At 43.4% G+C, this 72,089-nt stretch overlaps 1 protein-coding gene across 1 annotated transcript; it reads right to left on the bottom strand.

Annotated features, from left to right (window-relative positions):
* Positions 1-46,628: 46,628 nt before the first annotated feature.
* On the bottom strand, positions 46,629-49,550 carry CBLN1 (cerebellin 1 precursor). The gene is made up of 3 exons (XM_077831151.1): positions 49,293-49,550; positions 48,624-48,743; positions 46,629-47,138 (listed from the first exon to the last, which is right to left on the bottom strand). Exons 1-3 carry the CDS (start codon positions 49,548-49,550, stop codon positions 46,941-46,943), a joined length of 576 nt encoding a protein of 191 aa, XP_077687277.1. The 3' UTR covers positions 46,629-46,940.
* Between the last annotated feature and the right edge of the window lie 22,539 nt (positions 49,551-72,089).

Raw genomic sequence — 72,089 nt, 5'->3', positions numbered from 1 at the left:
TTAAGAACTTCAAGATCCAGGCCCCTTTTATGAAAGACCTTTTGAACATCCACATGAATTACTGGCATCAAGTCACCTTTAGCTACTGCAAAAACAACTCAGGTCGTACAACTGGGAACAAAGATCAATCTCTTACCCGCTCTTCCATGTGTCACATTCTCATTACAGCTACTACATTAACTTTCCCAGAGAAGTCTACATGGCTACAAAAGCACAGTTTTCTCAGTGGAAGTCTCATACAGTCCTAAGGCCCAAATTCAGCAAAGCACCTAAAAGATGCTTAACTTTAGGCACGTGGTTAAGTCCCATTGACTTCTTCCTAGCTTTGGCATGCATTATTCAAAAGAGAAAGCAGCTGGCTTCAGAGCACTCCCACCTGATTCTAGGGGGTGGAATGGCTGCTGAGCCTCCCTCAAAGATTGCTGCTGCCAAAGGTGAAGAAGGATTCACACTTAAAAATAAAAGAGGGGGTGGTTAGGTGTGTGGAAAGGAAGGCTTCTTTAAGCTTTTGATAACCATGCAGGTTTCTGTTAATTTAGCCAAACAAACCTCTACATCTTGTGAAGTTCACCCATCCCTATTAAATTCCTGACCAGTGATGCCTGTGACACAAATGGTAACTCAACAAGGAGGGTCACAAACAAGGATTGTGTAATAAAGGAAACTGAATTGGAAGCCATCCACTTAAGCACTGTACCACCAATATCGTTAATGCATTACAGTAACAAGCAGAGACATAATATTTTATTTTATATGTATAGCATTTATAGCCACCCTTCAGGGAAAAATGTAACTATAAAGACTCCTACAGCCATCCAGGAAGGATAATGAGAGAGGATAAGTATACAGCTAGCCCAAAGAGAAAACAACAAGGCAGAATCAGGACTTAGGCTGAGCTGAGCTAAGGATGGTTCATAAAACATTTTATTTAAAGTTAACATAGGTAAATCATTTAATAATGATTGATAGAATTGCTTTCCAAGTGAATTATTATAAGATATTATAATATTCAGTAGACATGTACAAGTGAGTTAGATCTATCTAACAATTGATTTGCTATAATAACCTATTCAAAGCATGTCTAAACTGAAGGCATACAATTATTTATTCATATCTCTCGAATGTGTTATAACAATATATTGGAGGGGAATGACTGTTAATTATTTATCGTTATTAAGAACGCACCGTGTTTATGAGTATTACTGTCACAGCCATGCTCTTGAGTTTGTTGTTCATTCCCTGCTTTTGTCTGTGCTCAGCACTGTGGCTCATCGCTGTTTCCCCAGACACCTCAGAATTTGCTCTTGTAAATACAGATTTCTACTTTATGAGATTGTTAAAGTGAGTGCTGTACACACAAGCCTATCCCCCAGCTTTTGGACACAATTAATGTTGATACAGAATACAAAGAATGTATCTATCACACACACACACCCCATATATGTCTGTTTGTACGCATATAAATAAAATATTTGGAGGTGCTACCATGTGATAAATTGAATAGCCATATGATAAATATGATAGTGTTCTGTGACAGAAAGGTTCTAGTGGATTCCACAATCTGTGCCACATTACCCAGGGAGTGAGTTATGCCAGTCATCCCAAACACACATTGTTAAACCTTTGTACCACACCCCATGTACTTTGTATATGCCATGCAGGTTACAGATTGTGTATTTTATGAATGTTTTAGATTTTTTAAAAGAAATTCTGGGACTATTTCTTGTAAAGCCAGGTACATTAGTCATCATTAGTCCAATTCTGCAGAATTCTGCTGGAGAATGTAAAACAGCTCTAAAACCGCTTTTCTGTACCAAAACAGATCTGCTCTTTGCCTGTGCAATTTAACAAGAAGCCACCATTTTTAGAGGTTTCTCAAGTATGTGATTATTTTACACATCTCTACTGCCAAGATCTGTCAGTTTCAATATCCTAAATAAGGATTACCAGGAATATCCCTAAGCAAGCAGGCAACAATTATTTTTAAAAATTATGGAAACTTCCTCTTTCAACGTCGCACTTGCCTAGGTCATGCCAAAGATTTAATGGGCCAGATCCTCAGCAGTTATACAGCAGCATAGCTTTGCTGATTTCAGTGGAACTGTTCTGATTCCTGAAGATCCAGCCCCATGTGTCTTCTGAGTTCAGAAAAGCCTTCTGGAAAACAACACTTAGATTGTTTATCACCATTCTTGTTGTAGTCCAAATAGGGTGTGTAAACTGTCTAAAAGTACAGTTGATGAAGCTTTGTGAATCCCAGGAAGCCACATCTTAATTGAGGGACTATGGAAAAAATTCTTATTTACCAAAAAAATATTCACCACCCAATTCAGTTTCTAATGAATTGGGTGAATCACAAACCTAAGGGAACATGCTTTATTGATTCATTAACAAGTCGTTGAAGCTTGCCTGAATCCATTCCAATGAGACTAAACACAGTAATCCTACTGCATTGAACTGCAGGAAACGGCAGTGTCTCCACATCTGTTCTGATGGATACCCAATGAGACTAAACATGCCCAATAAGAGTAAACACAGTATGCTGCCAGTTTAATGGTAAGTGTGCATAAGAGACAAAGACTCACATTTTCTCTTTATTAGCCCTTATATTGTGCCATCAGCTTCTTTGTAATTTATTTACCCAAGACGGCTTGACTCAGATGCAGCATCTGTTTGTCATTGAGGTCTGGCTCTTCCCAGTTTTACAGATGGATTAAGTAAGCCACAAGGGGTCAGGCTGCTTGCCCAAGGTCACACAGTTAACTATTGCTCAGACCAGATTAGATCCTTGCATCTTGGTATCTGTAGCCAGGTATCCAGTGTTTGTTTTGACTACCAGACCTTACATAGCATGAGACTTAATACGTATGTGTGTGTACTGTACAGTATGATTTATAAACATGTTTTTAGTTATCTCCAGTATTTCTCATACAACTGTTAGCACAAAAGAGACATCTTCATTGAGGACAGGCAAACTCGGTTTACTTAATATTGGATATTCTCAAGCATTGTGGTTTCAAAATTCAGACTCAAACATTATCTGGTACACATCCTACATGACAGAGTACATTGTACTTATATATAGTGATAAATGTATTTACCATAAAACTTGATACAACAATAGCAATGTAAATATATTGCCATTTTATAGCCAGATTTACTCCTGGATTCTGTCAAATTCCACCAGTAGACACCCAGATGAAGCCCTTCATCACTTCCTCGTTGGCAGAAATCCCATCCAAAAGGGAACCCTGGAGTCCCCAAAAAGGCATCCACTGGAATAGTTTTAAAAGAACCCAGTTTAAAATAGTACAGCTGTCAATAGGTCTGCCTCTCCCATAGATTCACTATGCTAATAGGTGCACCCTGATCTAGTCACCAAATATAACAATATTCTTTATTTTGTACTTCACCTGTTTCCCAGGTATCCTGATCTCAGTGCCTCAAATGGGAGGTCCATGCACAGAACACTGCAGAATCTGGCACAGGATTTTGAGATATCTGTTAATTAGACAAATAAAGCAATGAGCAGTTTAGTGGCATCCAAAGAGCTTGGGAGAAGAATGTTATGTTCCTTAATTATTTCCTTATTTCTAAAATCAACCAACCTCTGGTGCTAACAATTTTCCTTTAGAATTTTTTCTCAGCAGGGTAGCTCTCTGTGCTAAATTATCACTTTGTGCCATACTGTATGTTCAAAGCAGGCGATATTCAATATACTAAAGTGATACTGAATCTTGCAATCAGAAAGAAAGACAAAAGTTTCAAAAAGATTTTAGAATTTAGATTTATATAAATAGCCGCACTGAATGCTTTGAAGTTTGCAGTGGAAATCTCTAAACATTTTCTGTCTGTGTAGAGTGTATAAACAGACACAAAAACAGGCTTTGTAAGGGAACAATCAGTTTTCCAGCTTAACACTTTCCACTGTCGATATCTGAGACATACTTTAGCCATAGGAAGTGTTATCAGTGAGGGTAAAATTCACCTTTTCCTGAAGGCCTACGTCTCACTTCTGTGCTATTACTAGAGCTGCTGAAAACAGTCTCAATTGTAACCCTTGCAAATTGCTTTTGGCTGGTTGTTTTAACAGGAGCTAATGCCTGGTACACCACTGCACCATTTTAACTATCCTTGGGGCAATCAGCTCTTCCACAGCTAACAATCAGTACCCAAGAAACCCTGAACTTTATTCGTTATTTAATTAGAGTTGGAGTTGGACATCAAGAGCTGTTCTATTGAAAGATGAAGCCAAGGTTACCAAAATTTTCATAAAGATTTAGATTTTTAAAATGTTGAGAAAAAGGATTGGAAAGAGGAAATTAATTGAAGAAATGCAGTCCCTATCTGCTGTTTCTTGTCACTTCACTCACAATGAGTGAAATGTTTTCATAGGTTCCTCTGTTCTCTTTAGTATCTGTGTAATTTGTTTCATTTCCAACTCTTCTGATGCACACTCTGACACAAGCTCCAGGGAGCTTCCAGTCTTTAAAAGGTCAGAGAGGGGGGGAGAAGGGGACCCACGAGACAAGTTTCAAATTCTCTTGCTCCAGAGGTGCAGAGCAGACAAATCAATTGCTGCTGGAGGAAAGCAGAGGAGAACTGGAAGCAATGGGCACAACAGGGCACTCCCTGGAAGATCCTGGAAGGGAGATTACCTATGCTGAATGCCTCTTGGGGACCCCTAAATAATTGTAGTCCGGATTGCAATGTCGTGTTCCTGAAGTCAAAGCAATGGGATGGTTTGATGGTGGCTGTGCTGGAGGGGATCTTACAGGTACTTGAATTTTTTGCAAATATTTCTTGGGCTGAGTAGCCCAAGCCCACAGCCATGACCATATCAAAAAGCATCCAAAGACCTAACCATTCTGGTTGCCCCTTCCTGATATATTTTTCTATCTTTCCATAGAGACAGCTGGTTGAGGAAAGCTCCTCCTCCTAAGCCCACCTCTCTTCGATGCTACCATGCCAGTGCCCACTCCCTGACATGATGTCCTAGCCATCGTACAAACTCCTGTAGGATGGCTGGCATAGTGACGACTGCTAAACAAACCCCAGCTAACCTCAACCTCAGGATTTCACTAACCTCCCAGCTCCCTGCGCTGTTACTGCTCCCTCACCTATTCTACGTCTGCATCTCCAAAAAACCACCCCGTGCTTTGATCTTGGGCCTAGTTGTTAATGATAGCAGTGACTTGCTGGAGGTAGTTGAAATATCAGTAAGTAGAACAACCGTCACATCTCTACTAAAAGAGCCTAGAAATAGATAAATACATCCAAAACTGTCAAAGGTAATACCTTCCGACATCTTACAAAGTCCTTTCTGGGGGCATAAAAAACCCTTTGCTACTCATACTTAATGTGCTTCTTTTTTACCTTATTTACAATTGTCTATTTAATCAAGTCCATCTGTAATATAAATGTGATCATCATTATGCTAATCTCTGCACTAGACATGCAAATAGATAAACATCTGCATGCCTAATGTAAGTTTTTGTCTATAATGTTGTGTTCCTATTTACTATTTGTATTTTATGACTTATAGATTTCTAAACCTTTAAATTTATATCAGTCCTGTGACATATCTGCAAGCAGAGACAGTTTTATGAGCACTAAAAAAGCTGCAACGCACAACCACTAAATACTAATGACATAAATGGTATCTACTAATGGTCTCTATTTTTATTACAATACAAAACTTCAATATATTGCAATTACCACTGCACTCAGACTGAACCAATACATACTGTACAATGCCAATTTGTATCCCTATTGTATTATTTGCTGTATATAGTTCAGCTCTTGATTGCAAATGTTGACTGAGTGCTCAAGTCAGCAGTTATGGCTAAAATTCTATTTACAGACAGTCTCACTGTTAACTAATACCCTAAGTTGTCACATATGCCAATGCATAGACATTTCCCAAATCCCACAGTATTAATAGCATGTAAGTGTAGCATGTCTTAATGCACCTGTCAAAAACCCAGTCATTCTTCAAAAGTAAAACATGTCAAAAATAAAAATAAAAAGGAAATTAGTTATTTTAGTTAAAAACTATTAAATGGGCATTTTTGTTATAAAATATTGCAATGAGCCAGGGTTTGACAGCATGAGTCTGCAACAAGGTTGACAATATGAGGCTGCTTTTTCTTTTGAAAATGAATTGTTTTTAATATCAAATGCCAGAGTCCTCATTCAAATGCATAACAAGGGCGGTACCATTTATTTTACTTTAATTATCAAAAAATTGAAATTGTTCTCTTAGGACTTTGAGACACGATGGGATTTCCAGTGCTGCCAGCATGATCAGAAGCAGGAGGTACCTGGGAACTGTCTCTCACATATGAATCACATATGGCTACAATAGGCTTTAAATCAGTCTCCTAGAGATAAATGGCGGTCCAGTCTGTGAATTTGACCAGTCAGAAAATGGCAGGGAAAGATGACTTTTCAGCTCATTTGTGACTCTCCCAGGACTGTAGAATCCTACATGGAACAAACCAAGGAATACTATTTTACTGATATTAGCCTGGGGAGAACTTCTAAGAAAGACTGGAGGAAAAGTTCTCTGCTACCTGCAGCTTGTGTAGTCATTTCCCCACACTGCACACTGATGGTCATAAATGGCAGGTAGATGGTTACCATTCTGATTTGATCATATTTAACATTCCCTTTGCATCAGTGCAAATGACTACAAGACAACAGACACTGTGACCCACAAACATCTTTCCCACTCTAAGGTTCTCTCTAGTGATTACAAGACCAAACTGGCAGATGACATCAGCGTAATTATTCCAGATTTATACTGGTGTAAAAATTGCAGTGTCTGGCTCCAGATCTGGGCATAATGCCTATTGCCAACCTAAAACTGTTCAAGAAACATGTTTCATTTCTCACAAAAAACTTTGTGAAAACAAAAAAGTTTTCATTTTCATCAGAAGATCTGTAGAGTTTTTTGGATTTCTATTCAAACCCTCCCCCAAATTGAGAAAAACCTAAAATTTTCTTTGTCAAAAACGCAGTTTTCTCAAAAAAATTTCAACCAGCTCCATGCCAACTATGTACTTACCTCAGTTCTATGATACAGGTGTCTGGGCAGATGGGCCTGCTGGGGAGAGAAGGTTCATATGGAACTTCCCGCTGAGAAGATTCGAATGAAATGACTTGATGGGGCCCCATATTGGTCTGAAGTCACCCTGGTGTTGAATTGGGATTAGGACTCGGGGCTGCTGCCGTGAAACTGCTAGATCATTCATCTTTTCATTAACTTTGTAGTCCTAGGTAGCAAGACTGTACGGAACTGCCAAGTGTCACTTCACAAGCACCATAGCCTAAGAATTTACTATTTGTAAGAATGTGCCCACAATGAAATTTTACCATTTCTGCCAGTAAATACAGCTTTTTCTTTCTTTTTTGCAAACATGCCAATATTTCACGACAAACAAAGCTGAATTTTCCTGACTTTAAACCACTACAAAAGGTTTCCATTTTTATGGCAAAATTTGCATGTGTGTTAAAAAAGATTTTCCACTGAATGCATCCAATGAAGTGAGCTGTAGCTCACGAAAGCTTATGTTCAAATAAATTGGTTAGTCTCTAAGGTGCCACGAGTACTCCTTTTCTTTTTGCAAATACAGACTAACACGGCTGCTACTCTGAAACCTGTCAAAAAGGTATGTTTACCTATGGGAAATGCCATTTCACTTTCATGAAAACCAGCTAAGGATTTGAGGCAAGTGCACAAAATGTATCACATTATTGCAAAATTATAGGAGAAAAAATTGTTCAACCTTCAGTTTGAGAGTTATCTTTCTTTCTTTCCACATCATGGACATGGCCCTGTATGGATGCCCTTGGGAATGTCCCTTTCGGTATATCTAGATGTTTGCTAATTGGATATCTCTTGCTCTGTGTTTCTTTTTCTTTAATGTCCCATATACTCTTTGCCTTTAAAATCACTTTTCTGTCAGCTGTGTCAGCATACTCTAATTCTGTTCCCTTTTTAGCATGGAACTCTACTTTGTCTGAAAATGCAGCTTTCAGTTGAACATGTTTTTATTTGGGCTTATGTACCTTTAATTTCATGTCTGTATGGAACTGAACACATTTAAACTGATCATTTAAAACATGCAGAATCCTAAATAATAATAAAAAAGAGTGATTTTCTGAGTTGAAAACATCATTTATAATAAAATATTTTGTTATTTTTCCATGTTTTTATAATAATGTTTAGAATATTGCTTTTAATTATAATAATGGCCTTCCAACCCATTCCATTTGGTATAAAACCTATCTGGCCTATTTCTATTACACTCCCCTTTAATGGCACTAACCTCTTTGCAGTTCTTTCCAATAAAATATTCAAATCAATGTTCACTCAGTACAGTTATAGGAAAACCAGATCTTCCAAGAGAACACAGCCAAGGGTTTAAAATTGTGGAATCGTCCAAGAAAAGTGGCTTGACACTACTTTTCCCCAGTTACATCCACCTAGCTAAATGATCAGTTTTCACCAACGAAGTTGCTTAGTGCCACCTATGTACATTAAAGCTTCCCAACAGGGGCTGTGGTGTTCCACACTTCTGAAAACCAGCCTCTGGGTTTCCCACATGCGATGCCCAAAAATTGATGCATCTGAAGCTAGTGGAAAATTTTGGCCTTCTTCGAGTTCCCACAGTGAGTCATTGGCAGAATGAGGAATAGTAGCAAGGTCTTGTGTCCTAGCCACTGCCCCATAGAAAAGATACTATCTGAGTACTCTAGCCAGATGTTTTTGTCTTAAAAATATGAAACAAGTTTATTTGGAATGGACTGGCTTTTACAAATATGTAAAGTAATTCCTCTTTACGCTGCCAGAGGTAAATCCTCTCCGCTGCTACAGCCTGAGTGAATGGCTTTTATGCAAGAGGCTTCTACAGCAGTCTGAGGAGAGGATCTTCCCTACAGGTTACCGAGCAGCAACAAAGCTCCTTCACAGCTGCCACTGCAGCTTCCAGGCTACAGTGACCTCTGTGGCTGCTGTACTCCTATGTGCAGGGAGGTATGATCAGTGGAACCAGATACTCATGGGTATAGGAAAGGAAAATGCCTTTTTAAATGTTTATTCTGCTCATAACAATATGGGAAAAGATCTCTAATGTGTGGCAATATGTTACAAACCTCTTGTTTTGTGATCCTGCAGATGTATAGCCCCAATCTTAAAAAGAAACTGCAATCTGAATGTGTATTTTATTCCAGAGTTGTGTCTGTTCGTGAAATACTGATAAATGCTACAGTGGCTATTCTTTTACTTCCCTTTCTGCTTTTATGTCATTGTCAATACCTATCCTTCCCCTGGTGCTGTCAGCTGATGCCTGTCTCATAATTCTTTGAGTAACGGCATTAGACAAAAAATAAATTAAGTTCAAATAAAAGTGACAGGGTAGACTGTAGCATGATGAGATTATGATCTGAGTTGTGTTGCGGGGCAGGCACATATTTGCAGACTGGTGTCACTAATTGACCAATAGTTAATTTACATATTTTGAATTATTCTAATATGTTATTTAAGAACAGAGAAAGGATACTGGAGTGATTTGTTTCCCCTTATAGTAACACTAATGAAAATTGGTAGTAAGGAATGTAAGTATAAAGCTATTTGGGGTCAGATTTGTAGAACTGTGCACACCATAAAGTGCTAAAGAATATGTAGCAATCATGAAGAATACTAGCATGTAGGTGCTATCCATAGAAATAAGAATGGGTAATTTTAAAAAAATACATGATATTGATGCTGGTGGTTGTAAAGATATTACTATAGCACCATTCAGAGGCCTATCTGAAATAAGTGGGTGATCCCATTTAGCTCCTTTTGACAAATTATTTGTATTATTTATATTACAGCAGCAATTAGACACCATTGTTCCTATCACAGAAACTATCACCATTACTAGCAGCAATTGCCCCCCCCTTGTTTGTAGGTCATCTCTGCAAAGAGGCCAAGGACTGAATTGGCATGAAGCATGCATTAAATTCTGTCCCTCTCATAGGTCCTCCCTCCAATCAACATTGAAGGAAGGCAGGTCAGTAACAGAGAAGCTCACAGTGCTGTTGCCTATGTTGAACTTGCTTCTGGAGAGACTTCAGTCTCCAGGTCACGCAATCCAGCAGCAGAAATCATTGAAGCAATTAAGCTGGGAATATAGCATGGATAAGAGAGATGATGATAATTGCTGTGGTCATAAATAACAGAACGGATTTAAATAAACTTAATAAAGCTTTACATAAGCATCCAGATACTTGGAGGTGTGTCTAATCTGAACAGTCCAATCCAGTTTTGCTACATGGTTCTATGCTACAGTCCCCAACTTGCAATGCTGAAGCTTATGAGTTCCAGTCCCACTAGGGTAATAAACATTTTATTTATTTCTCTGTACCCATGTACCATTGTGATGGGTGCTGTACAAGAATATATTAGATGGATCGATATAACAGATGAACAGTTGGAAGTTCTCTCATCACTCCTTATGAAATCACTAGAAAGCTGAACTCTCGGGACAAAGGTGGTGAAGACAGAATCTAGGAGAATAAGAAGCTAAAGTCAATTAATCTTATAAGAGAAAATAGAACATTATAACAATAGAATGGCTGGAGGGTAGCTGTATTCAGAGGAGAAGGAGGAAGGGTGTGGTGGAGTCAGTTGTCAAAGACGGCATGATAGCTGTGGCTCAGACAGTCAGAATAGAAGACAGCAGTCAGAAGTAATGCAAATACTGGGGCTGATCCTTGCTCATCAAAATCTCCTGCTGACTTCATTGAGAGTTTTGAGCATGTGAGGAATGTAGGCCTGGGCCCAATACTATAATGTTGTGGGAATGGTTTTATGGAAGCATTAATAAAAGACCCCAAAAAATTATGACCGGTGATGGTGGCTAATCATTTGTGTATAAGAACTGAGAAGGATGCAATACTTATGGTGAACTAAATAGCAAGTGGTGAGATATAAAAGTAGATGTAGAAATGATGACTAAGGCCTGGTCTACACTATGAGTTTATGTCAGATTTAGCAGCGTTAAATCGAATTAACCCTGCACCTGTCCACACAACGAAGCCATTTTTTTTGACATAAAGGGCTTTTAAAACTGATTTCTGTACTCCTCCCCAACGAGTGGCTTAGCGCTGAAATTGACATCATCGTTTCAAATTAGGGTTAGTGTGGATGCAATGCGAAGGTATTGGCCTCAAGGAGCTATCCCACAGTGCACCACTGTGACCGCTCTGGACAGCACTCTGAACTCGGATGCACTGGCCAGGTGTACAGGAAAAGCCCCAGGAACTTTTGAGTCTCATTTCCTCTTTGGCCAGGCAAGCTCATCAGCACAGGTGACCATGCAGTCCCAGAATCAAAAAAGAGCTCCAGCATGGACCGAATGGGAGGTCCTGGATCTGATCGCTGTATGGGGAGAGGAATCCATGCTATTAGAACTACGTTCCAAAAGACGAAATGCCAAAACATTTCAAAATATCTCCGAGGCCATGAGGGACAGAGGCTACATCAGGGACGCAACACACATGCCACGTGAAACTTAAGGAGCTCAGACAAGCGTACCAGAAAACCAAAGTATCAAACGGACACTCCAGGACAGAGCCTCAGACATGCCGCTTCTACGCTGAGCTGCATGCAATTTTAAGGGGGGGCCACCACCACTACCCCACCCCTGTCTGTGGACTCCGATGATGGGGTACCCTCCGCCTTGGCTGAGGATTTTGTGGATGGGGAAGATGAGGAGGAGGAGGAAGAGCTTGAGGAGAGCACACAGCACACCGTTCTCCCCGACAGCCAGGATCTTTTTATTACCCTGACTGAAATACCCTCCCAACCGAACGAAGACGAAGAACGGAGCTCTGGTGAGTGTACCTTTTTAAATATAATACACATTATAAAAGCAAACATTTTTTAATGATTAAGTACCCCTGAGGACTTGGGATGCATTCAGTGGCCAGTACAGCTAGTGGAAAAGTCTGTTAATGTATCTGGGGATGGAGCATAAATCCTCCAGGGACATCTCCATGAAGCTCTCCTGGAGGTACTCTAAAAACCTTTCCAGAAGGTTTCTGGGGAGAGCAGCCTTATTCTCCATGGTAGGACACTTTACCACGCCATGCTAGTAGCAAGTAATCTGGTATCATTGCATGACAAAGCCTGGCAGCGTATGGTCCTGGTGTTTGCTGGCACTCAAGCAACATCCGTTCTTTATCTCTCTGTGTTATCCTCGGGAGAGTGATATCGTTCATGGTAACCTGGTTGAAATAGGGGAATTTAATTAAGGGGACATTCAGAGGTGCTCGTTCCTACTGGGCTGTTTGCCTGTGGCTAAAAAGAAATCCTCCCCGCAGTTAGCCACGTGGAGGGGGAGCATTGGCGCTGAGCTGTTCGCGTTTGGCTAGCAGGGATCTTCCCTGACACCAGCCATGCGGTGCGGGGAGGGGAAAAGCGATCATCCCAGAGAACTGGATAGGGGCGGGGGTTAGTTTGGTTTCTGCTGCTGCACTTTAACAGGAAAACCGCAGCACTAAATGGCCAACTCAACGTGCTTTACTTGGTATGGGAGAGGAGGGCGCTGCTGTTATGAAGGTTGCAGAAGGCGAAAGACTATGGCTTACCATGGCCGCCGGCAAGCCGAATTCTGTTACCCAGCCCGGCGTGTGGGATCTCTCACCCCAAAGCCGCAGGCACTCAATATAAGACGCAAAATGCGACCTTGTACCAAAATCACATGTGCTATGTAATGTGAATAGTGCTGTTCACTGTGAAAGAGTATAGCCATTGTTCTGTAAAATGTATCTTTTAAAATACTTCACTCCCTTTCTTCCCTCCAGCAGCTGCAAATGTTTCAAGCCTCCCTCCTCCATCCCAAAGGCTATCTCAGATAAGGCGGCGAAAAAAACGCACGTGAGATGAAATGTTCTCTGAGCTCATGCAGTCGTCCGGCACTGACAGAGCTCAGCAGAATGTGTGGAGGGACACAATAGCAGAGTACAGGAAAGTGGCCGATGAATATGAGGAGAGATGGTGGCAGGAAGATCAGAGGAGGCATGAGGCAATGCTGGGGCTACTGTGGGATCAAACGGACATGCTCCAGCATCTGGTGGAGGTTCATGAACGGCAGCAGGATCACAGACTGCCACCGCAGCTCCTGTTTAACCACCCTCCCTCCTTCCCAAGTTCCATAGCCTCCTCACCCAGACACCCAAGAATGCAGGGGGGAGGCTCCGGGCAACCAACCACTCCACCACAGTAGATAGCCCAAGCAACAGAAGGCTGTCATTTAAGAAGTTTTAAAGTGGCCTTTTCCTTCCCTCTACCCTCTTCCCACACTCCACCCGGGCTACCTTGTGAGTTATCTCCCTATTTTTATAATCAATTAATAAAGAATACATGTTTTTTAAATGGTAGTGACTTTATTTCCTTTGCAAGCAAGCTGTGATCGAAGGGGGGAGGGTGGGTGGCTTACAGGGAATTTAGAGGCAACCAAAGGGGCAGGTTTTCATCAAGGAGAAACAAACAGAAGTGTCACACAGTACACTGGCCAGTCATAAAACTGGTTTTTAAAGCTTCTCTGATGTGCAGCGCTTCCTGCTGTGCTCTTCTAACCACCCTGGTGTCTGGCTGCGTGTATTCAGCGGCCAGGTTATTTGCATCAACCTCCTACCCCACTATAAACGTTTCCCCCTTACTCTCACAGAGATTGTGGAGCACACAGCAAGCAGCAATAACAATGGGAATATTGGTTTCACTGAGGTCTGAGTGAGTCAGTAAACTGCGCCAGTGACCCTTTAAACATCCAAATGCACACTCTACCACCATTCTGCACTTGCTCAGCCTATAGTTGAACAGCTCCTTACTACTATCCAGGGTGCCTGTATACAGCTTCATGAGCCAGGGCATTAAGGGGTAGGCTGGGTCCCCAAGGATAACTACAGGCATTTCAACATCCCCAACAGTTATTTTCTGGTCTGGGAAGTAAATCCCTTCCTGCAGCACCATTGAAAAGTACCCCTTTTATGGTTTATGTACTGGCTGCCCCGGCGGTCCAGTCCCAAGATAGGGATATGCGTTCCCTCTATAGCTCCACCACAGTTAGGGAATCCCATTGCAGCAAAGCCATCTAGTATGACCTGCAAATTTCCCAGACTCACTACCTTTGATAGCAGCAGCTCAATGATTGTGTTGGCTACTTGCATCACAGCAACCCCCACAGTAGATTTGCCCACTCCAAATTGATTACAGACTGACCGGTAGCTGTCTGGCATTGCAAGCTTCCACAGGACTATTGCCACTCGCTTGTGAACTCCGAGGGCTGCTCTCATCTTGGTATTCTTGCACTTCAGGGCAGAGGAAAGCAAGTCACAAAGTTCCATGAAAGTGCCCTTACACATGCGAAAGTTTTGGAGCCACTGGGAATCATCCAAAACCTGTAACACTATGTGCTCCCACCACTGTGTGCTTGTTTCCCAGGCCGAGAATTGGTGTTCCACAGCATGAGCCTGCCCCAGTAACACCATGATCTCCAAATTGCTGGGGACCGCGGTTTTAGAGAAATCTGTGTTCATGTCCTCATCACCGCGCTTCCGTCGCCTCCTCGCCTGATTTTTCAGGTGCTGGTTCTGCATAAACTGCACGATAATGCGCGAGGTGTTTACAATGGTCATAACTGCTGCAGTGAGCTGAACGGGCTCCATGCCTGCAGTGCTATAGCATTTGCTCGGGCAGTCCAGGGAAAAGGGTGTGAAATGAGTGTGTCAAGGTTCCTCCCCCACTCTGAACTCTAGGGTACAGATGTGGGGACCTGCATGAAAAACCTCCTAAGCTTATCTTTACCAGCTTAGGTCAAAACTTCCCCAAGGTACAAAATATTCCACCCGTTGTCCTTGGATTGGCCGCTACCACCACCAAACTAATACTGGTTACTGGGGAAGAGCTGTTTGGACGCGTCTTTCCCCCCAAAATACTTCCCAAAACCTTGCACCCCACTTCCTGGACAAGGTTTGGTAAAAAGCCTCACCAATTTGCCTAGGTGACTACAGACCCAGACCCTTGGATCTTAAGAATAATGAACAATCCTCCCAACACTTGCACCCCCCTTTCCTGGGAAATGTTGGATAAAAAGCCTCACCAATTTGCATAGGTGACCACAGACCCAAACCCTTGGATCTGAGAACAATGAGAAAGCATTCAGTTTTCTTACAAGAAGACTTTTAATAAAAATAGAAGTAAATAGAAATAAAGAAATCCCCCCTGTAAAATCAGGATGGTAGATATCTTACAGGGTAATTAGATTCAAAACATAGAGAACCCCTCTAGGCAAAACCTTAAGTTACAAAAAAGATACACAGACAGAAATAGTTTTTCTATTCAGCACAATTCTTTTCTCAGCCATTTAAAGAAATCATAATCTAACACATACCTAGCTAGATTACTTACTAAAAGTTCTAAGACTCCATTCCTGGTCTATCCCTGGCAGAAACCAGCATACAGACAGACACACAGACCCTTTGTTTCTCTCCCTCCTCCCAGCTTTTGAAAGTATCTTGTCTCCTCATTGGTCATTTTGGTCAGGTGCCAGCGAGGTTACCTTTAGCTTCTTAACCCTTTACAGGTGAGAGGAGCTTTCCCCTGGCCAGGAGGGATTTCAAAGGGGTTTACCCTTCCCTTTATATTTATGACAGAGTGTCTGCTGTTGCTTTCATGGAGGGAGGGAGGGTTGACTGATGACATTTACCCATAACCACCCGCAACAAATTTTTGGCCACATCAGGCACTGGGAGCTCAGCCCAGAATTCCAGTGGGCAGCGGGGACTGCAGGATAGCTACCCACAGTGCACCGCTTGGAATGTTGACACTTGCTATGGTATTGTGGATGCACACCACCGAATTAATATGCTTAGTGTGGACACATGGACTCGACTTTATACAATCTGTTCCCAAAAAATCAACTTCTGTAAAATTGGAGTACTTTCATAGTGTAGACATGGCCTAAGATGGCAGCTGTAGTGATGGAAGGAGGGGAGCAGTGTAGATAGCGGAGGAGAATTGGAGTGTATCAGGAGATCTTCACAAAGATGATTTGTAAATATGTCTTGACATTTCTAGTCATTCAGGGTCCCTATTCAACTACCATTCTATGTATGTTTACCCAAAGTCTTAGAGGTTGTCAGTTTTTGTAAATACAAGTGTGAATTTGTTTTCCACCATTCTGGAGCATTTTCTTTCACCTTTATTCAAAAACACTTCCCCCAAGTGTTCTGCTTATGAATAATAAAGGATGTGTTTATCTATGAAATATAGCCCTACTCTGATCCACTATAATTGATAATCTAGTCCATTTTTACATCATTCACCTTAAAGGTGGTGTATGCTTTAAAGAGCACAACTATTCCAAAAAAGGGTCAGACTAATATTAAATTGAGGTGTTTGGGTCTTTTTTGCCAAGCCCTCAGATAGCTGTTAAAATGCTAACATTTTGGCTGAAGCATCCTTAAAAGGGTCTCAGCATTTTAAATGCTGTAATTGGCCAAAGGACTGTTTCTCTTGCAATCTCACAAAGCTCAGAGGACATTACTTGTGCACACAGAAGCGTATCCAAATCTTTTGACTTGTTCCCAGAGTTTTGGCTCCAACGCTGCTATGAAATAGGAGTTGATTTAGAAGAGCATTCTGGGTATTGGCATGCAAATGAACATATTGAGCCTCCAACTTTGCTTCAGAATTTTTAGACCCATTAGTTCTAAAACATTAGCTTTTAAACTGTACCAAGCTTTCCTCAGGCCATGTGTGGTTTTGAGGCATGTACTCATCCTTAGGGTTGTTAGACATCTGGGGCTATGCTAATTTACACCAATTAAGGATCTGGCCCATTTACGTGGAATTACTTTGTGTTGAAACATAGCTAATATCCATACAGCTGATCTACTAAATCAGACTGGCCCTTATACACTCTGCATCCTTGTAAACTGATACTAAGTCCAGTTTAAATGTTTGATAGGTTTTAGGACATAGCTCAACTGCTTCCCTAATTCTTCAGCTTTGTAGGCTTGATTTATAATAAGAAGCTGATTATCTCACGGTATACTTTTGTTAAAACCACAATGCATGTATTGGAAGCAAAAAACTGCTTTAATAATAGAGCCTACCCTAATCGGGAGCTCAACTGTAAAAGGGTGAGTGAAAGGTTATAAAATGTCACATTAACATGCAACCCAAAATGTTCATGGAAAATGGTGTAAAACGGAAACAAAGACGAATTAGTCCAAACAAAAAAAAACATGACAAATTATTTAAATCATGCTTGGTAAACAAAAAAGCATGGAACCAAAAATCCATAAATTGAAATTAGGCCTACTGGGAGACAAAATAATGAGAAGATAGGCTGTTCCACCCATCATTCCCCTTAGAGGTTCTAAAAATAAAAATAAAATAATACCCCTCTACACCTTGGGGGAAAAATATGAATATGGACAAAGGCTACTACTAGACTTGATGACAGAGATGGGGAAGGAATGAGCTTCACCATCTTGGCTGCCATCCTCACTAGCTCCTGAAACCCCAGCCCTTCTTTATCCTAATCTTGTAGGATATATGGACCAGACCAGGCCAGAGAGAGGGATTAAGATGACACCATCACCTCTACTAGCTCCAGCTGAATCCCAACCACCACCCAGGATGTTCAACTTTCTCTCCTTCCCCTGCCCCATGTGTTCTTTTGCTTCTCTACCTTATTTCTTCTCTTTTCTATTACTCTTTCCTTTGGTCTAATAAAGTCTGGCTCAGCAAACCAGGACTGTATATTTTGCAACACTGCTGTAAGCCTGTGACAAAAAAGAGGGACCTAAAAGCAATGCCTTAATCAGTCTGCTGCTGGCACAAGTTTGCCAGGTCTCACAGTGGCTGATGAGACTGTGTGCTGGGTCTGTGTTTTTCCAGCTTGGCAAGTCAACACCAGAGACAGAAGCTGCATTTTCTACTTTGGCGGTTCTTTTCTCTTGTGTGTTTGTCTTGTTTTGTCTTCTAGGAAACAGGACCAGATTAACAGCAGTGACAGCTCCATCCCATCTCAACTAACTTTTTCTCTTTCCCCCCAAAAAGGACAATTATAGTCTTTAATACCATTTAAAAGACTCAACAAAGAAGAGGCTTTTTCCTCTAAAAATGCTCAATTTTTAAAAAAAGGAACAAGGGATATTTCTAAACTGAAAGTGTTATTTGATACTTTATTTCAAATGCTTTAATTGATTTTCCTTCTTTTCTGAATCTTTAATAAAAGGATTTTTATGAGCTCTGTATAAGCTCAAAAACTTGTCTTTTTCACCAACAGAAGTTGGTCCAATAAAAGATATTACCTAAAGCTTAGAGTCACAAAGTGGGTGGGTAAGAATTGTGTGGTGTGTGTAGGCCTGTTGTTTTAACCCTTATCTTTGATTGCTATATTCCTAATGACAAGTAAATGATCATCTGTTTTTGAAGAAGCTGTCCTGGGTCAAGCAAGTTTGTACGGTCACAAACTTAGCGAGAGGATTCTATAGCCAGACCCTCAACCAAGATAGGCTGGTTGAGACAAATACAGCTGGTAAAAGGGGGTATTGTAGCCTGGTGATCCAGTCTAAAGTGGGGTGTTTGGGGAGAATTGCAGGGAAAGGCCTGGAAGGGGTGCCCACAGAAGTTCTGGAAGAGCAATCTCAGGCGTGGCTCACCCTTGAACAGTGACAAGCCTATGCAGGCCCCAGGGTGGGAGAGGGATGGTGCTTTGGTGCTAGAGTCTCTGGGCTTGTCTAAGTGTACAATACGCAGTGTCTCCCCTAGTGAAGATGCGATATATACAGGCAAAAGAAATTGTTTTGTTGTTATAGTTAAACCACCTCCCCAAACTATACCAGCAAAAGGACTGTATGCAAAGCTAGCCCAACAATATCCTATGTTACTTTGGGGTGTGATTCCCCCCCGCCCCACACACACACACACACTCCTAACCAACATAGATAGACTAGCAAAACTTTGTAGTGTAGGCCTGGCAGTAGGCAGGTAGAAGTTGCAGTGCCTCACTAATTCTGCTCCTGGGCCTTTTGTTTGGGTATAGATTTCCATATGTACATTTTGGAACAGGACAGAGTCCAAGGGTGAAATCCCAGCTCCATTGAAGTCAAAGGGAGTTCTGCCATTGAGTTCAATGGGGCCAGGATTTTTACCTCAAGATTTCTTGGGGGTGGACCATGATGAGGATTTCCTTTTGTCTTGTGACAGATTTCTTATTTCTGCTTGGATGAGGAAGTGTTCTGACCAGGATTTTGGGGTGGGAGTACTTCTTATGCTATTTATATCTACTTTCAGGCCACTTGTAGAGTGCACAGTATGGCTCTTTAGGTGTGGGCATACAGTAGTGACCTGTGAGAAACTGAAGGTGGAATGTTTGGACAGAAGGTTTGGGGTTATTGCATCAGAGAGGTCAGTGGCATAGATAGTGATGTCTCTTGAAATGTTAGATATTTTGAACCTCCTCAGCATCTCTATTAGCTTCTCTCCAAAGCCTTTGTAGACTGGAGATTTACAGATTAGCAGGATGGTTACGTTAGTCCTGTCTGTCAAAGTGGCATAGCAGGACTCCTCTTACTGATTTTTGTGCCAAATATATTCCATACACCTATAAGGGATATTTGTTATGGAGGAGAGAGATTTTGATTGCAAGTATGCAAATGCAATCTGGGCTCTGTCAAGATGGGTTCTTTCCTTCCCATGCACCATCAGCAGTTGCATCATCTCACACAAACAAAAGACTGGTCTAGACATGAGTGACCAAAGTACATTACATCACAAACCACACCACAGTGAGTAGCAGCTAATTTTAACTAGGCAAGAACCATTCATATTACGTGCCGGTAGTTGCTGACAGGATGAGGAAAATGAGAGAGTTATGAATGAAGTTGCATGCACACAGAATAGGCTCAGATTCCACAATAAAAAGTGTGGTACAAATGTCTAATTAGATTACATTGAGTTAAATTAAAATAGATTAGAAGGCATCTGCAAAATAAAGGAATGATAAACAGTAATTTCTTCAAAGAACTATGAGAATATACACTAAATCAGCAAGAGGGCAGCTCGATTAGAGATGGCACTGAACCACAGTGAAACTTTGTGATATTTTCTTTCTGATGAAGAGGTCTCTACTTGAGCCACAAGTCAAGCCTCCCTAACTATCAACACCAGAGGGCCTAGTTAACTTGTGTAACCATCTTTAGCTAAGCAGCTATGCCAGAGGTGGGCAAACTACGGCCTGTGGGCCACATCCGGTCCATGGGATCGTTCTCCCCGGCCCCACCCCCACTTTGCTCACCCCTCAGTTATACCATAAACAAAGTATGAACGAACACACACACACATACACACACACACACACTCTCGCTCTCTCTCTCTCCTCATGGCACTGGGTACCGGTGCCCCAATAAGAGGGTTTGAGTTAAATTTAGAATTTTATTACTCTTGGAATGCTCAGATAAAGCTTTCGTCCTACTGGTGCAACTCTAGCATGAGAATATATTAAACATTGCTGTTCAGGAAGGAACACAATCTTTTCATTTTGCATCATGCAAGGCAGCTATTAAAGCTGAGCTTAATTTTATACATGTGTATTGTACATTTATTAAGGCTTTGTGGGTATTGCAAGTACAATTCCTATTAGTAAGTGCTAACATGCAAATACTGGGAATTGCTGAAAACACTAAATAGGCTATATACAAGTTTTAACGAGAGGCCTATATGTCCGTCCATTTATAATCTTTGTCACCTTTTCTTTACTAGCCTATTATTCAAATAATGAAGTTTCTCCTGATGCATATTTCCTCACTCTTTCTGTTAAATATTCTTCTGTAGAAACTGGAACACAAAGGAGAAAGCGTCACTGAGAAGGCTTTGTTAAAATTAAAGAGCTCAATTTTTGGAAACTTAAAGGATATTATTGATGCTGACCAGTGGCCCTCAATGGAAAAAATAAATATGACAAGACATTCTTGTGTCACATGTGGAAAACAAAGATGGTGATAACTTTTTCCAGAAAAAGAAGAAAGACTAAAGATCCTAAAGAAAGCATATTGTGGTGGCTGAGTTTCCTGGTCAGTTACTGAAAGAACTTGGTGCTCTAGACAAAAGGAGTTCATTGGGAACACATAAAGGTTGGTGGTTCCCCTCTGCATTAGCTTATTCTTGGATAATAGGAAAGAATCACAGACCCATTGTGTCACCTGTTTATTTTTTAATTGGAAAGAAAGGCTCCTTATTTCAAATATATTGGTAAAGCTGAAGAGATGCTAGTCTCAACCTTTGAGAAAACTGATTCCTTACACAACACACCAGTGTCTGCACACACACAGAACATGACCTAAACAATCAGACCAGACAATGTCAGATCAAAAAGGAATTTATTCAACATTAACTGCAGTGGCCATTTTCAAAGTTAAAACAGTGATGAGAGTGCAGGCCATTGGTGGCGGCAGGCTATACACCCCCATTGTTCACCTTCATACATACCAGTGGTGTAATATCTGGGACAAGAGGAAAAAAGGAACATGTCTTCCCCACATCATGTTACTATATCATTGATGCCTCCCCATTAGGTCTTCTGCAGTCTTACTACTAATCCCACACAAAAGGCTTCACCTGTGGAAGGCACTGTCTTGAGAATGTGATCAGTGCTCCATCCACTGGTGGTAGAAACATTTCCATTATGGTGGTGGAACCAGTCCAGCATTCCACACTGGTGACAATTACTGGTGCTTGACCTGGGTAGCAGCGGTGATTGACTGCTGGCAGAGAGTGCTCACATTATTTACGGTAGTTATGCTTTGTGTTAGTCATAGACTCACAGAAACATAGGGCTAGAAAAGACCTTGAGAAGTCATCAAGTCCAACCCCCTGCACTGAGGAAGGGCCAAATAAACCTAGACCACCCTGGTAGGTGTTTATCCAACATGTTTTAAAAGAATGCTCCTGGGGGCATTCCGCATCACTGCGCATGCACAGAATTCATGTTCCCGGCAGATTTCTTTGCTTCGCCGCAGAAAAATGACTTCTGATGGGGAAGCCAAGGGAAGCCTAAAAGATTGGTCATGTACCCCTCCCTGGCACCACAAGCAGGTGGGTTCGGGTGCCCAGAGCAGCCGGTAGAGATATAAATCACCACTGGGACGGGGTGGGGCTGAGCAGTCATGCATTTGGGAGGGAGAGAGACACTCTGTCCCTCTTGCTTGCTAATGCAGCACACTTGGTGTGGTAAGGCAAGGCTTTGGAGTGTTTCTGAGGTAGGCATAGAGCAGAGCAGAGCAGAATGTAGCAGCCTGTCTGCTTAGTGAATTGTTCCCATTGTCTTTGTGAATTCCCCCAGGAGTATAAAACAGGTATAAAAGTTAAGGCCCTTTATATTGCCAGAGTGGTGTAAAGGACAGTATGGCCTTATAAATGCTTATGGTGCTTTAGTGATTAGAACTGGTCTACATTACTGGACTGAAAGAAATCCTGATCAAAATGTGCTCCGTGAACTCTTTGGTACTTACCTTTCTGGAGATGGTCAGTATAAATTGGGAGCTTGATTCCCCAGCCCTCACTTGCTCTTCAGTTGCCTATGATGTAACACTGAGCATATGACTACATATATTTGTTGACTAATAACTAGAAATAAAGGGTCAAACCTGCTACGTTACTATTAGACAAAGGGGGTTTGGGGATTTCCTCCAATGCTCCCCACTCCCATTCTCCATCCGTTTTATTGTAGTTTAAATAAATTACCAAAATAATTGAAACTGGCATGATTATATTACATTATTTTGACAAACAAAATGTGCAGAATTTTAAAATATTGTGCGCAGAATTTTTATTTTTTTGGCACAGAATTCCCCTAGGAGTAAAAAGAACTTTCAATGAAGGATATTCCACAGCTTCCTTGGGAAGCTCCTTCCAGAGCTTAACTACCCTTGTAGGTGGAAAGGTAGTCTTAATATCTAACTTAAATCTCCTTTGTTGCAGATTATGCCCATTACTTCAGGAAGCATGGAGAAGAATAGATCACCGTCTTCTTTATAATAAACCTTAACATAGTTGAAGACTTATCAGGTCTTCCCTCACTCTTCTTTTCCCAAGACAAAACATACTCAGGTTTTTTAAAACCTTTGCTCATTAGGTCATGTTTTCTAAACCTATTATCATTTTTGTTGCTCCTTTGAACTCTCTCCAGTTTGTCCACATTTTTCCTCAAAGGTGGTGTCCAGAATTGCACACAGTACTCCAGCTGAGGCATCACCAGTACCAAGCGGAGTGAGACAATTACCTTCCATATCTTATATATGACACTTCTGTTAATACATTCCAGAATGGTATTAGCCTTTTTTTGCAGCTGCATCTCATTATTTATTCCTATTCAGTTTGTGATCCACTGTAAGCTCCAGGTCCTATTCAGCATGACCACCATCTAGTCAGTTATTCCCTATTTGTAGCTGTGCACTTGATTTTTCCTTCCTAACTGAAGTACTTTGACTTTGCACTTGTGTTTATTGAATTTCCATCTTGCTGAATTCAGACCAATTTGTCAAGGTCATTTTGAATTCTAAGCCTGTCCTCCAGAGTGCTCGCAACCCTTCCCAGCTTGATGTCATCTGCAGATTTTATAAGCGTATTGTCCACTCTTGTAATCCAACTCAATGATATTGAATAGTAGTGGACCCAGGACTGACCCCTGAGGGGCCCCACTAGATACACCCTCCCAGTTTGACAGGGAATCATTCATAACTACTCTGATTATTGTATTTCAACCAATTGTGCACCTACATTACAGTAATTTCACTTAGACCACATTTTCCTAGTTTGCTTTGAGAATGTCATGAAGGACTGTGTCAAAAGCCTTACTAGGAGAAGTAGTTCCTGATGTTGATAGTAGAGGGACTCCATGCTGACAGCTGCATTTGGCATTTCCCAGTTAGAGTTCTGTGTTGGGTGGCAGGGGGGTCTTCCTTTATTTTTCTGTCATGCCCAAATCGTCACTCAGGCAAAATCCTACAGACTAGTGAGTTTTGTCTGAATAAAGACTGAGTACTTTATGATCTGGGCTTTAGTGCACTTAAAAGCAATGAAGGACAGTCTTTTTCGCCAATACGTTATTTGGCATAAGTATTGATTGGACTATATTTTTATGTTTTGTTGTTTTCTTTAAACATGGATTCTTATTACCCAACAGGAAGACACCTGTGATTATTTTCTCTTTCTGTTTACAAATTATTATTTTTTGGCTTGACTCTTTTTTTAAAACCAGTTTTCATTGTGCACCTTTTTCATTCACTTTGAGCTGCTTTTAATAGATTCTGTCATTTGTGAATGCTTTTGGCTTTTCTTTTGCATCTTTATGAAGTTGCTTTTTCCAGAGCAGACTGTGCTTTTGGGTTTTGGCCCTGGTTCTTTTCTTTTGTTCTGCAGTATTTTGAAGTATAAATTTACATCTGTTATACAGTCACCCAGCTTTTGATTTTATTGTGTTTTCCATGACTCCTGATGTTGCCTTTTCATTGTGCCTTGAAAGATAATTCATAAAGGTATCAAAAGTATGTTATACTGTACAAAAATGAAGTTCTCTGTGATTGGAATTCACTCACCCCCTCCCCCCCACCAGATTTTGCTACGGATTGATACTCCCTAGGAATTTTTTTCAAAATTTCTTTTTATCATCTTGCTGGACTGATGTTTCTTTTCAACAAAGAGGACACCATGATACCAGGCAGAACAAGTGACATAACATGAAGAGGAAGAGAAAAAAATACCAAGTCATGCTAAAAAGGGAGAAGAAATGGAGCTGAAATAGAATAGGGAGAGAGGCTTAACCTGCACTAAGTTGCAAGAGAGAAGGGGATGAAATGCAGCTGTAACTGAAAGGACATCGCGGACTGGGCTGTATGAGATAATTAAGTAGACCAAGAAAGACTGAATGAGAGAAATAAACAGAATTGAACTAGAAGAATTTAGAATAGGTGCCTGGTCATTTTTTAGCTTGGCCCATTATCCATACTACTCTATTTTCACCTCTTTATCTCCACCCAGTTCTAGCCTCCATATAAACTGAGCTGAATTGGAAATGGAAAGTGGTTATCCCTTTTCTTTTCCAGTTCTTCGGTTTAGTATAGCTGTTCTCCTTTTCTTCCCTGTCCATATATATCTCTTCCCTATTTCAAGACATGAGAAGGCTCAAGGGAAGCAAATGTCCTATCCTGCACGCTCCCAAGTTGGCACACGATTCTAGAACATGAGGCACATTTTAGAGAAGCGCATGCATGAGGTACATAAAGATAGGCCAACATTTGACATTTCAGGCACCTATGTTTGAAAGTGCTAGACATACTGTGCAATACTCGGATACACAGGGCCGGCTCGAGGATTTTTGCCGCCCCCAAGCAAAAAAATTTTTGGCCGCCCCCACTTTTTTTCGTGTCCCCCCGCCCCCAGCTCCGCGCCAACTCCGCCCCTTCCCAAACGCTTCCCCAAATCCCCAGCCCTGCCTCCTTCCCCAGGCGTGCCGCATTACCCCCCTCCCCCCGCATTGCTTCCTGCGGCTCCCCCCCCCCGGCAACCCTCCACCCTAGCTCACCTCTGCTCCGCCTGTTCCCCTGAACACGCCGCCTCTCGGCTTCTCCTCCCTCCCTCTCAGGCTTGCCGCGCGAAATAGCTGTTTGGCGAGCGGCAAGCCCAGGAGGGAGGGCGGAGAAGCGGAGCAGTGGCAGCACGCTCAGGGGAGCAGGCGGAAGCGAGCTGGGGTACATTTCTAGGGGCTGCATGGCCGGCGGCAGAAGGCCGCCCCTAGAAATGTGCGACCCCAAGCACCTGCTTATTTTGCTGGTGCCTAAAGCCAGCCCTGCGGATACAAGGAAAAACTGCTTGAGCCATGTTGACAGGACTTCACCTAGCAGAAGCTGATTTTCAGGCCCCCCTCAAACAGTTGAGGGGCTCTGCTCAGAAACTAATACCACCTCAGGGGACAGTATTATCTCCCACATATACAGTATTGCCTGTGGAGTTGTGGGAAGGATAATGAACCTGCACCTCCTGCTGGTCCTTCCCCATTTGTGCATCTCTGGGCCCATGGAGAGCTGTCTCCAAGGAACAGAGGTTACAGCATCACAGAGGCAGCTGATTAATGCCCTCTCCCACTGCTTTCCACACAGACAAGGTGTGATCTATGCACAGAAGGCACAATCTGGCCTGTTTTAATGCGTGTTTTACACACACACACACTTTTGTGTGAATTTGATTCATATTAGTGTAAAAAATTAACACAACTTAAAGCTAGGTGTACTGCCATATTCTAAATACAGCCATCAATGACTGATGACTGTTTCAGATAATAACCCATATCCTGCCTGTCTCACTCACATGTGCAGTCTCGTTGGCTTCAATGGGACCATTTATGTGAGTAAGACAAGCGAGAGGTTTTCCTCAGTAGCTGACTCTTCAATCTTCTTAATACTGCTGGGAAAACCCAACATCTGCAGAGAGAACCGGCTGAGTCAGGGGAAGTGCACTCTGCATTCACAAGGAGGGGAGAGTAGAATATCAAACAGAGCCTACAAAAACGCAGTACACTGTGCAATCCCAGTTACTGGGATAAGCATTCTAGTGGCTCTTCAGTCTGAGACAACAGCATTTGTGGGGGGTGGGGGGAGAGCAGGAAATCAGTGAAACAAAGCAGTTTGAACTGAAACAAACTGAAGGACAGCTGTTTTCTATAAGAATTCCCTTGCAAATATCACTAAGAAGCTGTTAATTAGAGATTCATCTGTAAAAGATGTGGCATTCAAGCGATAAAAAGAATCCATTTCTGAAGGACCACTCCATAATTATTTTAAAAAAGCATTTCTGGTAGATAACTGATAAATATACTATCAATTGAAAGAAGGTTGACATCCCAAACTATGACAAATTCATGGCATGGTTGATATGTCAGTAATTGCCATCCTAACACTCAGGAGACCATAAAAAGGAGATGTGGTGAAATAGAAGAGGAATAAATAATTTCAGTGCAAGTACTCCTCCTCCTCCTCCTCCATTTCTTCAGTGAACCATTGCCACAAGATTTGCCAACAAAACAATTTAATTTTTCAGTGTCAAAAGCAAGTTCTCCTGTTCTTCTGTCAAAAAATAAAAACTTCCATTGGCCAAAGACAGCTACTGGCTACAAACTATATATTTTATCTCCAGGAGCAGAAACAGAAGTATTTGGGCAGAAATAGCACAGATTTAGTAGAAAGTAAAAAGACTCCCCATTTGAGGTGCACTGCTTTCTAGGCAAAAATAGGATTGTCTAAATTCCCTGAAAGAAATATCTCCTAGCACACATTTAATACTGCTCAGTGGGAGGCATTTTATTTCCTTGTTTATTTAAAACTATGGGAGCTCCGGGAAGCTTTTCGGGCTGAATCATGAGCCAGGTTGCATATCCATGTAGGGGAGTAAATGACATAGCAGCTTCCTTCCTTCCTGCATGGGTTACCCACATGGGCACATGCTGATGGGCTCTCATCATGCCTCCCTGCTGTGGAGGTGAGAGGGAAGTGGGCTGGCAGCAGTAGGGAGTAGGTGGACCCAAAGCTCCACCCTTTAGCAGCCAGTATGGAGGATGAAATAAGTTGTGCCATCAAAAGGGCTGACCCAGTTTTCTTCCCAATGGAGCAAGGGGGAAGTGAGTACCAGATTACAACTCTCAGAGGATGTTTATAATTCAGACCAGGTCTTGGATTTTTGTTCCTCTGTCTTAATGAGTAACAGATATCATTCTGGTGAGCACCACTAAAACGGTATTTAAGTTAGCCCCAAATCCAGCAAAGCGCTTTCTTTAAGCATGCAAGTAACTTCATTGATGTCAATGGAATAGTCACATTTTTCACATCAAGCACATCCTTAAATGCCTTGCTGAATTGGGGCCATGTAGCCTGACCCCCAATGGGAGGGCTGCACACCCATATCCTCCTTTGATGCCTATGGAATGAGCATGTGCTCAGTACCTCAGTCAAGGGTAACATTCCATTTCCACCAGAGAGCCCAATGCTGGATACAAACTGGGCTCACCTGGAATAGGAACAAAACAAAAAACAGGCTGAACTGGGAAAAGTACTGAATGGATTGAACTCTAAAGTAGTGTGAGATAATTGGAAAAGGGCATGGGAGGAAACTGGGGAAGAGTAGGAAGGGAATGTTTAAATTAAAGTGACAGATAATGGAGAGGAGAAAGTGAACCCCAAAGGGGACTTACTTGTGGACAGAAAAGATGGTCTAACCTAGACAGGGGAAAATAAGAACATGGGCTATCTTAGAAAGTGAAGAATAGTGAACTAGAGTAAACCAGAAAGTTATACTGTGTAGCTGTCTGAGAAATGTATAGGGCTCATCATGGCACCAAGAGCCAAAGCTGCAGAGAGGACGTATGTGGAGAGACACTTCAGCATCTGAGGGATTCTATCTGCAACGCACATAAGCAACTCCACTGGTAGCACTTGTGGAAAGTACTGAGGAACTGGGCTTCTTTAGAGCTGCAGTATGCACTCCCCCCCCCCACACACACACACACCCCTCTTAGTGTATGCTAGCTGCTGTGGAATCAAGACCATAGCCTGCTCCCTTTCAGGTGTTTAGTACCACTGGTAGCAGGATACTCCCTTTGTCTCTGTGCTCAGAGAGTGCAAAGCAGAGATCATGGCTCTCCCTGCACAGATGATGAAGAGAGCTCCTGACATCTACCCCTGACATACCGCATTCACATGGGGCTAGCCACAGCCTTGCCCATAATGCAACAGAAAAGAAAAGAAAACTGCAAAGATAAAGGGTTGAATTAAAACAATCTATGAGTCAGTTGGGAGCTCGGTCAGGTGCAAGATGTACAAAAGCCTTTGTGCACTGGTATTCGTTAGACAGTGCTGTAGGTACAATGTGACAGAAACACAGTGTGGTGTGATATGCTGTCGTCATTAAGGTAGAATGTGAAGGATGCATTCAGAAAAATATAGTCATACAACTTCAAATTAAGGGAATACATGTGAAGCCAGCCTGAGCAGAGAATCTTCTTCCTCTTTTTGGAATATGCTGACATTAATTGCACTAATCAGACCAGCTCCTACCTGTTTTAATTTAGAAACGCCACCCTTTGCAAGACAGAATTTCATTATGGAATAATAAACTAGTCCACTTCACCATCCACATCCCACCTTATCCCCAAGGTTATATTTGCAGCATCTTCGGCTTACTTGGAATCCATTAAATAAAGCAAGCATTAAACATTCTTAAATGGTAAAAAAAAATAAGTCATCATCATCAAATTATAATTCTGTGCTTGACCTCCAGTTCTATAGTACTCATTTATCCTTCCAGCTGCTAGGCTATAACCAATGGACTTTAGCCTGCTGCATCACAACTGCTATCAGCATACAGAAGTTGTGTGTCAAAAGCCCATGTATTAGGTAGCTGTCCTCGAGCAGTGATTTCCAATCTGTGGTCCACAGACCCCTGCAGGTCCACAGACTATGTGTAAGATTTCCAAAGGGGAAACACAATTTCCAAGGCCATTCAAAATTTTTATTGGTCTGCAAAAGAAAAAAAGGTTGAAAACCACTGGCCCACGGAATCTGAGCATGTGCATCTTACTCACATTTTAAAAATACTTGGAGCCTGATTTTCTACTCTGTTCCACCAGTTTTATACTGGTGCCATTCTACTGAAATTAATATAGGTTTATTATAAGTGCACTTCTGCAAACTTCCCCATGCACTAACGCTCAAAGGAAACATTTTGAAACTCTTAACTTTAGTGGCAGTCAGGGTGCAGAGATCTGCCAACATTCTTTTCCTAAGCCTTTATTCTTCAGACTGCCAGCACTAACCTTTTAAAGAGGTACCTTTGTTATACTATGTACAGTTTTTATTCTATCTTTGATGTGAGCCATTTACATATTATATATTGCATACACACAAAAGTTACTGCACTTTTTTTATCTTAAGACAAGGCTATATATATTTGTCGTTACTTTAGGAATTTTTTCCCTTCTCTTGCTTTATGGAATACACAGTAGCAGATATCTCTTGCACATGTTGAAATATGGATAGATTTACCAAAGCATTGAAAAAATGGGCAATGTTAGGGCTGTGGAACAGCTATCATATCACATCCTCCACATACTTGTGTGCACCTCTGTGCATGTACACCATAAATGCAAAAATAAAAGCATACACGGTGCTAGCTATGGGAACACTTGTGGGTTTCTACTGGTCAGTAGACACCAGATGCTACATACAACTCTATATGCCCCAATATTGGGTGTGGCTTGTTTTTCATTTCCAGCAACAACGTTGCTGCCTCTTCTGGAGCAACAGGAAAATTCTTAGCCCTGGTCTACACTAGGACTTTAGGTCGAATTTAGCAGTGTTAAATCAATGTAAACCTGCACCCATCCACACGATGAAGCCCTTTTTTTCGACTTAAAGGGCTCTTAAAATCAATTTCCTTACTCCACCCCTGACAAGTGGATTAGCGCTTAAATTGGCCTTGCTGGGTCGAATTTGGGGTACTGTGGACACAATTCGATGGTATTAGCCTCCGGGAGCTATCCCAGAGTGCTCTATTGTGACCGCTCTGGCCAGCACTCTCAACTCAGATGCACTGGCCAGGTAGACAGGAAAAGAACCGCGAACTTTTGAATCTCATTTCTGGAGACTGCGGGAACTGTGGGATAGCTACCCACAGTGCAACACTCCAGAAGTCGACACTTGCCTCAGTAGTGTGGAAGCACTCCGCCGAGTTAATGCACTTACAGCATTTTCTGTGTGGACACACACACTCAAATATATAAAACCGATTTCCAAAAAAATGACCTCTATAAATTCGACCTAATTTCATTGTGTAGACATACCCTTAGAGTACTGATAAGAGCTTGAAATTCAGAAGAAGCAAGATGTCTTCCCATCTTTCTCTCAGAGACAGAAGTGTCACAGCATACAGTCACACTCGTCCTGCACAGGAAATCCCATCTACTAGTTCTCTAACCATTTCCAGTCCCAACATATATATAGCTCAGATAAATTCCCTGCCTGACCCCCTTTCTGTCTGTATTCACACACAGATACTCTATCTAGAGTAGCACAGTAGTTTGGACCAGACAGAACAAACTGAACCTTGGATAAATTGCAGCGGTGGGTTCCCCAACTGAAAGGCTCTTCTGGGGTACCCAGATATAGTCACACTGCCTGATGGGAGTAATGAAGGAGCAGAGTCATAGTACAAAGATGCATTGGTCATGATGGAGAACTCCCAGCGACACCTTTCCTCCTCCATTCAGACTCACATCTCTGACTGATCTCTCTGCCTGGAAGGTCCACCATCACATCAAGCTAAACATGAGGCAAAGTGAACTCCTTATCTTTTCTCCCTAGCCTTCCTCCCCCCACACACACATTTGGATCACCACTGGCAATTCAACCATCCTCAGGTTTGCAAACACAGTGTTATTTTCAACTCCACACTCTTCAGTCCTGAACAATGCTTTTGCTACATCCTACTATTTCTTCATCTCCAAAATCTGCCAATTCCTTTCCACCTGTACTGCAGCACTTTCTATGCCAACCCAAAAAATATACACAGAGTTATTCATTGCATTTGGTGCCACAGAAATATCAATAGATAATTATATATTAGCTCCTGATAGATCCTGAAATTCTACAGTACCTGAAAGGCAATTTTCAGCAGAGATAAACTGAAGAAATACAAATGAATATGCAGACATTGCCCAAGGAAGTAATTCTGGCAGGGAGGAAGAACACAAGAAAGACCAAATATCTGAGTTGTTACCACCTACAGAACTTTTCTCAGCCCTCAGCATCTAGTATTTATACCGCTGGTTACAAAAGATAGTTGCTCCTACAGTGTGCGCTTGTGAAGTAATATTATGAATGTCATATTTTTTTAAACATAAAGACCCACCATAATCTGCTGTTGCAGAAAAAGAGCAACTTGACTCCAGATTATCCAATTGCCCAAGACAAAATAAGTATGTTGTTGACCTAGTTTGTGGACTCAACAGTTTTCAAACTATATTGGAAATGCCTTTTCATATTACATATCCATATACTGCCTCACAGATATTCTTTGTCAATATATTACATGGCTGTATGAAGTGGTTACGGGGTTTTGTATGATCTAGAAAGCTCTGGTCATTCACATAACAGATATGTAGGCCAATGGTCAAACTAGGAAAAAAAATAGACCAGAAGGTTAATATGAATTTGATCCTGAAAATCCTTATGCATCCGAGTAATTTCTGACCCATGCAAGAAGACCTACTGAAGTCAATGAAACTGTCTGTGTGTTTAAGGGCAGCAGGACGGGGCGATACATTTACAACAAGGACATTTATAAACAGGAATATCCAGAGCTATCAGAATTAACAATATTCTGGAAGGGATATTAAACCTCATATGTCAGGCGTTAAGTCAATTTCTAATGATCAGAGATCAGGATGAGAGCTTATATCCATGGTTAGCCATGTCTGCCTATTGCTGGGTTCTTACACCTTCCCCTAAAGGTACTACTGTCAGGCAGAATACTGGACTACAGTTGATGGACCTCAGGTCTGTTCCAATATGGTAATTTGTTTGTTCCTTTTTGTATTATAGTAGCATCTGAAGACCCCCAACCAAGATCAAGACCCCATTATACAGTTATAGAATAAGAGACACTCCTTGCCCTGAAGAGTTTCCAAGGTAACTATAAAGTGCTGTCTGTAAATTTCCTTCCCAGCTTTAAATGTCTGTGTGATGCTAGAATATCTTATAATATTCTTATCCAAATACATCAACTTCTAATGAGGGTTTGAAACAAAACAGCCCACTCCCAGAGGAAAATGATATAAACACTGACTTGCAGCATCTGTGACAGACCTCCCTCAGCCTTTCTGGAGAAGGGAAACATTTGATGATGGAGGGTTTATATATTTGAGGTTTTGAACTCAGCTAAATTTAACTAATTAAAAAGTATTCACCCCCTCTCTGGATGTTCTAAAGCAGTGGAAGGATGTGATCAAGATGCTAGGGGTGCTGCTGTACCCCCAGGCTTGAAGGGGTTTCCATTATATCCAGGGTTTACAGTTTGGTTCAATTGCTCTCAGCAACCCCACTATACAAATTGTTCCAGCACCTCTGGATGTGATGACAGCAAAGCAGCCGAACAACTCATCTACAGAGACTCCAGCAGAAGGTACAATAAACCCATCTCACGCAGGACAAGAGACATGCAACAGATCTGCCCAGCTCTCTACTACCACGGCTACCAACCCCAGCCGCAACGAGTCGTGGGAGAACAATGGAGGAGTTTAAGCTTCAGTCAAGAGCTCATCAAAGAGAAAACTAGAGAGCTGGCATCTGTTTGTGTTTATTTGGGGGGTTGCCCACTCCATTCACTGGAAGGCCTGATAGTCTCATTGCAGGTGAGATGCACCTGAGGCAGGTATCACTATTTGGGCATTTAAAGGATTGTAGCCTTTATTGGTTATGGTACAGGTTGGAGTCCTCTCTAAACGCATTCAGTGTTGGCGGGGGGGGAGGCTGTACTTTTTCCTTCTGTGCCGAGTATCAGATGTTGCTTAGAGATAAAAACTATTTCCCTATAATTGGCCATCCCACATACCCATTTCAGGGCAAAGGAGCTTTGTTTCATTCCCCTTACAACCATGGCGCAGGTGAGCGACAATACATTACACCAGCTCTGCAGAGAGGCCTCATGGCCAAGACACCGTCCCCTTGGCACAAGCCAGCTTTCGCATGCTGTCCCCACGCTGCTTCGAGCCAGCAAAGGCCGGAGAACCCACAGGGCCCGGGGCTGGCAACTTTCCCGTGACCGTCCGCAGCGTTGAGCGTGCTGGCGTCGGGAGGGCTTCCAGCAGCCGGGGCCAGAACAGAGGAGGGCGCATGGACGGGCCGGGGACGGGACACCAGCCCAAGTCTGCAGGCGGGTTGGACGGGGGAGCGCGCTCACCCGCAGGCTGAAATCTGGGTCTCTTTCCTACCCCCGTCCCGGTTTAGCGGAACTTCGGGAAACTCGCGGGTCCCCCTGGAAACTTGGAGCTGGCGTCGTAACAGGCGCAGGACGCCGCGCCCCTAGCTGAGTGACTCCGGCGCCGGCGTGGCTTTGAAGTCCATTATTGTAGCAAGGGCCCGAGTGTTTTACACACGCCGAACAGGTGTACACGGCCCACACCCCGCCAGCCTTCCCCTCGCAGCTGGGCTCCTGCCAAACGCCGGACAGGCAGTGGCCTTTGGGAGTGCGTCCACTGTCCCCCCCAAAGCACGTGCCTTAGCCGAGCAAAGCCCCCCCCCCCGCTAAAAGCTACCACCAGGTGCATCCCTAGCCCTAGTTCTCCCAGGAGAGGCCCCCAAAGCCTGTTGTCGCCTCGCGCCTTGCACCCCGCGAAGACGTGGGCCCCGGGGAAGTCTGCGGGACGTTGAGGGGTCGCTCGAACCCAGATTTTAGCCACGTTCCCCGTGGCTGCACCCGGCCCATTGACACGCTAACAACCGCGCCCGTTAGCGGCAGCTCCTCCGTTTGCAAGCACGAGAAACGGCCTACGGGTCTGCACGCAGGCGGCCCGGTGACTTGTGCCCTACAGCGGTCCAGCTCCAGCCTCCTCACAAATCTCTCCCTCCCTCCCCAGCTTCCGGCCCGAGGAGCCTGCAGACCCGCCCCAGCTGTTTACCTGTTGCAAATCCGGCGTCCTCATCCGTCTCTGCCCGCCGAGCCCTCCACCCGCGAACGCGGAGGCTGGTGCTGTCTGTCTCCCAACCAGGGTTCGCTGCGGGTTATCTTGGTGCCTCCCGCGGAGAGAGCCAGCGGGCGAGGCGCCGCCTTGCTGGCTGTGTAACGACAGGCGCTCCCGCCAGTCGCTCAGTGACCCAAAACACTGATGCTGGCTGAGACTCCCCTCCCAGGCCTCTGCACGCCTCGGTGCCCTTCCACACCCAGAGAGAGCTGGGTGCTTCGGCGCGAGCGTTCACACGGCCCCGCCACCCCGTTGATCCCGGAGCAGGCAGCCCCGGTTGCTGGCGGCCGTCAGACTTCTACGGAGAGTGGAGTTGGGAGCGGGCTGGCAAAGTACATAGACAGTGCACCCGGGCTAGGAAGGAGTTGCCTGGGAAATCGGTCCCCAGCCTGTGAAATGCTTTGTGTGCATGTTCTTCGAGAAACAAGTGTGTGAGGCTTCTGAGCAAACTTATTGGGATCTAGGAAGTGCCTAGGGGGTTAGCAGAGAGGAAGTGATATGGTGCAATGCAGGATATATAGCTTAAGCATTCAGTGAGTTAAGTGCATTGTACTTTTCCCTTTAAACAAAGCCCAGAGCTATTCGTTTATATAGGCACATTTATTGTTCATACAACCGGGGTGGGTTGGTAACTCCCCTTCTTTTCCACTACCCTCCCCGTCCGTCCCCCCCCAAAAAAATCCCAATTAACGGTGTGTTGATTTTTTTTTAATTCCCTTACATTTGTGTAATTACAATCACATTAGAAATCAATCAGCTCTGGTCATTACCATTAGCTATATGGCTCATAAACCGAACACGTCATGCTCATTTAGCTGAATGAAACAAATTCTTGTTGTGTAAACTGATGCTCAACTCTAATCAGCGCTAAATTCAATCAAAACATGACTTACAGCAATTGAAAATATATTAAAGGCTCTTAGAAAGTGCGAGCGGTTCCATTTGAGCGTCCTAAGTACCAAGTGCCAATCCCGGGCAAACAGGATCTGTAATGAAGTAGGTGTGGGGGCTCGTATGAACAGAGAGGTGGAAGCTCTGTGGGGGACCGGGGGAGGGGAAATCAGCAGTTCCGCTTTGTAGGCTCGTCCCTACTCATTCATGAAAGTGTGGGGATTAGAAAAAATAGAACCATAGAGACCCGTGTGAACGTAGGGGACGACCGCTGTCAAACGTGATCAACATCGCCTAGTTCAGGAGGGACAGCCTCTCTTCCCGCTAGGATAATGCTGTAAAATCTAGCACAGGGTTAAAAATAAAAAATCACATCAGCCTCCTCCCCCGCCCCCCGGATGGGACTATCCAGGCACCTATATTAAAATGCCAGGCGTGTCTAGGGCACCTTCCCTTGGTATTTCAGATCTAGAGATGGTCTCGTGAAAGAAGAAAAGGAGTCCTTGTGGCACCTTAGAGACTAACCAATTTATTTGAGCAGCAGTTTCCACGGTATGCATCTGATGAAGTGAGCTGTAGCTCACGAAAGCTCATGCTCATGCTCAAATAAATTGGTTAGTCTCTAAGGTGCCACAAGGACTCCTTTTCTTTTTGCGAATACAGACTAACACGGCTGTTACTCTGAAACCTGTCTCGTGAAAGAGGAGACAGAACAGGTCACATGATTCATCAGCTAGGATGCTTTGATCTTCTACGGTGGAGTCTTGACCTTAAAATCTCCTCGGGCAGCCCTTAGTCGTGACAAAACTGGGGGTTTCCCTGGCTCGGGGCTGCGAGACAAGGCCTGCCGTCAGAAGCCCAAAACTCCAGTTGCTGGGGGCCAGATAGCCGCCTTGCATCGCTGCCCTGTTGGGAACGGCTCCCTGGGGGGTTCACAGGTTCGGTTCGCGCCTGACCCAGCAAGGTCATCTCAAGAGGCGCCGCCAGACACCTGACACCACCCCCAGCATGTGCTGAGGTTGGGCTGGCTTTGGGGAATTCCCAAGGAAGTCATTTTACACCAACGCGCTCCCTGTTTTGTTGGGGTTTGCTCCTTGCGCCTGAACTTCAGGGCCCCCCTTAGCCGCCTCGAACCAGGCGCAGGCATGGGAGTGTAACGATCTGAAATCGGTTCGATTTTACACGCTGTAATTATGGATATTGCCCCTTCATACACATTTCTGACCCGCTTTCAGGTGAGCAGAGACCACGGAGCAGGAGGGCAGTGGATGTAGTTACTAGCAGTAGAGTTGGTATAAACGGCAGAGAGGCGACATCCAACCCCACCTACAACCAGAAGAGCCCAAGGGGCATCCCTGGAACCTCCGGCTCCGAGGGCTGGTCTCCCCCTCTATCAGAGACGGGGGCCCAAGGCTATACCCTTTGCATTCCTTCTCTGGTCCAGCCAAATGCTGTTTGCAGTCCGATGCAAAACGGACACAAAGGCCCCTCATGCTAGCCAGCTGTTCAGTTCCAAAGACTTGCTAGGGGGCAAAGCTCTGTCCTGCGGCAGCTGGAGAGCCTCCCTACACACGAGCCGTTACAATAGGAGCCAGGAGAAAGCTGTCGGCTGAACTCGGGGTGTATCTTATACACTGTGCCCAATTACTACCAGTGTAGCTCATGTGTAGCTAGTTACACAATTTCAACGCAAAAAAACCAGAGCGTGGTGCATCGATGTTAAAGGGAAAGGCAGACAAGTCTAATAAAATCCTAGGATGTTAAGCATACTCCAAGCTCTGCGGTCAATCACATAGTCTCGGGCCTGTGTAAGAAGCGCAGGTTTAAATCCTGAGGTGGGATTTTAGAGCTCTTGTTGTTGTTCTTAATGATCCTAAATTGTCAAAGCCCTGCAACTACAGAGCGCGGCAGGAGCAGTGACCTGCTTTACGCTCCCAGACATCAGCTGAACCAAACCCATTCTTGCACTTTTTAGCAGGATAATTTTAGGGTTGGCAGCGGTGGGAATCAGCCACCCCCACTTCTGCACAGTGAACTAGCCAATGCCCTCCTTTCTGCACGTCGGACGGGAGCGCAGGATTTGAGCCCATTGTTGACCGTGGCTTGGTTTCTAATGTTGGGGGTTTCAATCTAGTTGCTTGCGTGTTCAGTAAATTAAATCCAGTCGCTAGCTGTCCAATAAAGAGCAGGTTTCAGAGTAGCAGCCGTCTTAGTCTGTATCCGCAAAAAGAAAAGGAGGACTTGTGGCACCTTAGAGAGGAACAAATTTATTTGACCATAAGCCTTCGTGAGCTACAGCTCACTTCATCGGATGCATTCAGCTGTAGCTCAGGAAAGTTTATGTTAGTCTGTAAGGTGCCACAAGTCCTCCTTTTCTTTTTTCACCTTACCTGATCACTCTGGTTACAGTGTGTCTGGTAACACCCATTGTTTCATGTTCTCTGTGTATATAAAATCTCCCCACTGCCTTTTCCACTGCATGCATCCGATGAAGTGGGCTGTAGCTCAGGAAAGCTTGTGCTCAAATAAGTTTGTTAGTCTCTAAGGTGCCACAAGTCCTCCTGGTCTTTTTTGCCAACAAAGAGCAGTAATTAGCCCAAATGGCAAGGCTGCCGCGAGATGGAACTGAGTAATTCAGAAGGGAGAAAGGTTCACGAAAGTTGAGCTCCTTGTTCAAACGCTGACTCGGGCTTCTGTGTTAGCTCCTCCCAGGGTATTCTTGCGTTCCACGCTGTCTCCCGTAAAGGGACCCTTCGGTTTCTGTCAGGGAAGCTACCTACACGTGCTAGAAAATGAGTGGGTAAAGTGCACAGACCGTTTACACATCAGACCAGCTGAAGATGACGATTTATCTTGAGGTGAATGTAAACAGGGATCAGAGTTTGTAAGGTAACGCTCTTAGCAAAATCCAGTGCGGAAGGATTCTCCTTTGCCTGCTTTATTAACTGGGATCACGTGAAATCAAAAGAGCTGAAGGGATGTTTAAATAAATTCATTTCAGTGCAACTCGCCGAGCCCTCTGCAGGAAAATGATTGATGTCTGCCAAAGAGTGAAAGGGGGTGGTCAGCGGTTTGTGGGACCCAAAGCACAAGGGAGAAATATTTTAGGACTCCATAGTTGATAGGAAAAAAAGATGCACCGAGACTAATAAATAAAAAAAAAAACCAAAGGCTTCCCTTAACTCTGTGTGATCTGCAGACGAATGCAACACTTAAAGACTTGTGCTTGGTATTTATACCATAATGTTTGCACATAGAGTCCACGTGAATATTTCCTGGGTGGGAGTAAAGATTGGTTGAATTCTTACAAGGGGATTTCCCGCCGACTTTAACAGAATGTTTCATTCGTGGGAGTTTAAGTAGCAAGGAGAAGGAGGTGTCTGGGGCGGGGGCTGTCTGTGCGGGGGGTACTTTGTGTACTGCAAAGTGAAGGCACCTTTCCTTCCGTATGTCCAGCCCAGATGCAGATTGCATTGAAGACATTCCATTGCTTACGTTACCTGCAACAAACACACAGGGAGTCACGTTTCTAAGTAAGCTAAATTCCCAGGAAACTGCTCTGTTGATTTAACACGGCATTTGGTGTTAAATCACAGTTCAGTTCAGAGTGAGTTCGTAACCCCTTCATAAAGAGAGCAAATGAGCTCAGAGGAGCTGTTCCTTAGGGCTGGAGCAGGATCGGGCCCTCGCTCTGCGGTGCGGTGCGGGGGTCGCCCTGGAGTTGTGATTCTCGTGCTGATCGCAGAACGACAGGCTCACAAACCAGGTGCACTGTGAGCTCCTCACATTCACGACACACACCCCCGATCATTGCACGGGGCGCGGAATTCAGTATAGCGAACAATCAAATGAGCGCTCATAAAAAAGTTTCTTCTGGCTCTGGATATAGCGGACCACTTGCTTCTATTAAAATAATTCTCGTGTGTAACTTATAAATAAAAGCTTAGCTGTAGGGATTTATTATTGTTATTATTCCTTTGCTGCTGACCCGGACTGAGACTGGTTCTCAGAGCATCTTCATACTTCTGCTGCAACCCCACTCCCCCACCCCAATCCGTTAGCTCAAATCCAAAATATTATTCCAGTGTTAAATAATTCGACAGGTATACCCAACATTGGGAGAGCCCCTGTACTGACTCTGGAAATTTTTCTCTTCCCATTGGGTTGTGTTTAAAACTTTCAGTACTTCAATATCGTTCAATAAAGGACCGAAGAACTCCGTCCCCACCCCCCAAAAAAGGAAATTCTGATGCAAACATTAAGTGTTTCCTCATTGAAACAGCAATGGGAAACCCACAATACTAGTATGCGATGCTCACGAAAAAGTAAAGTATTCATGCCTGATTCTCCCAACTTTTTAATGCCTGGGCCATAAATCTGAGAGATACAAACTCCTTATAATTTAATTTAATTTAATTGTTGTGGAGAAAAAGTTCCTCAACCCGCACAAGGGCTTTTCTGACATGACTGTGATCACAGACCCACACACCACATGCTGACTAATGCCACTTTAATGCTATAACAACAAGCTAATAGAAAGGAAAATCGTGGTGAAGGCTGGCACACACCCTTACCTAGTTGTGCCCAAAATGTGCAGGGGTCGTGGCATGTGCGCGGCTTGACACAAGAAGTGAGGGCGAGATTTCCTTTCCAAAGACATTGGTGTCTGTCAGTGCCCTGACCTTAATATTGCTTACACAGCGTTTCCTCCTGCTCCTTAAATATAATTGTGTTTAAACAAGAGCTTCTGTCCAACATACGCAGACAGTTCTCCTGGGAAGAGAGCTTTGCCTATTGGTTAGATGCGAGCACAGCGCAGGGAATTTATTTAGCTCTGCCCTGGCTCGCTGATGTGAGACTTCAGCCACGTCACCTAACCGCTCTGGGTCTCCTTCCCTTAGCTGTGACATGAACTTTGAATGTTCCGAATAAATACTCCTGCTTGGGCAGGGCGAGCAAATGAGCCAGTGATCACAGGAACCCAGCACATCCTAGGAGCACAGCAAGGAGACCAGCCTTAGGCGCCATGCTCACCGAGCAGGTCTAACGGCGCGGCTGCCCCTGGGTGTAGTTCCTTCACTCAGCTTTAGAGCCAGCCCTGTCCAGCGCAGAACTGGGGTTCTCTCACTCTGGATGGTTGGGTATTATTTAGAGGCGAAGTACTGAACTAAGACATAATGTTACAGAAAATAGATTGATCTAATCGAGCCAATCAAGATTTGTACTCATTTTATATTTTCCCTGTCGCCCCTCCCCATATACTCGCTAAGCGCTGAACAGCGGGAACCGAAATACTTCTTTCCAGCCCCCCCCCCCGCCCCCCCCCAGGTCTTGCCAGCCTCTCCGCGTCTTAATGAACTGGTCCATACTGACTAACCTCAAATCTCATCTTCAGAAATAAATTTTAAAAAAAGATGTTTCTCAAACCAGACAAATTAATTTGCCACTTACTTGATTCTTTGGTGGCATATAGCTAAAGCGATACCGTATAATGAATGACGGACATGATGGTAATGCATATGATTAGTGGGATTTTGCATGCTAGTATCATTTATCATCTAATGGCTCTCAGAGGACTCGCAGCACTTTAAGATATATAGCGGCCAGACAGTACACGCTTCATCACAAGCTGGCTGATCGACACGACAGCATTATGGCTTAATGGGACAACTGGTGTCAGTAAAATGAGCAGGATTTAGCAGGAGATACCATGGCCCAGATCCGCAGAGGCATTCAGGCTCCTAACGTCTATTGATGTCAATGGAAGCTAGGAGCCTAAATACCGCTATGGATCTGGACCGATCTGCCTTTTCTTTATCATTCAAAATGCAATTGCTATAGCATGAGCAGATGGAGAATTATAAGTACGTGTGAGGGTGTATGTATGGTGATAAGAGTTTGGAGAGTATGTCCTGAGGACTCTGACCTAGAATCTGGTTTCTAGCCCTACTAACCAGTAGGTAGGATTCACAAAGATATTTACGGGCCTAACTCCCATTGACTTTGTGATGAAACGCAAAACACATAATAAGTCAATCCTCCTCCCAAGGCAGGAGTGTTCCCATAGTATATGGTCTAGTGTTTTAAAGGGCCATTTTCCACTTGACAGCTAGTCAATTAAAAAAGAGAGAGAATTTCAAGTAGTTTCAGCTACTACAGTTGATTTCACAGTCACATTTATTTAAAATGCTTTGCTCTCCCTTGCTACAGTGTGAGAGGCCCGCCACACACAGCAGGGAAAAGTTGCCAGACTGTGTAGGGCAAAGTCTGAGCTGTCTATACGAAAAGTGTAGTCAAATGCACAAGGTAAACAATCAAGATTAGGGACAAACAAATCTCTGTTCTCTTTCAGCTCTACTCTTATTTGGGAGTTACTTTTACCCATAGGAACTAAAAATATGTCCAGGCAGAACTGAGATCTGTAGGTCTTAGGCTACGGTGCTGCCCATCCCTAGTCTTGGAGGAATATTCCACAGCCTAATGTCTGTGAAGAAGAACAGTTGGGTTTAGGCCGGGAGCCTGTCTCCATTGAAATGGATGTCAGAATCCCCAGTGACTTCAGCGGCCCAGGCTAGAGTTTTTTTAAGGCTGGATCCAACTCCTGTTGAACTCAATGTGATCATTGAAAGGATTTTTCTTTGACAGTCTAGGTTGTAAGGTAAAGCTTTTGGAAAGTATTATCATTGTATTACTCTGAAATGCAATCTCTTAGATTCAGAATATCGGATTTAAGAAACCTAGCATGAGAAATTGGTAAAAAGATCCAACGTTTTACAAAATCAAAATAGTAAAGATATGGATCCCATGCTGGCCTTCACATGGCACCTCAGCCTTGATCTTACTCCATGCTTTGGGCAGATGCACTTTTCTGAGGTTGCAGTGTCGCCGTTTTTCTTCTCAGTTCCATGTCCCTTGAGCTGATCCATTGAGTAAGTTTCAAAGAGTGCTTCTAAGCTCCTTGTTCTCGTCTCCACTACATCCATTAAAAGCTAATCAGAGAAAATAATATGCCTATACCCACCCCGCTCTTTAATAAGTTACATCCAGATCACACCAGTACACGTGGTCGCAATCAAATACCATACATTCCAGCCCCAGAAATGTAATGAGACTAAAATATGATGCAAAATGGAGCGAGCCAATATGCTGGAATGAGCTCAGATTGTTATATTTTAGTCTTTTCCAGAAACTCTGATATTCCAGCCAACTCACAAGCCCTACAAAAGGGCGTTCTGGGAAAATCTCACATCAACCTTTTGAAAGTAGGGTCTGCTACTCGCCTTCCGTTATTGCCAAGCTAAAATACCTACAACGATCCATTCGAAAGGAAGGAAAGGAAAAAGCCCAGACTATATTACAGATGCCTGATCCAGCAGCCAGGAACGTTTTCCCATGATCATGCCAGGGAACTAGAGAGTCAATATTAGGAGTTTGTGGTCCGAGTGCCCATAAACATCAGCATGCCACCTTATAACGTGGGGCTGCCAATCAGCTCTGAGAGCTGCTGCTCTGTGGCCGCAGCTCGGGGCTCAGGTGGGTTGCGGAGTCCCACTACGGTGCGTGTGTGTTTGCTCGGCTCGTTGCACAACTGCCACTCGTTGGCTTAGAAAGGTTTCCAGAATCCAGACTAGCCCAGAGTCCTGCCTCCTCCCCTCCTCTCTTTGTGCTACCTTCCCTTCCACTGAGTCCATTCTCCTCAGCCGCTGCAAGGGATTCCTTCCGCGGCACGGGCCCAGTAAGCATTCCTTGTAGCATAGCACCCCTGGATACATAAGACGTGCTGAGCTCGTGTGTTGCTTAACGGGGACTAATAAAAGTATCATCATTCCGAGCCCGCCTAATGAATGTCCGTGCAATCGCCAGGAGGGGGCTCACTGTGCAGGGGAGCTGTGGGGCTCATGGCACGGAAACTGACTGAGCAAGACTTTTCCGGGCAGCAACCAGGGAGTTTTTAATGGCAGAAGCTCGGTGATTTGCTGCATTCGGGGGAAATACCATTTCCCACTCTGCAATATGAACGCGACTCTCACGACCAGGGAAAACTGTCATGGGAAGACGGCGATTTATGTTCTTCGAGTAAAACAGCAGCTTCAGCCTTTGCCTGTGTGGAGTTTTATGGGAGAAGCACATATGAGCTACAGGACCGGCTCCTTTAGTCTTTACACAACCAAAACCCATACGGCGTCTGAGTGTCGGCTGCAGGATCAGGCCTGTAATTTAATCCGGAATGTCTGCGACTTTTGCCTTGTCTTCCCTGTTGATCATCTAGCCTACAGTGGAGAGGTCGCTGCTGGAAGACTCCAACGAGGAACCCCCTCTCCTCTCACAAGGGGTGAAGGAGCCGCTACTGTTGGCCATGGAGTCACGCGTTGACGTAAAACCTGGAGACTCGAGTCCATGATTTATCTGTAGCCCAAGTGAAGTAAAAGAAAGGCTGAGGGGGTGATCGGAGGCGTAGGAAAATCACAAGCAAGACGCATGGGTGTAAAGGGGAAGGGGACGCTTCTAGGGTCCTCCTGTATCAAAAAAAAGGGTACTAACCACCAGCCTAAAGCGTGGAATGGAAAGGGGAGAGAAAGTGGGCAGGGAAACAGTTAAAAGCTTCTGGGGAAAGCAATAAAGTGTGTTTCATAAAGACAGGCGTGTGGAGCCCCCCACCACAGAGAGACAGAACGGTTTGGTGCAAATTATAACTCAAAGTGAAAACAACCCCACTGCCTTCCATCATGAACCCTTCCTCATAAATTTCAATTGTTCCCTTCTGTGGCTCCTTGCCAGGGGCTGCTGATGCCAGGAATCTGGATGGGTTTATAATGAAGTGCTTGTGGCAGCTTTCCCCTATACCACAGGATGAAAACCAGCCAGTTTCTTTGTCTCTCTCAGGCTAGGGATGTTCATCATTTCTATAACACGTGGTGAGGAGGGGGAGGGAGCGGAGAGGAAGGGCCGGGGTGTCCTCGATGGTCACTCGCTGGCTCAGAAGGAGTCTGTAAAGTGGATAATCTCAGCAGAACGTTGCAACATCCCGGACAACTGAACCGATTTCTGCACCTACTCCAGCCAAGTCTTACCCGTGCAATTTCTAGCGTCCAGTCGATCGTTCTAAACCCTTGTGTCTTGGGCCTTCCTTTCTGTCATACAGTACCTGGACAGAAGCGATAGCCTGTGTACAATTAATAATCACCGGCACTAGAACCCAGGCCTCCGGCGGGAGAAAGACACTTTTAGCTCTTTGCACCCCCAGAGAAAATAAACCCTGGTGCTGTCAGGTAGTTGATGATTTGTTTTATTTGAAAATAAAAGCCCTACAGATATCTCACTCAAATTCCGAAAGCAAATTGACTGTCTGTCTAATCTATCTATCCGCCCCTTCAGTTTTACTTGGCAGGATCTCGAGTATAAACGAACGTGCTCTCCTTACTAGGAGAAGGTACATTTGTCAGTTGTATTAAAGACCTCCATAAAAACTATCAAACTCAAAACAAGCGAGTGGCCTGGACTTTAGGAAGGTTTTACAGAGTCCCCACCCGCTCTATGAAACTATTACCAAGACAGAAACTATGAATAAATTGTTGCTTATTATGCTAGTATTAATTTTCCCCCCAGGAGCTAATTAAATTCCTTCCTGGAACCCAGGGCTGAACAACAACAACAAAAGCCTAAGATTTTAACTGTGTAGCAGCCAACCCCATATTAGCTTGTCCTGGAGAAAGATCTTTTTATATTCAGTGGGTAGCCTGAGTTAATATTATTATATCCAAGATCTGCACCCTCTCATCACAGAATCAAACTGACGTGGATAGTCCTCCAGTCAAAAAAAGGTCCATTTGTTTATTACACTGGTTTATTTCACATTAGGTTTAGATACAATCAAAATCCTTTACGTACCTTTTTAATAAAAGTAGTATTCTCTTTGAGGACTGCAAAATTATAACATTTACATCTTTCAAAGACTGTAAACAAAATAATACTAGCAAATAAATAATACTAGCATCGAAGTATACATTGTTAGATTTTTAGACGGCTGTATAAAATGAGATTTGATTTATAGAATATAATACAGACAATGGTATAAACAATACAGATCTAAGATTCTGTGGGCGACTTCTCAGCGATAGCTGAGTTTGGTTTTCATTTTTCATCTTTGGGGTACTTAATCACTCGGGCGATCTGAACCACAGAGTTTAAACTGCGTTTGGTTGATGATGATCTGCTGAAATTAACTCTTTTAATACAATTTAAAATAGCGCGTAACACATCGAGGATACAGCGCTAGAGGCGGGAAAAAAGGGGAAAATTTAACAAGCTTTAAAATTACATTTTGCTTCACTTATTGTCCAGATCATCACCATTACAAGTGTTTGAGCCTGCAGCTTCTTAAACTTTTTCTAAGCCTGAGAAGGGGCTAATAATTCCATTGAGAGAACTTATTTTCTGTTTAAGAATAATAAAAGCCCATTTAAACTTTATTGAATTAAAGCAAAAATTAATTTTCGATATTCACACATATATTACAGAATAAAAGTAAAAGTTCAATATAATTCCTGGAGTTTAGTTGGGCCACATTTTACAAGAGCTAGACAAGCATCAAAACATTTAGCAGCCTTAAATTCCACAATCACTCAGAATTACATAGAAATATTGAAATACTCTGGTCAGCCTCCGCTGTGAATAGTTCTTCATGTATAAATTTCTCTCTCTTTTTTTTTTAAACTTTTGTCAGCCAGTATACAGCGAGATTTGCAATTTATCTTTCATCATGGCATCTATGTACTCAAAAATACTTTGCTTTTTTAAATGTTAAACTCAGATAAAGAGTCAAGAATAACACGTTTTAAAAACAAAACTACCAAATATGAAGAACAGTGTAAATACTGAAGGTAAAATAGTGTGATATGGGAACCACTGGGGAAATTATGGCAAATTACACCAGTGATACACAAATTTTAACTAATTTGGGGTGGAAGGTGGGGAATATAAATGGAGATATGATCAATTACAGTGTCTCCTATCTGTTGGCTGCAACAACAAAAATAATTCTTCAAAGCAGATGTACACAAACCTAAGCAGGATTTAGCTTCTTTAATATTTGAATGTAAAAAGTTTGCTGTCCAAGGCTTTTCATACCCAGCTACAATTTGGGAATTTGTAAGAAATTCTCTGACTTGCTGCTTTCTCTCTGTTCAGATGATAAGTTATTTAAAGAGGGAACACTAGAAATCCAGAGAATGTTGAATACTTCCAGCCTCCCATCAAGTTTCCTCTCTCCAGTTTTAGATAAACTCTGTCTCCTTTCTCCATTTGAATCAGGACTCCATTGCTGGCAGCTTCTCGGGTCACATCTTGGTCCCCTGCAAAGGCGGAAATCACTGGCCACCCATTTAGCATCAAACTCACCTAAAGAGCAAGATAAAACAAAGCCCTCTGTAAATTAACATCAGACAGGGATAACAGCCAGGGCTTTATAACTGCTCCCAGGCTCACCTAGCAGGCAAAACAGTCGCTCTATTATTTTTGTCACATGAAACTCTGGATATTTTTTTAAAAGAAATATAAATCTAATATCAGCTAGGGTACACATTCTAAAGAAAGGGGATCTTTTACTGCTGCTTTAGATTGACAGCCTACATCAAAACACACCATCCATATGAAATAGGACATTGATTCTGATTTGAACAATTTCAATAGGATGCTTTTGCTTGAAGGGTATGAAGAGGTCTGTCCCTACTTAGTGAAAGATGGCTTTATGTGAAACCTCAAAAGGGGACGAAGAGAAGTGCCGCTGCAGCTACAGCCAATGCCTCTGGAGTATATTCAGAAGGTAGTTTTCCTTTGTTAGGCAGCAAAAACAATGTACCACCACAGAGTCAATAAGCACGGTACACCTCACATGAATAATGTACTACATGCCGAATCTGCTCCTGCATAAAAAATTACATGGTGTGAATACACACACACACACACAATAATTTGCTCTGTACATATATAAACTGTAATTTGCCATTTAGATTATATTCAGCAGGTATTGTATAACAGTATAAATGTATAAACCATATACAATACACACACATTCAGCAACAGATCTGCTGTATCAAGATTAGATGCTTTAGTCCCCAGCCTTCTACATCATCGGTTAAACCTTGTACAATTACCAAATGTTAAAAAATCCCTGTTCCATACACCTTACCAAACCAGAGAGAGAGAGAGAGAGAGACTGATTTTAACCTAATAATTATATCATTTTTCCACCTCTTTTTTTTTAAAGAGTTTAATAATTTGGGTCAAAGATAAATTGCATTTACTCGCACAATGTTTAGGTTTTCTTGGAGATTAGTCGTTCGCGGGTAGGCCTTGCGTTACACGGCCAGCAGGAATAGGAAACGCAGGAATTGCTTGTACTAGTAAACGCTCATTTTGGGTGTTTCATTTGTCTCCGGTATATGCTCAGCCATCCTAGGACAAACAATGCGCCAGAGGGGGTCACGGCAAGGCCCGAGACGGGTTAGAGCAGATTTCACAATACTCTCCTATTTGAAAATATTGCTAGGGAAAGTTCACACGTTCTGTTTAAAACGCCTCCTCCCAACCTCATGATATAAAGCATCTATATATTATCACACAACAGGAGAGCTCCTAAATAGCCACCCCTGATTAAAGAAACGCTGTCTAGCCCCTTGATTTCCCCCTTCCCTCTGAATTTTCTTGGGTTACTGACATGAAACGCTCCACACCTGACGCTGCCAAGTCCCACAAGATAAATTCACCAGCTCTAGCTCAACCACGCCGAAAGAAGTTTGGGGCCCTTTCTGGAGCCGGGGACCAGTGCTCCTAACCCAAACCGAACCGCCCAGCGAGCAAAGGCAGAAAGGAGCGGAGTCTGACCTGGATGGTTTGCCTGTTGTACACCTTCACCACGTGAAAATTAAAACTGTAAATCCCTTTCCTGGGCGATATAAAAGTGCTTCTTTCCGAGTCGAAGTTGCTTCCGATATTCACTAGCACCTGCAATGGAAACGGGGACATCAGCATCACAGGGGGGGAGCGGAGGGACCCGCAGGGCTGTGTGCTAGGGCACCGGGCTGGGCTTCCCCAGCTCAGCATCCGGAGCTGTCCTGCCCACCCCCCGCAGCTGTGCACCGGCTCCCCCGGGACAGGGCTCGCAAGCTCCCTGCCCGCGCCTCGCTGGGTCGCAGCCCCCGCCGCTGCTGCCTGCCCCCCCTTTGCGCTGCGCTGGAAAGTTTCCGCGCCGGGGTGTTAACGGGCTTTTCCGCGGAGCTGCTCCCCCCGTGGGGAACAGCTGGATGCGGCCACTCGCCCGCCCACCCGCCGGTTAACTCGGCCGCCGGGCTCTGGCGCAGGGCTGCGGGACGCGGCCAGGGCAGGACCGTGCCTTGCTCCTCAAGCCACCACTCCGCCATCTATCCCCTCCCGCAACCCAGCCAACAACTGCCCCACAGACCCCCCCCCCCACCCCGCACCGGCCACCGCCTCTCCCCGCTGCCCGCCTCTCCGACCCCCGGGCAGCCTCCGCCCGGGCGCTCCCCGCGCTACCTGGTCGAAGTAAATGAGCATGGTCCGGTTGCTCATCTCCGAGGGCTCGTGGTTGGTGCTGCGGATGGCGGAGAACGCCACCTTGGCGCTGCCCGAGCGCACCGAGATGCCCAGCGCCGTGCCCGTGGGGTCCGAGGTGGGGTTGGAGTCGCACACCACCAGGCACTTGCCCTCCAGCACGATGGGCTCCGTCTCGTTCTGCCCGCACGCCAGCCGGGCCAGCCACGCCACGCCGAGGAGGAGCTCCAGCCGCAGCATCGCGCCGCGCGCTACCCCGCAAAAAGACACGGAGGCTCGGCTGCAAGCCCAGGCGCCGCTCGCGGCTGCCGCGCCCCCCTTCTACCGCGCCAGCGGCAAATCCAGCGTCCCGGGTGGTCTGCGAACCCGGCTCCCTCCCGCTCGCCGCTCGGCGCCCCCCTGCGCTCGGGCCAGCCCTGCCCCGGGCGGCTCCCCTCGCCCTCTACGCCAGAGCCGGGGGGGAAGCCCCGCGGCGCGTGGGAAGCGGCCCCTGAGCAGGCACCCGAGCAGCCCGAGACATAGCGCGGCGCTCCCCGCCAGCCCCGCCGCTCGCAAGGACGGATGTGGCCAATCGCCCCGCCGCGGCCGGGGAACACAAAGGCGCCGCGCGCCGCTCCCCGCGCCGCCCCGCCGGCCCCGGCGTCAGCGCGCCCTGGCCCCGCCCCCTGGCCAACCCGCGGCGGGCGCTCGCCCGGCCCGCCAATGGGCGGCCAGTCCGTCTCTTGCCACCTGACGCCCGGGCTTTTGTTATTAGGTGCGAGAGGCAGGTGCGGAGCCGCAGCCGGGACTCGCCCAAGTCTGGAAGGGGAGCGCGGACCCGCCGCCGCCGGCCCCCGGGACAGGTAGGGGCGGGAGGAGCCCGAGCGGCCGGCGCAGGGGCAGGACTTTGGGCCGCTGTGAGCTGAAGGCAGCGGGCGGCGAGGCCTGGGCCAGCGCCCGGGGAGCGGCAGGTGCGGGCGGGCTCCGGGCCAGGGAGCGGCTCCGCAGTCAGGCTCGCTCCCTGCGGTGCCCCGCTGGCCGCGTCCAGATGCGCCTCCCCCGCCCCGGCCCCGGCCCCTTGTGCCTCGTGCGCCCCCGCCTGGGGGGGAGCCTGTGGCGGCGGCTCGGCTGGAGGCTGCTTGCAAAGAAGAGAGGGTGGCTCGGCTGCGGCCCGTGAGCCCAGAGCGCTGGGGGGTAGAGCAAGGGGTTGGGTGGGCAGGGGGAGCCTGTGTGCGCAGGTCGGCAGAAGTCAGGTGTAGCCTGATGGTGCGCTCACTTGCAGCGGTGTAAATCCGGCCGAAGCCACTGAAATCGGTGACGCTATTCCGGATTGTGCAGGGGCAGTGTGCACGGAGGAGGAGGCGCAGCTCAGCTGCAGGTTGTGTGGCCCATGTTCATCCTTAGTGGCATTCCCGGGTTCTGAGCGGGTTGCACCGGGGAGGAACGGGGCTGTGCGCGCCAAGGGGGAGGGCGCGGTGCGTGTGCCTGGGGCGAAGGCAAGGTGCAGTCCAGGTCGAGCCTGGCGGTGCAGGCATGTACAGGCGTCCCTCTCTTTCATTTCCTGGAAAGCTGGCGGGGAGTGTTTCTGGGGTCCCTTGTGGGGTTGGTTGGTTTGGCTCTTTGCTCTCTTCAGCTCCTCCTTTGCTGCCGCACGTTCTGCCCCAGAGGGCAGCAGCTAGAAGCTCGGAGGCACTGGAAAAGTTGCAGCTACTTCCCCAGCAGCAGCGTCCTCCTAGCTGAGATTCCATCTGTATCCCCGGGCAGATGGCCCCTGGGCTGAGTGGCTTCTGCACTGGTGCTGTGTGGGGTTCAAGACTAGGTGCTTCAGTGACACACAAGTAGGTCCACCGACTTCTGTGTTACTACGGGTAAGTAAGGAAAGCAGGCGTTGGCCCAGACATTGCGCTGGGGGCGGTAGGTGTAGTAGGGGAAGCTCAGACACCTCCCATAGGCTATAAGAGGTGGGAGCCTAGTTGTGTTTAAAGTAAAATCTTTCCAAACCCAGCTCTAAGGAGCTGACCTTTTAATGCTATTTTAAAGGTTAGCTGTTCAGGTGTCAAAAGTTTTAGTAGGGCCCAGGTTCCTTCACACTCTCCGAAAGGCAGTGCAAGGATCAGCGCTGCCCCATGAAATCAGCTAAATGGATTTAAAAAAACAGAACAGAAATAGCATCAACTTCAGTTTCCTGAACTGTGGTTGAAATTTGGCCTTTTTAAAAGATCCTCTCTGTAGCAATCAGAGCAAAGGGCTGGGATCCCAGGAGACCCAGTTCCTAGCTCCTTTGATTTCTTCGTGTCAGCCCTGTAAAAAGTATGGGGGAGGAACAGGATTTTACTAACAACAGATGCAGTATCTCCGTTGAGCCTTACTGAACAAGAAACTTTAAAAGCATATTAAGGCTTTCAGGGTTTTCAATCTATTGTACTGCTCAGGAAATGGATCTTAAGGAGGCTTGCAGTGGCATCTATGTTGTTGCCTTTGGTTGCTTCAATTCCCTACCCCTTGGGGTAGCACTAATGTGGAGCATATATTTAGTACTATTCAGTAAGATCAAATGTTTGTCTCTCTAGCTGGGCATGTTACCACTATCCATTTTGGATGGGGTAGCATAACACTGCAATCTGAAGCTGCAAAAGAAAAGCATTTACTGATGAAGTGCTGGAAGTGAATAATCAGACCAAGAGATTTCGTTACCTGTCTGACCGTGCTATCAGATTGGTTTTCAAAACTGATTCGATATTCCCAGGTAATTCCTTGAGTGGAATTTCATAGCAAGACTCACCTGTGCTCTTGTAATATTTGATGCCATTGTCCAAAAAAAAAAAATAAAGCCCCCATGCAGGTCATTATGAGTTTCTGTAACTACTGATTTTAAATCACTTCATTTTTGAAGCCATAATTGTGAAGTCTTATGTTATATATAAAGATCAGATCCTGTAAAAACACACACACAATTTTACTCACATGACTAGCTCTGTTGATGCTAATGTCAGTACTTACATATGAATAACTGCTTACAGTATTGAAGCCTAAGGTTGGAATAGGGCTTGGTTTAAGGGCAAAGGGACATAGATGGCAACCTATGGCATCATACTGCAGGGGGCACCAAAGTACCCCAAACTCTTTTACAGAAAGTGGGAAGAGGAACAGCATGGCATCCTCCAAAGTGTTGGCTCAGGGGTATAAAACGGAAAGAGAAAACACACAGAAAGGAGGGGGGGAATAATAAAATGGAGTGGAGACAAAAAACAAAACAACCTCCCCCCTCCCCCAAACATACCACCCTGAAGACAGAAAATAGAATAAAAGAGCTAGAACAATGTTAAGTTTTACATGCCAGCCTATGCTTTTGGGGAAGCCCTCAAGGAAGAGATTTATAGGTTTATTTCTTTAATTTAAATATATTGCCAGTGTTGTTGACCCTCTTGACTGGGATTGGAAGTTGGGAAGCCAACTTTTTTCTTTAAGGTGCCAGCATGCTTGAAGCTGTGACTCACCTATTGGCATCAACAGAAACCGAGGCAAGCGCCATGCATTTCATAGGACACTCATGCCTTGTCCCACCTTCCTAGATTGCTGGTGAAATGTCGTGGTGAAATTAAGACTTGATGGATAACCTTAAGTTCCCAACTTTGTAACGTTAATGTTTCTCAACTTTTCTTTTTTTATGTAACACCTATCTATAGGTCTCCCTCTAAATTTAGCACTTAGTGGGGGACTGGATGCCTCATTTGTAGCTCACCAATTTGAGTGCAGCCCAGATCAGAAGGGATTACAAGTTGTTTCCATCTAAAGGATGTCTGGTGGCCCTTATGAGATGAGCTGGTGGATCTCCATTCCTGGTCCCACATCACAAATTCACCATCAAGCTTTGCACTAATTAGCAGACTCAGCAGAGGGCCAAGAACTGCACAGGGCATGGAAAGTAAATGACCCCGTTACTCTTAGCTGAAATCCTTCCCTCCAAATCAAGGTTGAGGCAAGTGTGCGTGGGAAATTTGCTTTGGTGCTGCATCATTCACAGGTCTTTTGGTCTGATACCTTTCACAAGCACTATAGCAACACACTTTCTTAAGATGAAGCTTTGGTTATATGCAAATCAAATATGCAAATTAGTTCATGGCATAATTTGCATAACATGTTACATGGAGTTGCCCAAAACTTGGTAGCTATATTGAAAATCTGTGTGTGGACATAGGATTCCGGCTCTTACTGAATATGAAAGAGATCAGCTCAGCAGGAAGACAGTAAGCAATGAGATGTAAATACATGTATTAATTAGTGTTCCCAGTTTGTGAATCTTACTCAACACTTGCAAATGCAGAAGTTTACAGAGGTTCAGGAAATAGATTAATTCATCTGTCTGCAAAACACCAATGGCCATTGCCCTCTTATGTCATTTGCAGATCTAACAGCACCAAAAGCTGTATCTGCGGGGGATGGTGTCAAGGTAGTGGCAAACCATTACTGACCTGAAGCTGAGGTATCCTTCAGAGAAATCACATCTTTTAAAAATCATGCTTTTGAGAACAAAGTAAAAGCGTGGTGTGTTGTATGGTATCTGCCCAGGAGCAGGTTTTGGAGGAAGAGCTGCTGGTTGCAAGTTTATAGAACATCTACAATTCTTCCCCCCACTCCCCCGAAATTTTAAAACACTTTGAAAATCATTTGGAAAAATATATTTTGAAACTGACTGATCCTCTTTGAGTTTCTGAAGAACCACTTCAAGAGCGATTACTGTACCACTCACGCCCTGAGTGACTTGTTTACTTTATTCAATAAGAATACAAAAGCCCCCAAAATACCATGTTTGACTCTTTAGTAGTGAGTTTAATGCTCATTGAAGGTACTAGACTGATATCTCTAGAAACAAAAATTTGGTCTAGCTGCAAAGCAGGTTAATCATGAATAGCAGCAATGCAAGCTTCCCTTCATCACAGAGCCTAAATCCTGACCTAGAAAGATCAACTTCAGTGGCTGAGAAGGTAGTTCACTCTCCATAGATATTCAACTTAAGCTTCACCACAGACATGGCCTACAAGAGGCCAAATTTGGGGGGGTTCGTTTTTTGTTCCCCCTCCCCAACAAGTACAAATGTCCACCATGAATCCTTATTTTTGCCTTCAAACTTGAGTAATTTATCAACAGTTTAGCTATGAATGAAGCTGTCTTTTCAAAGAACATACACTTCCCAATTTGGTCTGTCTTGAGTAAGGACTGCAAAATTTTGTCCATAACTGGATAACTTGTATGAAATTCAGTTTGTTTGCTGCTGTGTTACAAAGGATATATAACCAAAAGCAATTCTTCTGTAAGGTTTGATAAATCTCAGTCTGATTTGGGATCTGTAACTGTCCATATAAATAGTTTTTCACCCAGAGCATCTGTTGGGGTTTTTGTACAAAATTTTAGAAATATAAGAATTAAATTTAGAGCAAAATGCTCTTGCTGATCCACATTGCGAGCTGTCTATAAGCTTCCCTCATTTTTTGTTATCAGAGACATTTGCATGAAGCTATGATAATTTTGACGTCATGCTCACTTCCACAGTGAGCAATTATGAAATCTCAATGAACAGATTGACTTCGGCAGGAGAGTACACAGCAGGAGCAGATGAACTGTTCGGGTCCTATCAAGCAGAAATTATCTTCAGCATTCCACGCCCTGTAGAATATGTAAGGCCACAGATGCTCACTGTACAGCAAGTCAGCCTATCCAGGCTGGTGCATAGAGACTGGCACAGACGCCAAAAGGGATTTGCCTTAGCCCAGGCTGATAATTTGGCACAAAGGTGCAATAACTGGGCTTAGCATATGGCCAATAATATGCATAGCTCATGCATAGTACATCCTTTCTTAGGTATGCACCTAAGGATCATGGACAAAGTTACCATCTATGTATGTTCAAAACCTGACTTTCAACATGTGATTTGGTCAAATCAAAACCAAATTTCCTCCAGAACACAGTCTTGCACTGCTTCATGTTGAGGGATATTTCCACACTTGTTTTCAGACCTCAGCCAGTTTGGTTGAAAAACGCTTCAAATTAAGTTAACGCTTAAAAAAAATCATTCTTTTCATGTTCAGAAATGTCTGAACAACTTTTTGGTAAGACTTTGGAAGAAGAGTTCACCTTTATGCAAAATTCCAGCATGGAAAATTTCATTTTTAGAGGTGAAAGTTGCAGAAAGTTATGAGCAATTGGAAACAGGAGATTAGAAGGAAAAGTTTTGATGCAGTCATGACTAAAGTGGTGGCCACTATTATAAAACTACAGCGATATTTCAGTATAAAACTATCCAAGTGTAAGTGACATTGGGCTCAACTTTGGCTGTTTTTTTGTTTGTAAAAGTAATCCAATCCAAAAAGAATTGGAAGTAATGGCTGCTGCTACTTTTTATTGACTGTGTAAAATATACCATGTTTCACTTCTAATCCCTTACTTATCACATTTCAGGGTGGATGTTAAACACTTTCATTTACTTCAATGGGAACAAAGTAGGTCATCTCTGAATGCTTTGAAAACTCTTTCCTTAACAAATAAGCCACCAAGCATAGCTAGTTATGTGGACTGATTTTGCCACCTGTGACAATTGTCTAGCTCTTAAGATATTTTCCAATATTGGGATGAAAGCTCACTTATCAGCTGGTCTGTCTCATGACTGGGTCTCTGCTGCTGGGTTTACTGATGACTTGAGACTTAATGCATGACTTAGCTGCAATGTTAGCATGTCACCCTTTAAGTACAACAAACAAGCAACTTCATAAGTCAATGATGACATTGAACCCGGTTGTTTAAACACGTTTCCATTGGCATAGTGCCTCTGTCAAAACAGAAGTGCATTGTTACAAAAACTAACTCAAACAGAAAATTAGTAATAAATCAAACTTGTAATGAAATGATTTAATGATATAAAGAAACCAAGTTGCCAACAAATTGTGAGCTAAGAGCAGTGTGTTTTGCAATTCTTATGGCTACAGCTATCCAGGACAGGGTGTCACTCAAAAAATATTTTAAAAAAATACTGCACAAATTACATTGAAATGTCTAGTGATAGAGAGGAGAGAAGGTGTTAGCTATTATTGGTTGGGTTTTTCTCCACTCACAATATTTAAGTGTTGTGTTTACATGCTAAATTAATGGCTTTATTTGAACAGATTTACTATCACATAAGTTTTTGTTTGTTTTCCCCATGTAGCTTAGACAGACTGGGTTCTCTCCCCCTATTTTTGGCTGTGTTTCAAGGTACATTCCACACAAAGTGGATGCAATAATAATATAGTAACTTAGTGTGTTTTGTCTTGAAGGATCCCAAATTGGTTTACAAATGATGGGTTAAACCTTATAGTCACCCTCTGTGCTGAGAAGCCTGTCACACTGTGCCAAAGGTGGTGAGTGACATTTCCCTGTGCGTCTTCCCTCCCCCAGGGGCTGCTGTTCTTGCTGAGGAGTGTTGCCACTTTACTATTCTTCTGCCTCACTCAGTGCAGAGAGGTGGGAGCAGGACTGAGTAAGGCTAGGTGGGAAAGAGACATGTCGGGTATTATGCATTTTGCACTGAGGCACTCAAATACTACTTTGGTGTGGGGGCCATGTAAGTACCTAGATGGATGCACTCACAAGAGCATGGTACAGAAACAACCAAACCAACAAAAAAGTAAGTGATAGTAACTGTGAATATTCAGATGCAGAGCTGGCTCCTCTGACCCGAGTTATACTTCAATCTCCAGTCTCTGATACCATCTGGTCTTTTTTTCCAGTCCCATATTGCCACTGCCCAGCTGGACCCAGCAGCCTCACATACATCTGCAGTAGCTGGTCCACAACCCACCTCAACCTTGCAAATCTCCTCCTAACCCTTCCTTTCCCTTTCTCCGGCTCACCCCTCCCCCAATCTCCCCTCAGCAGTGACAGTCCAAGATCCCAATTTCCATGTGTTTATTATTCCCTGGTGACTGTTAACACAATACTACTCCCAAGGTGATGTGCCACTTCGCCACCACCGTTAGCAACACTGAGGATGATTAAGGTACATACACAGCACCACAGAAATGCAGCCACCTGAGGGTGTAAAGCAGTAGGTAGACGTACAACCTGAACACAGAACACTCCATCTGTGAAAGGAGGGAGAGTCTAGTCTTATGGGAGCTTTTCTCTTTTCCATGTGGAGCCGTGAGTGCCTGCACGTGGGAAACTGTATGGAACTCAATTTATCTACCTGAGTCAGCCTTTCTGGGATTTGAAACTATAGCTCCAAGGAATCTGAACGTTTCACACCCAGGGAGTGAATTTTGTGGTGGGGGGAAGCAGTGGGGGAAAATGATGGAACTGTATGCATGTACCACTCTCAATACCTGCTCACCTGGTGGCTTCCCCCACAATGGGGAAATCATGAGGGGCTGGGTTGGATCTTCTCATTTTATGGGTGCTTTATGCTAGCACAGCTACACACAGAACAGACCTGACAATCTGATCGTAATGGAATTATTCCTGCATTACATGGACGTGAGAGGAGAATCAGGTGCTAATCAAGGATAAAATAAAAAAAAAGCCATTGTAATTCAGTCTTCAGCTGATATTGATCCCTACAATTTCTGTAAATTCAACTTTTATTTTTTTAACTGTAGAGCAACTCAGCAGCAATTAAAATATTACCAGTAAATGTTCACTACAGAGCCATTCCAATAAACATCCTATTGGTTATTCAACAGTTTAAAAGCATCTCCAAACTTTTAAGAAGAATTGAAATGAAACTGTAATTAAAGTGCAATTCTTCTAGGCACCTCTCTTTTTTCATAGTCCTTTAGGTTCCTGTTTAGGACGGATCTCGCTATATTTATTCCTCTCTATAGTGGAGTGGGAAAATTATTGGTAATCTTGTATATTTTTGAAAAAAAAAAAAAAAACCATGTTCCATCAAACACTGACTACAGCAGCTTTTTATTAAAGGAAACATTCTACAAATTCCCCACCAGTGAGCTCATTAACATAAATGATGGAAATCTCACCTCACATTCCAAGTCAGCATATTTTTCTAACATGCCAAGCAGATTTTCTCTCTCTCTCTCTAACAACAATGGAGGAATTCATTCCATAGAGTAGTCAAAATGCTCCCCTCTGCTCCTGCCAATATAGTAGAACCTCAGAGTTACGAACTGACCAGTCAACCACACACCTCATTCAGAACCAGAAGTACACAATCAAGTAGCATCAGAGACAAAAAAAGGCAAATCCAGTATCGTACTGTGTTAAACATCTATTACTTAAAAAAGGGGAAAGTTTTTTTTAAAAAATATTTGACAAGGTAAGGAAACTTTCTGCACTGGTTTCATTTAAGTTAAGATGGTTAAAAGCAACATTTTTCTTCTTCCTAGTAAAGTTTCAAAGCTGTATTAAGTTAATATTCAGTTGTAAGCTTTTGAAAGAACAACCATAAGGTTTTGTTCAGAGTTACGAACAACTTCCATTCCTGAGGTGTTCGTAACTCTGAGGTTCTACTGTAGAGAGGAGCACAGGGCAGCAGACCTCGGGCTGGGAAGAGAAGGCTCTGACTCTGTGGCATGCTTCTCTTACCTGCTAACTTTGTGGAAGTCTTCCACGAAAATCAGCATCTGTGAAGGGAGTGGACATGTGGAGTGTGATGCAGAGCGTGTTTGAAGGGGCAGCTGTAATTGATCTGGACATTGTCGGGGGTGGGGGGGGAGGTAGCTTTAAATAAAAGGATAGGCAACTACCGACCACTCCCCCCCACCCCCATGATATGGCAGCATTATCTATTGTATATATTTGAACTGGGTTATTTAATCCATTCAGATAAAGTGTTAATATTTCTCAGTACGCGACTATGCCTCACTATGCTGGGGCCATGCAAACTGTCAAGTCACATTACAGTCCCAGTGCTGACTAGTGAACAAAAGCCTCAGGAAATGTCACCCTCCACAGCAGCAGCAGAGAAAACATTAAGGGCCTGATCCTGTTCCTACTGAAGACAATGGCAAAACTCCCATTGCGTTTATTGGTAAAGGAACAAGCCCTAAGGGTACGTGTACACTTTGAACTGGGTATGAGTCCCAGCTCAAGGAGGCATGTTCGAGCTAGCTCTGATTGAGTTAGTGCACTAAAAATAGAGAGTAGCTACTGCTGCAGGCTGTCCCAAGTACATGCCTGGCATCACTGATTCCCACATGCTGCTGTACCTACCCTCTGTGTTTAGCATGCTCGCTTGATGAAAACTAGCATGTCTCCCCTCGAGCTGGGAATTGCACCCCCAAGTCCAAATGTAGACATACCCTGAGGTAGTGGGAGCCTAGTGTACTAGTTCTAAAAGCCTGATGAGTTAAACTGCTGGGGAACGACTAGGCTAAGCCATTATATTTGTAAGCCATTTTGAGATAAATTGTGCACTAAGATATTGCATAAAATAAACTTCTATTTGAATCTGTTCTATTCTATTTACTTGTGCTCCATTCTTATATATTGTGATATCCTGCTCTTGTCACTGTATATTAAAATAACACTAATTAATAAGGACAAAAACTTAGATTGGAAGAACCGAGACCATGTGGCATTCACTTTGTGTTTAGCTTTATCAGCATCGCACTAGCTGTTACCAGCATGACACAACTTGGATTATTTTTCTTTTAGCATCATAGGGGATGGTATTTCTCACATTTGAAACAAAGATGACTCCTACAAATTATGTTTGGACTTGATTTGTACATGACAAACTTCTAAAGGTTAAGCACATTTAGTATTTTACAAAATGATCTACAGCCCTAAAATAGAGCCTGGTCCGTCAGTCCTTACTCAGGCAAAACACTTCGATTCCAGAGGGGAAAGAAGGGGCCGCTCACATTGACACTCCTCCAGCACTCCTGTTGGCATTATGCAGAGTGCTTCCTCACTACGCCTGTAAGAGATGCCACCAGGGTGAGGTGACTCTGCACTGACCCCTAATGCTGGCAATGGCTTAAAGCTGCAAACCAGCTCATTGTAGTGATAGTGTAATAGTAAAGATTCTTGCTACAGACTAAAGATCCTTTCTAATGGAATTGTATGAGTACTCCCTATTATTAGAAACTGCTAATGAATGTGAACATTTAGACTCTGTACATCTGAGAAACAAACTCTCTTTGTGCCCTACTTGAACATTAAAACACAAAGATAGTTTTTTGAGGGAAATCTTCCATTTGTTGTTTATCCTCACTTTCAAGTGCAACATGCCTCGGTAGAAACATTAAATGCAAGTAAAATATCCTAATCTTGTTTATGCCAGAAAGAGACCATAATATTTTAACCTCATGAGAGAAAAAGTTTAAATATCATTTTATATTAAAACATGAAACTTAATTGCTTTATTATGTGATTATTGCATCCAACTCAGGGTGAAGCAACACATTTTTTTCCTCCACACACAATTCAAATCTTACAATGAGCTAGATGGGCATAGGCAAAACTCCCACTCAGATATTTTGAGTTTTGGTGGCAAATTGTATCAGAGCCAAAGTTCATCAAAGTCAATGGCATTTTTTTTCTATCAACTTCAGCAGGCTTTGAATCTAACTTGTAGTCTGCCGAATTGGGCCCTTTGTCAAACTACCGCAGGCTCATCTCCAGATTATTTTGAAAAAGAACTGGTGTTGCCTCCTTTGGAACCTGAATTTATAGCTTTGTGTTTCTTAAGGCTCACTGTGTATAGGAAAACACCTATATGTAGTAATAAGAACACTAACCCTCATTTTGGAGCATGGGGGAAAGAATATTTAACAATATTATAAACCTCCCAGATATTACAGTTAATACCCCAACATTGAAAAGAAAAATAGGGGGACAAATCTATGCTACAGGGTAGCTGAGAGAAGATGACAGTCTGCAACTGCCCCAAGGACTAGGGCTAATTGTTTTAAAAATTGTGGCTGCATGTGAACTTGAGAAGATACTGTATTTTCTTATGATTGTATGGCCTGGTTTTCACATGAAGGTGTCTTTGCACTACTCAGTGTCAAAGGGTCTTGAAGTGGGTATAAGTTATACTGATACCAGAGTAGTGTAAAGGAGCCTTTGTGTATATGGGAATCGAACCCTACATGTGCTGTACCTATGGTTTTGCAAATCCCGTGCTCTAAAGGAGGGTTGGGGGTGGGAAATGACAGGTTGGGGCCTTCACAAAATATCACAGTTGTTTAGCTATTCCTATAAATATATTCAACAGTGGATTGTGCAGTTATTGCCTCCAGCAATTTGCGGCAGAATGCTGTTTCAAATACTTAAGGAATGTAATACTTTTATAACACTGTTCATCTGAGGATCTCTAAGATAGAAAACTGGGTATTGTCATTCCTGTTTTACAGATGGGGGCTGAGACTGAGTAGGTCAATGACTTGTCCAGTGAGTCAGTTGCAACACTAGAAACAGATCATACATTTCCTGACTCCCTCTCCATTATAACCACAAGAGAATACTGTTTTCTGTCATTAGTTTCCTCTAACTCCATAATCCACAAATTCATAATAAGGAATTAGAATTATGTTTGGTTCTGCTTCTACCCATAGGTCAAAGGGCTCACTTTCTGCATATTGTCATTTATACAAAACTTTACTAAATATAGCACCTGACCCAAAACAACAACAAAATCTGTAAATGATATATTGATATCTGTATAGCTATAATTATCTATACCAGGGGGTTCTCAAACTTCATCGCACCACGCCCCCTTCTAACAATAAAAATTACTACACAACACCAGGAGGGGGACCAAAGCTTGAGCCTGCCCAAGCTTCACCACCCCTGGTGGGGGGACACAGGCCAAAGCCTCAGCCCCATCATCCCAGGCAGAGGGACCAAAGCTGAAGCCCAAGGGATTCAGCCCCAGAGGAGGCCTGTAACCTGAGCCCCGCCACCCAGGGCTGAAGCCAATGGAATTCGGATTCGGGCTTGGGTGGTGGGGCTTGGACTTCAGCTTCACCCCCAGGCCTCAGCAAGTCTAACGCTAGCCCTGGCAACCCCATTAAAATAGGGTTGCGACCCATTTGGGGTCCTGACCCACAGTTTGAGAACTGCTGATCTATACACTGTGCATTATACTTCTCAGACTTGGGTTTTGTTGATATGATATCTCATGATCTAATTGTACCCGTGTTCAGTGTGTCTGGAAGTAACAGGGATGCTACATAATATGGCAGTAGCCCAAGAAATTACATAAAATAGATGCTGGTTCTGTGGGGTGGGATGGGTTAAGTCTTTGCACTGCTAACAGGTTCTTTTAAAAATTATAACGGTGGATTATGCATCACTTGTGAGGAGATTTGGGCTGGATATTTATAGCAAAGATCATTTGAGGATCAAAAAGAGTGGGTTAGGGAAATATTGCCCTGTTGTGAGGCACTCGGCAATCTCACCTATGTTTTAAATAAAGCACTCTTTGCTAGCAGCATTTAGCCAGGTTTAGGGAATACAAACATTTTATGTAAATTCTGGGATTTTAAAAAAAATTTTGAACTTACTTTTGAATGAGTGAGTGTTCCTTTGTTATTCAAGTCATCAGGGATTTCTTTGTTCAAATTGCAGGGAATATTTGCCAGTAGAGAATTGTAACAGTGTTCTGTGACACTACAGAATCCTACTTCTGTTCCCATAATACGATATTGTTTCTTGCTACTAGATGGCCTCTGCAAACGTGAAATGCTAGACTATGAAAATTATTGTTCTAGTAGTTCACAAGTGCACTTTTCTTCCATGGAAATCTACATTGCCGCCAACCCCATCCCCATTACAGAATGCATCATACGTGCATACTAGCTTTTATTTACAAATTGAGAACAAAGTGTTGCAGTCGTCCGTTGTGCAAGTAAATGGACACTGCCAGTCTGTTTGGGGCTCAATATGTATCTTTATTAAAGGATGGAAATCTTAAGATGCAAGCCAATTGGTGGTCTTGAATACTGAATATGTGTTTCACATGTTCAAAGGTATGACTTAATCATTGTGCTGAATTTGTAGACTTCCAGGTTAGGCAGCAATGTGGTCTTGTGTCTCTCTAATTCTTCCATTGACATGTTAGATTAACTTGGGCAAGTCACTGAGAAACTCTGTGCCTTTGTTTTCCAACTTCAAAGTGGGGATACATTTTGCTTACTCACCTATATGAATCATTTGGAGTTCTGTGGATGAATTCCTAAGTTCTATTCACTGTTGTTGTTACTTTACTTTTAATAAAATTATTCCAAGCAAGCATTGCTTTGGAGCGAGTCAAGTAAGTCTTGATTAAAATAGTAAAGCCGATCATGAACAAACTACCACCTTTGATGTTCATTAATATGTTGAAACGTTACTTATGGGAGACTTCTTTTAGATCAGGTAACCTGCTAAAGATATGTTCTAAACAAATCCAAGAGTCCTCAGAGGCTTCTCTCGCATTAGGCTTGCACGTTGCATAAACAGTGGCATGAGTCGTGGCCCCAAATCACAAAGGGAAATTCTTTATATATAAAACATTTAAATGTCTTAATAAACACACAATCACATAACGCATACCACTGTGTTCACATTTAGCTCTTCCCTACCCCAATTTTCTCCCCCACGCTTTACTGTTTTGAATTATACGTGACTTCTCGAAAATGAAAATTATCCACATATTACTGTAACTGAATCAAAGTGCTCTGTTTCCGGGGGGAAAAAAGTATTCTTTATTTTCTGGCAGGCTCACTGCTAACGAGCTGCTCGCTCCACCTCACTGCTAACAAGCTGCTCAGAGCCTTAGCCAAAGCCCAAGCTCTGACATGCGATTTTTGTTAGGCAGGGGAACACCTCTCTCTTGGTATGCCCAATCCTGTAGCTTGATCTCAGCCTCTCTGAGCATACCTAAAACCTGATTACCTGTCAAACTCTGCAGCAAGTAGGCTAGAGGGAGGCCGCCAGTAGGAGCAGCACAGCACCCACACACTAGACAGTCAGGGGCACAGGGAAACATAGGATGAACTTGAGAGAGAGATTGTGTGTTTTATTTGCTAGGGTATGAACTAGCTAAGCGACTGACCTGGCTTAAGTGCCTAACTGCAGGGGAGGGCCTGCAGCTGAGGATCACAAGCAGAGGTAGGCACCTGTCTCGGTCCCATCAGCCAGGTGCACTAGGTTAATCACCTAAGCTCCTCTACTATCTCCACCTCTCTTCTTGGCATTCACTCCTGACTCGCTGAGGCAGTTTCTCCACTCAGCTAGCCAGCTTCTGAAAATCCCTTTCTTAGGTGCTTAGCTATCCCCGTGCACTCTACAGCATGGAGCCGCCTAACTCAGGGCTGAAAATTCTACAAGGTGGTGGGCTGACCAGCTTTTCTCAACAAAGCAACACCTAAATCTGGTGTTAAAAATCTGGCCCTATCATGCAGGTTCAGCCCCTAAATGAGAGGGCATTTTGCCTGAGTAGGGAGAACAAAATCTGGCTCATTCTGATTTGTACCTAACCAAAGAAATGCAAATTGCTCTTAAATAACTATGTAATTTGCACTCTGAAGTGTCTTACTATGTTTGTTTCCAGCATGCTTTAGTGTGCAGTAGAAAAATGTAGAGATAATAATAATTCTGCTGCTTTTACATGATATCCCTCAGAGCAACTTGCGTGTTTCACTTAATTAGCAATAATCGCATGTAAATCAAAGTGTAAATTAGGTCTCTTACTGGATCATAATCTACAGCTCTAACACCTTGTAAATGATACACTTATTTATGTTATGCTTCAATATCTACTTCTGGATCCTTCTAATTACTCTTTGGAGCTGTTAATTTGGCACAACATGCAAAAAAAGGATCAAATCTATACTCCACAATGTGATGGAAATACCATGTGTCAAGTTCTTATAAATTGAGAAGATGAACTAAAGCTACAGTTTTGTTGTTGTTAGAGCAGATGCTTTTGAAATGTTTGACTGTTTTTCCAAGGAGGCACTAAATCTTTTAAACAATTTTGTCTTTTGTTTAAAGTTTTTTTAATAGCTTTAAAAATGTAGGTTATGTAAGCGTATAAACTAATGATAATGTCATGTGACACTTAGTAGCAAGGGAAATGTTATTGACACCACCATAATGGACCTCATTTTCATCTATGTTATTTTGGGAAGTTGTATGAGCTGTGTTATGCAGGTGATCAGACTAGATGATTACCGTATTCCCTTTTGTCCTTAATCTATTAATCAAGTAGAGCTGCATAAACTAGTGCTGATGTCAGGTTTGTTTTAAGGTTTATCTGAGCAAGTGCATTGAAAGTTGAAATTATCTGTATAGGTTATATCAACTGGATACAATTATTTATGATCTGAGTTGTAACTATTAAGGCCCCAATCTTGCAATAAAATCCATATAGACAGATTCTTGCGCCTGTGAGGAGCCCCATGGACTTCAGTGGGACTCCACAGGGACGCAAGTGTCTGCCCATGTGGATTGGATTGCAGGATCAGGACCTGGAGTATGGGAATTTCATCATTGACATTAATGGCAGCTGAATTAGGCCCTAAGAAATTAGACCAAGGTAATAAAACTGTGTTTTGTGTGGCATTTCTGATTTTGGAGCTATTTTGTTGCAAACATTTGGCCCATTCCTCACCCTCCAGTCTACTAGCAGAGGGCTGTAAAAGCAGGAAAACTAGAACAGAGTGCATGGCAGGGCAGAACAGCCACTCATGCAGTTTCCTCTGCTCCCTATCCCCCTCTCTGCACACTTAGAATCCATAGAGCACTTCTCCAGCAACTCCAGGTAAACGGGGATCTGCAGATTTGGATGCTGTTGTAGGAACCACTCTCTGACTCTTCTCCCGCCACCCTGTTGGATTTTTCACTAGAAAACGTTTTTAAACTTCTCCCCATAAGCACCCATGTCTTCCATTCTTTCTCTTGACAGGTATCGTACAGCCATGGAGGATTCTACCATCAATCTGGTTCCTAAAGGAGTCAGGCTTCTGTGGGAAAAGAGAGGACCTTGCAACAAGCATGGGTGATTCCTGAGTTCATGCATTTGGCCCGTTTTCTATGGAGTTTGCAGGCTTAGCTTCTACTGCACATGGTAGACTATTCCACATCATCTCTCTGCTCCAGTGGGAGTAAACTCCATGAGCAGAACCTCAGAGTTTCCAGCTGTATTATTCACCTCATGTGGACTGTCCCACCCATCTGTGCCTATTCCCATAATACCTCCCTTAAAAATAAGCTAAGTCTTTCTACTCCAATTGAAAAACACTTATATTCTCTCCGCCATTTCTTTGTGAGCTGTAGCAACTTTCCTTATCCCCAGTGCTGATTTTAGGACATATTGATACCCAACATATTCAGTTTTGTCTTTGGGAGATTGCCCATCTTTCCAGGGAAGTCCTGAATTTGTGAGTGGGAGATAAAGATGGTGATTGCAGCGGCTTCAGGTGATGTTCTGTGTTAACACAACTTCACTTTGCACACTGCTGGTGGCAGACATCTATGATGCTGCAATTCATTTTGAATGCAAGGATTTAGTATGGATTTCATATTTTAATTATATAAAGGAAAGAGTTATTCCTCTGACACTTTGTGATATAAAATATAACCATATGAAACTAAAGCATTCAATTTAATGTGTTCTCAAGGCATGAAACAAAATTCATCATTGATTCCTTTCATGAATTACTGAAAGGCTTTATTTTGAAATCATACTTGTATTCTTTGTGTGGGTATCATCCTACCCTGTCATCTCATATCTGCTGCTACATATTCCCCTGATTTGATTCCTTTGTGAATGCACACAATCCCGTGTAGTTCAAATAACTGGCCCTTCTTGGACTCAGGTTTATTAAAAACACACAAGTATAAGCACTTGCCCTCATTGGGCAGGAGTGGGGGTTCACATCTGCCCTTTGGAGCGGAGTCCTTTCTCTCTCCCTTTGAAGGGTCTCACAGCCCCTTCTGGGCTCTACAGTCAGCTTTCTGCTTGGCTCAAATAGTCTCTTATCCCTTGATGCAGGCTTCTCTGAAGGCCTTCTCCTAGGGTTTTCAGTGGAGCCACCTACAGGCTCCATAGCCAGGCAGAGGGCTGATGGATTACAATGGAAAGACCCACACTAAGACTTCACCAATTACCAGACTAGCCACCTGACCTACATAGAGAGCTCTTCCTCCTCCCAGTTCATTCCCTGACTCTGGCTCTCTTCTGTGCCTCAGAGGCAGGAAGCCTAAGTTATAACTGGTTTCCCTATAGGTCACATGATTCTCCCAGACACATGGCCTGAGACTACAACTCCCAGTTTTAGAGGGCCCACAACACACAGTGGGCTGAGCCCACATGCCCAAAGACCATTTCTCTGTTACAATGGGCTTTATATTGCACAGGACAGCACATATCGGGCAGTTATCATCCCTGGTTCACATAATATGGTTTTTGGCCTATATTAACTTGTTTTGATTTCTGGCTATATACATTATCTCTTGACATCAGTTATGTTTGTTTCTGATGAGTCACTCCACCAGCTCACAGTTGCAAAGCCAGACAAAGCAGGACAAACGTACTATGCAGCTATATCAGAGAGTTTCTCCACTGTTCTATGTACATTTTATTACCAAATCCTTCAGCAACATTTACAATTTAATGTTGCCTACCCTTGGTCTTTTGTTGTGATATCTGGTGTTTTTCTTAAAGCTCCACCCTCTTGGAGTCAGGTGACTATGAAGTCTCACCTTTCATTTTAAAAACTAGTAAGTTTCTAGCCCTCATAGTTAGAGGAAAATCTTGAAGAGTCACTCTAATGTGGTTCAAAAATCCAAAGACAAATAAAAAGAACCCACCCCCAAAATTTTAAATAAACCTCATGATTTTAATCCTATTCATGATTTTTTAGGGGCCTGACTCATGAGGTTTGAATGCTTGGGTTTGCAATATTGGCACTTCAGGAGTGAGAAAGTCTAAACATTTACCAAAAAACAGCCATTTCCAACACTCACCAACTAAACTGTAAGGCAGGGGGTGGACAGTTTGCTATTAGACAGCTACGTTCAAAAAGATAAATGATCAGCGATTTCTCAGAAAACAAACATTCTGCCATCTGTTAGAGACGAGCATTCCCTCGCCAGTGTCCATATATTGTGCTGCCTGTATTCCATCACCCCCGGTAATATTTCCATGGCAGGTGGGCAGAAAGGCCAATGCCTGAAGCGTTACAATGTGATAGCAAATGAAGAGAATAGCCTCGGGATAGGTACAACCTATGGTTTGGCTTCCCCTGCTGAAGCGAAACCTTTTTATACAAATAGCAAACGATGACAGTAAAAAAGAATAATCAATCTTTCCATTGCTCTAGCTTGTTCAATGTTCGTGAGTTCAATCAATAAATCTGCAAAGTCTCTCATTGTAACGTCCATTTTGCTAAGCCTGTCCAATAGGGAAGTCTACTTTATTTTCAGCCTATTGATTCTACATTCTGGGCTGCTGAAAATCTTTCAGCCTTGTTTTTGCATATGAAATGTTTGTATTTCTCCCTGTGAGTTTTAACAGGGTAAATGACTTTTTCAATATGTCAGGTTTTTAGTGCCTGGGATGGTAATGCGTATGCTGCGTAATCACTGGCACCTGTGGTAGAATCTTTCGAGGTCACCAGTGAATTGACTGAAGAGCTTTGTAAAGCTTTTAGTGAAGTCATGCAGATATAGAACCACTTAAATGTCTACAGATTGTCCACAAGTTTGTAGGTGGGGATGGCCCAGCAGAATGTATTGTATTTCTATAAGCATTGCTTTCACAAGCTGCCTCTACAAACGTTATACAAAAGTGAAAAGCCATCCTGTTTGCCCTTCCTGTTGCCAGCATAACATACCTTGGTAAAGGGATTGTGGCTGGAAGAAAAGGGCATGGCCAGAATGCCCGTGCTAATCTGTTTTTTGGTGGCTTTTTTTCCAGTCTCTCTCATGCGTTTGCAGCTTGGAAGAATAGAACAAACAAACGTGGGCTGCTTTAATTTAACAGCTCAGAGCAAAGTGCACCCCCCCCCCCCGAACTTTCTTCACATAGTCTTACAAAGTTAGGAGGAGGAGCTTCCCCAGATGTGTTTTCTGGACTGGATTATGTTTGTTTTTTCTTAACCTTTCAAAGGAGAGAACCTTTTTACTGAAAGACAGACAATCAGCCCCTGTCACAATGACATGGGGGTAGGGCTAGGAGTGCCCTGTGTCTAAAATAGGCTGGGCAACTGAACAGGCTTCTTCCTTGGAAATATTTGTATCTACAGAGTTAAATACCGAAAGTAGCTAAAAACAGAATATGCTCTAAGGGCCAAACACGGCTGCCCTTTCAAAGATTTAAAAAAAAAAAAAAAAAGGCAGCATAAATTGAATACTTCTCCAGATCTCTGCATGTTACCAGATTGTGCTCTTTGATTTTCTCAGATGTGTGGAAGGGGTTAGCGCATCCCCTGATTCAGAAAGGCATTTAAAACACATCCTTAAGGCTTCAATGGAATTTAGGCACATGCCTAAAACAGTGTTTTGCTGAACTGGGGCCCCTAGTCCTTTAAGAATTTATTGTTCCTAGAGAGTGCCTTGTCCTGAGGCTTCAGAACACAAAGCTGAGACATAGTACTTGTCATTAGCATGTTTAATTGTCAGAGTCAGGAATATAATCTAGACCTCTTGACATCAGTCCTATGTTTTAACCACAATACCTGACAATTGTCTGTTAGAATCTAGTCTCCCAAATCAAAAGGTGTGAGCAAAGGCAGGTCAGACAAGGCAGAAGAAATATATTTCGGGAACAATCCTCTCCCTCAAGGAGATGAATTAAATCACCAGGGACACCATTTAAAAATGGAATAGTTGCCAAGTCTCTGTCTAAGAAATAAGGACACTGCAAAGCCTGTTAAATTAATGGAATGACTCCTGTGGATCAAGTCCTACTGCAGAATTACAGATGTTACTATGTGGTAGTTCTGGGTAAATGTTAACATTTTATTGGTGATCAATTTAATACTGCAAATAGTTTCCTTATTTAGCTTCTGTAATCTTGTTCCTTTGTCCTGTCTTCCAAAGATCTGAATGCAGTCTAGTTTTCTAACCACCTTGTCATGTAATCTTCCCATCTGGAAGTTATCTCTTATGAAATATTGCTATGATGAAGCTAGTGGAATGGATTCCACCTCCTCCTTTGAGAGCCTATCATCAGCTGGACTTCCACAAATAGATTCAGATTGTATTTTTTATTTATTTATTTTACACAAATGCGTGCCCAAAAGCTCAAGACACTGTATATAATAAAAAAAACCACACCAGTCCTTGCCTTAAAGAGATTAGTCTGGATGACATAAATTATACTAATTTCTGAACCTGTTTATTTCAAATTTTGCTTTATAGATTAGAATATCGCTTCCATGCATTAGAAACATCCTCGCTATCCCCTAGTCGGGCCTGATGCTATGGCCATTGAAATCTATGGCAAGCCACATATCGACTTTAATGGTGCAGAATTAGACTCAGGAGGTGCTGTTTGAAGTCACTTTGTTCTACCTGGACAGAATCATTTAAATATTTTTCCTTGTATACTGTTTTTAAGAGGCAGACACTTATTTAGCACATAACAGTAGTCAAAGGCATTAGGAGAAACCCCCACAAAATAAAAATCTGATGGTTGCAGAGCTAAGAACCTCACCCCCCCATGAAATCAATAGATTATTAAAGCTACTTCAAGGCTTCCACTGCTATCATATCAAAGTTTTATTATCAAATATGAAAAAATCATTACCGCAATATCAAAACATTCATAACAACAATATTAAAAACCACACACACTCTTCCTGAGGCATATTATCTAAGAATCCACAAGGAAAAAAATAATTGCTGCAAGAATGGCAGTTAGCCAGTTCAATCACTCATGATCCCTGGTTTCGATAAATGTATAACAGTCAACATATTTCAGTGCCACAGTTTCAGATAGGAGAGCTTCAAAAGAACTGTAAAAAGAAGTGCTTGAGCAAACTAAAGTCAAATCAAACCCAAAAATATATAAAAAGAGATTGAGAAATTCTCAAAAGAGCTATTACCAGCTGATCTGCATGTGGCTTCAGGCCTTCTGAAACCTAGTATAATCAGCTATATTCAGAGCCTGCCTTAGAAGAGAACTTGTAAGCCAAAACATGGTACCAAATCAAATAATGTGAAGCCTATTCCTGCCTTCTGCTGCAGGGGTTCAATTCCCATTGACTTCAACTTTCACTATATTTAACTTCCCACAAAAGCAAGAGCCCCCAGTTAACAGTGCTCATCCACTCTGCCATCCATGGGAGTAATGCATAAGGAAATCAAAATACAGTGAATTGTGTTTGCATTTGAGACCAAACTATACATCTTCAATACATCTGTGTGTGTTATACCTTGGAATGTAGCCATTTTTAAAACCTTGTGATAGATAGTGGTTACGGTTGATAGTGGCCCAGTATTTTGGGGATCATTCCTCTTCTACTCCAGTAACCTGAAAACAATGTTCAAAAGAATCATTTCCAGTCCTGTCTCTGAGACTGACTTGCTCTGTTTTTCATGTTAATTAAATAAAGCAAATGCTTTTAGACTTGAACCAGACTGCTAAGGTTTGACCATAGGCTTGTTACCTGACTCATTTTGTTGGGTTTCAGTAGTACATTTAAGGATTTTCATAAGAACCACTGAAATGGTCTTGGTTAGTATGCATGGTGAATCATAGAAATAAATCAGGTTTCAGAGTAGCAGCCGTGTTAGTCTGTATCCGCAAAAAGAAAAGGAGTACTTGTGGCACCTTAGAGACTAACAAATTTGAGCATAAGCTTTCGTGAG

The sequence above is a fragment of the Eretmochelys imbricata genome, chromosome 12 (assembly GCF_965152235.1).
Source record: "Eretmochelys imbricata isolate rEreImb1 chromosome 12, rEreImb1.hap1, whole genome shotgun sequence".
In the NCBI taxonomy this organism is placed as follows: domain Eukaryota; kingdom Metazoa; phylum Chordata; order Testudines; family Cheloniidae; genus Eretmochelys; species Eretmochelys imbricata.
The sequence above is the reverse complement of the archived record's forward strand: the minus strand, read 5'-3'. Positions and strand labels throughout refer to the sequence as shown.

What these genes read in the sequence shown, in the direction of transcription:
- CBLN1 (XM_077831151.1), bottom strand. Translation starts at nt 49,550, where the DNA reads ATGCTGCGGCTGGAGCTCCTCCTCGGCGTGGCGTGGCTGGCCCGGCTG. An exon ending in TGCTCATTTACTTCGACCAG is followed by an intron (nt 48,744 to 49,292) that starts GTAGCGCGGGGA and finishes TTTCCATTGCAG; the next exon opens with GTGCTAGTGAATATCGGAAG. An exon ending in ACAACAGGCAAACCATCCAG is followed by an intron (nt 47,139 to 48,623) that starts GTCAGACTCCGC and finishes CTTGCTCTTTAG; the next exon opens with GTGAGTTTGATGCTAAATGG.